The 57,500-nt window shown below is 38.7% G+C and overlaps 2 protein-coding genes and 1 non-coding gene across 3 annotated transcripts; all 3 read left to right on the plus strand.

Annotated features, from left to right (window-relative positions):
- Positions 1 to 17,625: 17,625 nt before the first annotated feature.
- On the plus strand, positions 17,626 to 28,063 carry LOC131942029 (uncharacterized; the record flags this gene model as incomplete). The annotated part of the gene is made up of 3 exons (XM_059301692.1): positions 17,626 to 18,504; positions 23,467 to 23,818; positions 26,223 to 28,063. Coding segments are annotated over 3 exons (2,068 nt in total), but the record flags the coding sequence as incomplete, so codon positions are not given.
- Positions 28,064 to 39,205: 11,142 nt separating this feature from the next.
- Trnat-agu (transfer RNA threonine (anticodon AGU)) lies at positions 39,206 to 39,279 on the plus strand. Its single transcript has one exon. It is a non-coding gene; the product is annotated as a tRNA-Thr (tRNA).
- Positions 39,280 to 52,879: 13,600 nt separating this feature from the next.
- Positions 52,880 to 56,939, plus strand: LOC131942030 (uncharacterized). Its single transcript, XM_059301693.1, has 3 exons — positions 52,880 to 53,646; positions 55,044 to 55,386; positions 56,148 to 56,939. The coding sequence occupies exons 1-3, from the start codon at positions 52,880 to 52,882 to the stop codon at positions 56,937 to 56,939; spliced, it is 1,902 nt and encodes a 633-aa protein (XP_059157676.1).
- The last annotated feature ends 561 nt before the right edge of the window (positions 56,940 to 57,500 follow it).

Here is a 57,500-nt window from a genome sequence, read left to right on the forward strand (position 1 = left end):
CCTGAAACAAAAGCCCACATGAACCCTAAACTAAAGCCCATTAATGTGTTAGATATGGTAGTCCCGGCGATACCAGTTGTCCAAATATGTGGGTACGGCTAGCAGATAAGAGCGGAATTAGCAAATATCAAAGACTGGCAAGTGCCGTGGTCTCGGCGTATCGCTGATAAAATCGTTGATAAAATCGTTGATAAAATCGCTGATTAAATCGTTGAGTATCGTACGGAAAGATAGTCTCATTTTCCTCTGTTTTTGGGCGCCTTGGAGTTTAATAAAGATATTTTTTCCGCGCAAAAACACACACACAAAACTATTTTAAATTAAAATGTTCAAAAGCTTAGTGTGTTGATGATTGGAAGCCCATTTCTATGTTTTTCCCCACATATTTTTACCCATGAGATGGAGGAGGGGGAGGCACTTGCAAATTTAAGAATGGGGGGGGGGGGACTAAAATTTCCGGGAGACACTGGTAAAAGTATACATTTTCTATATAACTTCTATTTCGTTCGTGGGGCGGTTGATGTGTATCAGGAGAGGGGGCACCAATGCCTGAAAGAAACTCTGCCTTCAAATGATTTACAAAATAACATCTGTCTCACGTTAACTTACAGCAAAACACTGCCTACGCCACTGATGTTACCCCCAAACTACGATTTCCATGACATAATTACCGCCCATAATCCAGGACCATATAAACATTTGGGCGGAACTGATAAATTATACAGCACAACTACCGCCAAAAACACGGAACTAAAGTCAATAAAAAAATCCCTACCCTACAGATAAAGAAAAAAAATAACAACTTCCCAATTTAGTAGACCAAGAACGTTCAATATCCGCCAACCAGATCTTCCAATCAAAGGGAAGGAACTCTATATCTAAGCCAATCATCGCTGTAAGAATGCTAACGCAAGAAATCGGGATATGTAATTACCTTATTTATAACAGAGTCCAGAGTCAGAGTATTCTGTCAACAGAAGGTCCCATACATGACGTAATGTTCTACATTTATATCAACAGAAGGTCCCATTCATGAACTAACGATCTACCTATATATCAACAGCAGGTCCCTCAATGACCTAATGATCGTTATTTTTATCAACAGAAGGTCCCATATATGTAAGCGCTGACAAGGGGGGGGGGGCTAATCTGACCCCTAGGGTTTTATTCAATGATTAGGTCAGTGCAAGTCCGGCTGAAACCCAAACTGATTAAAATCCGAACCTTAGTGTAAACTAAAACTAAACCAAAAAAAGCTGACAATTTATAAAATTTATTAAACAAAAATCGGAACTAAATTTACTAAAAAATAATTCAAATCTACAAAATAAAAAACTAAAGGCAACAAAATAAAACAGACTCAACATAACCAAACTACGGTCCGCGGAGATGTCCTCTCATCCGGCCCGCGGAGATCTTTTTGTCCAAGGAAAAAACGTTTGTTGGTGATGGCTGAAGAACTTTGCCCAGAAAAATCAAAAACATGTCTGGAAGAAACTGGCCCCCGAACTGAAATTTGATAGTTGATGCGGCCCTCGGACTGTAAAGTTTGGAGACCCCTGCTTTAAATGAAGGGTGACAAGATTAAATCTTAATAATTAACAATCCACAAGTAGTTCACACAAAACAAATTTGTAAAAAAAAAAAAACCTGTAAATACCAAGCCATTGAACATTAAACGACTAGCTCAAAGACACAGTTAATTATCAGCCTCAACATGAGACTCGTATAATTAAGTAGAATAAAGTTCTACTCTGGCCCCTATTATAAACCATTAAAATAGTCCTACTTTGGCCCTCAGTGAAAACCGTTGAAATAGTCCTACTCTGGCCCCTATTGAGAACCATTGAACTAGTTCTACTATAGCCCATTGTAAGGACTGCTGAAAAGGACCTATTCTGACTCCTAGTGAAGGACGCAGAAATTATCCTACTCTACCCCCCCCCCCCATATGAAGACCACTCTGGCACCTGGCACAATCTACGCCATCATACCACCACGTGACCTGGAACTACAACCCTTGAGACTTCCCAAACTCTAAACACTTAGTCCTTTCATAGAGAAATAATGCAAACTATTAAAAAGGAAGACATAATAAAATACCATAAAAATAGATCTACGTTACCCAAACCACAGAAATACCACACAGAAACACTTCAACCCATAGGCCCCGACATCCCCACAGAATGCCCCCCCCCCCTTCCCCCCCCCCCCCCATCCTGTGCCAGACACCACGTTCACGAACAAAAAAGAAATTCAAAATTTTACACAAGAAGATAATCCCTAAATCAACATAAACTAACAACACGACATGAAACATATTATAGAGGGGCCATACTATTAAACAACCTTTGTATGAATTATAACAAGAAAAAAATTGAACAACACAACACAAAGCAGCCCTAAACAAAGGTAATCAAAACAATGCCGCGCCTTAATGCTAAACAGGAAAAAAAGCTACATTCGCTATTGTTGTAATACAATAATAATAATTTCATGAAATAACTCCCCGTCCCCTTACATACATGACCTAATCCCAGTGGCGTAGCGAGGTCGGGTGTCACCCGGTGCGGCACTTAATGGTGTCACCCCCCCAGAGGCATAGAGACCCTTCCCAGGGACAAACTTTCAAATTTTCGATTTGCACCCCCCCCCCCTCTCAAGTTTTCGATTTGCACCCCCCCCCCCTCAAACTTTCGATTTGCACCCCCCCCCCGTCGAGTTTTTCTCTATATATTTTGCTATTTTTTGCCTTGGTGTCACCCCCCTAAATGGTGTCAACCGGTGCGGTCCGCACCCCCCGCCCCCCCCCTCGCTACGCCCTTGCCTAATCCTCTACCTTTATATCAACAAAAGTCCCAATACATGACCTAATCCTCTACCTTTATATCAACAAAAGTCCCAATACATGACCTAATCCTCTACCTTTATATCAACAAAAGTCCCAATACATGACCTAATCCTCTACCTTTATATCAACAAAAGTCCCAATACATGACCTAATCCTCTACCTTTATATCAACAAAAGTCCCAATACATGACCTAATCCTCTACCTTTATATCAACAAAAGTCCCAATACATGACCTAATCCTCTACCTTTATATCAACAAAAGTCCCAATACATGACCTAATCCTCTACCTTTATATCAACAAAAGTCCCAATACATGACCTAATCCTCTACCTTTATATCAACAAAAGTCCCAATACATGACCTAATCCTCTACCTTTATATCAACAAAAGTCCCAATACATGACCTAATCCTCTACCTTTATATCAACAAAAGTCCCAATACATGACCTAATCCTCTACCTTTATATCAACGAAAGTCCCAATACATGACCTTCCTTTATGCCACTTACATTTCCATGAAAAAGCTCATAAATCTGTAAGTGGGTCTGCGATATTTGATTCTATTTAAACAACTGTACAAGCCTCAGGTTTCCGCTTGCGTCGGTCAAGTGTTTCATTGAGCATGAACAGATTAAAGAGATTGGATCTACAGGTTTTTTTTTAAATCGTAGTTTTATAACGATGAGTTTTCACATTATTTGAATGCACATTTTTTTCTTGTGAATTCGCATTTTTTTTTCTGGGAACGATTTGTTTTTGAAACGCACATTTGTATGTAAAACAGGGGCATGATCCGTAGGAATGTGACCAACCTATGGCCTATCCCATATGAGAAAAGAGAAATATAAATCCACATATGGACTGGGGTGTGAACAAAGGAAATAGTCCCACTTTTTAGTTCAAAGTTAGAGAATCTCGTCCTCATTTAGTCTGTAGTTAGCAGCACTAAAATACTCCTACTTTTAGTAAAAAAAGTCTGTAGATAGACTTAAGCTCCCAATAGTCTTAATTTGGTCCCCAATGAAAACTACTGAAATTAATTCTTTGATTCTTAATGAGGACACCTGAAGTCCTCCTTATTTGTACCGTAATAGTATAAAGGGAATTGTCCTACTTTAGAAACTTGTGAGAACCATTGAAATAGTCCTACGTGGGCTTCTAATAGTCCTACTTTGACCCTCAGTGAAAACCGTTGAGATAGTCCTACTCTAGCCCCTATTGAGAACCATTGAACTTGTTCTACTATAGCCCCTAGAAAGGAGCGCTGAATAGGAACTATTCTGACTCCTAGTGAAGACCGCCGAAATTGTCCTACTCTGAGAAAGGGTCTTACTCTGACCAAGAGACCACTGAAAGAGCCCTACTTTGACCCTAGTTAGGACCTCTAAAAGGGCCCTATACTGACCCCATAGCGAGGACCATTGAAAGGGCCCTACTTTGAGAGACCGCTGAAAGAACCCTACTCTGGCCTCAGTGAAGAACGCTGAAAGGGTCCTACACTGACCCCAATTAGGACCGCTGAAAGGACCCTACTCCAACCCCAGTCAGCACCGCTGAAAGGGTCCTACACTGACCCAGTAAGGACAGCTGATAGCGTCCTACACTAACCATAGCGAGCACCGCTGAAAGGGTTCTACACTAACTCCAGTGAGGACCGCTGAGAGGACCCTTATCTTATCCCAGTGAGGACCACTGATAGGCCCTACATTGACCCCGGTGAAGACCACTGAAAGTGTCCTACACTAACCCCCGTGAGGACCACTGAAAGGGTCCTACACTAACCCCCGTGAGGACCACTGAAAGTGTCCTACACTAACCCCCGTGAGGACCGCTGATAGGCCCATATTTATCTCCCGTACTCACCGATTGTACTCCCAGCCACGGAGCACCAATCAAAGATCGTCGCGTGATACGTGATGAGGTCAGCGACGAACCAGGACAAGCAGAAGTCGCACCCGATATTTTCGCGTCATTTGGAAATCCGTTGCTCAGTAGCCAGGACCATATGGTTGTGATCTAATCCTAGCACCTGGCCTTAGGGAGATTTAAACGCCACTGTAAGTAAACAACTACACATACGGCACATAAAGTTTAGAATAGGTACAATGACAACCATGTAGTCCAATATGAAAAAATGTTTGTTTTTTAAAGTAAAAAAATTAACTCAAAGTATTTTGAAGTTTTTTTTTTTAAATAATGAGTTGTGTTATCGTGTTTGTTTAAAAATTATATGGGCTGTTTTAAAGTAGTTTTGTGTACTTCATTCTTTGTAAAATTGTTTTATTTTTTAAAAACTTTTTCTTTAATCGCTTGTATTTTTTTTAAAATAATTTTTTTGCTGAAAATATTTTTTTTATTTTCAAATTACGTGTTTTTCTAATTACCTGATTATTTTTGTCACACTTTTGTGTCTTGAATAAACAAACAAAAATATTTTTTTTTTAAAAAAGTATAAAAACTCTTTCTAATGAAAACTTTTTGAAAAAAAAATAGAATAAACATTTTGTTTTCGCTGCGTGCTGGGAAAGGCTGGGTGGACGATTCATTTTGTGTAGGCCCACTTATTTCAAGGGTGTGTCGAATAATTTGCTTTGTGTACTTATTTCAAGGGTGTAGTTGAAGATTATGTGTTTACTTTAGGGCGGGTTGACAATCCACTTTCTGTACGTATTGTAAGTGTACGGCCAACGATTCAGTTTGTGTAATTATTTAAGGGTGTGGACAATTCACTTTGTGTAATTATTTTAGGGTGTGGACAATTCACTTTGTATAATTATTTTAGGGTGTGGACAATTCACTTTGTGTAATTATTTTAGGGTATGGACAATTCACTTTGTGTAATTATTTTAGGGTATGGACAATTCACTTTGTGTAATTATTTTAGGGTGTGGACAATTCACTTTGTGTAATTATTTTAGGGTGTGGACAATTCACTTTGTGTAATTATTTTAGTGTGAGGACAATTCACTTTGAGTAATTATTTTACGGGTATGGACAATTCACTTTGTGTTATTATTTTTAGGGTGTGGACAATACACTTTGTGTTATTATTTAAGGGTGTGGACAATTCACTTTGTGTAATTATTTTAGGGTGTTGACTATTCACTTTATGTAATTATTTTTAGGGTGTGGACAATTCACTTTGTGCGCTTATTGTAAAAGTATCGTAGAATATTGCCTGTCTACTTATTATAAAGGTGTCATGGACAATCCACTTTCTGTACGTAACCTAAAGATGTAGGAAGGACGTTTCATTGTGTGTACATATTGTAAGGAACTTTATTTAATCCTCTGTGTCTGGTTAATACAAAGCTGCATTTTTCCATGGACAAGTTTTGCCCAAACATTTGGCCTAAAAGCCTTCATAAACTTAACGACTACCATAAGGCTAAAACTGTTTGGCCATAAACGATATCAAGTATGTAGATTTCCTTCTCGTGTACCGGTGACATGTTTTATAACATGGGCAAAATATGCAAAAATGGTGACATTTTGTTTAAAAAATGAATGGGAAAGGTGGGGGTGGGGGGGGGGGGGGGGAGAGGCGGACACTGCCCTCTTATCCCAGAAAACCAAGCTTTCCCCAAATGCAATGTTTTTTATTATTCACTAGCTGAAGCAATATGGTTTATTTTAATTGTGTGTGAATGACTGTTTTGGTAATGTTTGATTTTTTTTCCCAGAATTTTAAAGTCTAATTAAATGGGATATATATAGGAATTTATCTAAACAAACGTTAATTATAGGAGTTTTAATATTTCTTAGATAAGTTTTTATTGTAGTTTTTAGTTTAATTTTTAACATTTTAACAAGGTTTAATTAATTTGAAAAGCAAATGAAACGCTTTATTTCATGTGCATATTTGTTTGTTTATAAGAGTGTTTGTTAAAATGAGCTTGTTGTACTATTGCAGAGGTAGTTGAAATTAACAGTGTACACATCATACAAGAATAATTCAATTTATTTACTCTATTTATTCAATAACGGTAACAACAGTAGGCACGGAGGCCTTTTTCACATTGGCCGTTAAAAAATAACAGAAAAAAAAACAGCAGAAAAAAACATTATAACAGCATTGCAATTATCATAAAATAGGATGTAAAATAAACCGGGAGTGATCTCCCCTAAACTTTCTCGAATATTTTTATATAAAATAACAGGGGATGGGAACTCGGGCTATAGACATGATTTTTAATCCATATTTAATACTTAAAGTTTTAAAAATAGAATAAAATCTCTTAGACAAATTAATTGCACACCAAGTGAACGCGAAATAAAAAAGCGCATAATAGTGCGCAATATTATTAGTACTTTTAAAATTTACATTAGTTTTTTGAGAAATCGGAAGTAGCGTAAATTACTACTTCCGGTCAACGGAAATTACTCAAAATTTAACAGAAGGTAGAGAATTAGATCTTTTACTTACATGTGAAATTTCATTTATCTATCTGAAATAGTACTCAAGTTATAGGCTTTTGAAAAATTCAAAGTAGAAAAAGTACCACTTCCGGTTATCGGAAATCGCTCAAAAGTTGATACGGATCTACGATTTTGATAAAATACTTATATATGAAATTTCATCAACCTAGCAGTAACGGTACTCAAGTTATCGTGTTTACACACGGACACACAGACAGACACACACACACACACACAGACATACGGACAAGATTGCAAAATTATGTTTTTCCGTATCAGTGAGGTGTAAAACGTCGAGATTTGTAAAAATCTCGATTTTTTTTTTGCACGATTACAATACTTTCTCTATACTACGTATATACGAGAAAGTAAAAAGCATCATTTAATACTTAAACTAATTTGTCAAATTTTCAAAATTAGATTATTTAGGAGTTTATTTTTTTTAGTTTAAAACTACATTTAAAAAAAAAGAAATTTGTAAAAGAAGACCCAGGCAACCGAGATAATCTGAAAATAAAAATTTAATCTCAATTTTTTTTCTTCTACTATATCAAAATCTCGTAAATAATCTGCCGATTCCAACCTGTAAATTTTTTTATCTTCGTAGTATTAAAAAATTGAAAACCGGCCAAAATTAATAATGAATGATAAATTTGAGTTTTCTTCGAAATTTGTCCTTTAATTATCTAAATTCCTCAACAAAAGTTCATTTCTTGCATAGGTCTTTACAAGAGTTTAAAAAATCGCTAAGTGATATTACAACAGTGCTTTATTTAACGAAATTTCTAATCAGTAAACATCAAGCCCATTTGTGTCTCGTTGTATTCAAATTGATGGGACGGCGTGGCAGAGCGCTAGGATGCTAACCCAAAAGTCTCGAGTTCGAATCCGAGTGCAAGTCAGTATAGTGACCCTGAGTCCACCCAGCTCTGATGGGTACCTAACTCATGCTAGGAAAAGTAAAGGCAGCTGGGCAAAGAGCTGACCAAACTTTCCCTTCATATGCAGAGGTCAAGAAACATATGAACTCACTTCATCTACCCAATGGATCGTAAGGTCTATGAGTATTCTTTACCTTTTTCTTTACTATTTAAATTCAGTTTCTTTATCTGTAACAACAACAAAACATGCTTTAGTATATATTCTAACGATGCCCCCAATTTCGACTATGTTTTGAAATAACAAACGACCTATATACAATTTGAATATCTGAAACTCAACACAACCCGAAGCAATCAATTTTTTGTCAACAGTATTTTTTTCCTAATATATTTCCGTTATATTTACATTGAGGTTTTAATGGAGCTCACGCCTGACTTTACAGCCCTCGGAAGTGAGCTGTTTACTGTGGGTAAATGTGTAGGGGTGGGGGTGGGGAAGGAGGTGTCATGAATGGGCTTACTTTAGATGTGTGTGGTGGTGGGGGGGGGGGGTGTTAAAATTTTTCTCTCGAATTCTGTAATTATTATGTATTTTAGTTCAACCTCATCGAAATGTCGAGGTCAAGGAAGCAGGGTGACTCTACTTCATCTGCAGTATAGACCGTAAAAAAACCAAATAAACGTGTATCAGTCTGTAAATCTAAACTTCTACATTTTAACCCTTTATTGCCTATTGTGGCGTTAGTTTTAGGTGGCTTAGACACACCGGGATCTGTGGCCACTGGTGACTGAATGGTCGCGAAGTTTAAATACAAATAAACATTTTCACGTCGCTGGCAACGTATGCAAAGGTCGGAAAGATAATTTAGAAGCTAAGGGGTTAACATAGATAAGGCCTTGTTTAATTTTTATTTAAAATTTTTTTATTTTTTTTCTAAATCAAGACAGCAATTACGTTTTAAGTACATGCAAGTATCTAATTCTAATTCTACTTAAATTAAACTTTACTTTTAAAAGAGATTTTAATCTTAAGCCTTAATGACAATTTTTAAGTTGTATGCAACCAAGATGATTGCTCAAATTGTTTTTTGTCCCTATCAGTGATAATTAATCATGACCACCACGAAACGATAAGAATTAACTGATCCTGGGGAATGATTTTGAGATTATTTGACTAGTTTTTTGTGTAATTATGCCGAACGCGTGGTGATAATTGAATCTTTAATAGGTATTCTTGTTTACATTGCCAACTTGAAGAATGTTCAATGGATCTATGACGTCAAGGGATTAAGGTGTATCTAGGTTAAGGCTGTCACCCTTCTCCCCCTCCCTACCACTGGCATTTTAAGTAGTTGCTAGAGGATTAAACTAAATTTTAAAAAAAAATCTTACAGTCAAGCCGGTTTTTTAAATCCAAGATTAACGTTTGACATTTAAATTTTAATTCCCATAAATTGAACCAACAGACAGGGACTTAAAAAACAAACAAATAAAATCTTTTTTTCAACCCCCTCCCCCCTCCCCTTCCCCCTCCAAACAAACAAACACAGCATGAGAAATTAAACCAGCAGAGAAACGCACTCCTCAGTGATAAAATACTTGTCAGCGTAATTGGATGAGAGAGGCTAGCGACTTAGTATTGTAGCGTGTAGTTGGGACCACAGCATTATTCATTTTGATGGTTGGTGTACAGACAGAGGAAAGTGTATGGAGGGTGTTGGTGAGTTTGGTGATATAGCTGTATAGGAGGGTGTTTGTAAGTTTGGTGATATAGCTATATAGGAGGGTGTTTGTGAGTTTGGTGATATAGCTTTATAGAAGGGTGTTTGTGTGTTTGGTGATATCGCTATCACCACCTTGGCCTTTCTACCTGAGCTTTAATCTCGGCTTATCTTAGATCAGGTACTGACCCCATACTGACCCCATACTGACCACTATACCTTTCTCACACTGACCCTACTCTGACCGTACACTGACCGACACTTACCCACACTGACCTCGCACTCGATACTGACCTCACACTAACCCCCACATTGACCTGTCACTAACCCCACATTGACCCCCACACTGACATTCTACCCATTTTCAGACTGACCCCACATTACCACACACTGATCTCACACCCCATACTGACTCATCACCTATCGATACTCTGACCCCCCACACTGACCTCACACTGACCCCACACTGACCCTACACTGACCTCACACTAGTCCCCGCACTGACTCCGACACTACCTTCACACCCTATCCATTGCCCCCCCCCCCCATACCGATCCCACACTAACCTCCACACATACCCTACACTTATCCCTCACTACCAGCACACTGACCTTCGCGCTGACCCTCACACTGACCCCCACACTGACCATTGCACCTGATTCTAAAAACGATACCGAATAAACAAAAGTTAACTAACTTAAATGGCCTGTAATGTGTAAGCGGCTCTTTAAAAAAAATGTTCCTGGCTTTTAGTTTCCTCTAGTTACTGGCGGACCAAGTGTACCGGTGGTCCAGTCCACTATATCGGTGGTCCAGTCCACCACTGGCTGTACTTTACTGACGGGTTTTATTTAAAACCCTGACTTGTTATTTTACTGACGGGGTTTATTTAAAACCCTGACTTGTTATTTTACTGACGGGGTTTATTTAAAACCCTGACTTGTTATTTTACTGACGGGTTTTATTTAAAACCCTGACTTGTTATTTTACTGACGGGGTTTATTTAAAACCCTGACTTGTTATTTTACTGACGGGTTTTATTTAAAACCCTGACTTGTTATTTTACTGACGGGGTTTATTTAAAACCCTGACTTGTTATTTTACTGACGGGGTTTATTTAAAACCCTGACTTGTTATTTTACTGACGGGGTTTATTTAAAACCCTGACTTGTTATTTTACTGACGGGGTTTATTTAAAACCCTGACTTGTTATTTTACTAATGAGTTTATTTAAAATCCGAATGTTTTATTTTACTTACGTTATTTTAAAAATTTGTACTATTGAGTTTAGTTTCTTTAATTCTCATTTATTATTTTACTGTTGGAGTTTATTTAAAACCCTGATTTCTAACTAAACAAAACAAGTTCATGCAAGTGAATTAAAAAAAAACAACAAGAGCTTGCCCCAATTTCAAGGCACGCGACTTACATTCATACCACGCACAAATGACAATGGCGGCACAAGGGAGGTGTCACCTGGTGCGGTGAACTGAGGGTGTCAACCCACCCCCTTAAACAATGTTGCATTTTTTTGTTTGGTGTCGCTCCTCTCCCCAAATATTTTTTTTTAACCGGAAAAAAAACATTATTTGGCGCTAAATTTTAAGATTTTCGTTTTGGTGTCACCCTATACAGCGTGTCCCCTGGTGCGGACTTCACTAACCGCTCCTGCCTTGTGACGCTGCTGCATGCCACACCAACATGACCACATATACCACACCCATATGACCACATATACCACACCCATATGACCACCCCATACCACACCCATATGACCACCCCATACCACACCCATATGACCACATATACCACACCTATATGACCACATATACCACACCCATATGACCACCCATACCACACCCATATGACCACCCCATACCACACCCATATGACCACCCCATACCACACCCATATGACCACCCCATACCACGCCCATATGACCACCCATACCACAACCATATGACCATATATACCACACCCATATGACCACCCCATACCACACCCATATGACCACCCATACCACACCCATATTACCACCCCATACCACGCCCATATGACCACCCATACCACACCCATATGACCACATATACCACACCCATATGACCACCCCATACCACACCCATATGACCACCCCATACCACACCCATATGACCACCCATACCACACCCATATGATCACCCCATACCACACCCATATGATCACCCCGTACCACACCAATATGACCACCCATACCATAACCACCCCATGTCCACATATACCACGCCCTAATGACTACCCTTACCACGCCCATCAAATATGACCACCCATACTACTCCCATATGACCACCCATTTCATGACTGCCCATGCCACGCCCAAATGACAAACACCCACACCACACCCACCTCACGACTCTCCCATGATCTGTCCCATATCACCTTACCCTACCACAACCTAACACGCCATACCCACTGTAAATTCCCGAGTTAAAAATAGACCATCACGTCATAGACATAGAAAGTCTTGTAGACTTCCAGTTCTGACGGTCAAAAACAAGCACTTCCCTCCCACCCCCCGCCTTAGGCGTCCACCCTGTAGATAACATCTGGAACCACCGAATTCTAAAAGCACTTAACTTTTATTTTTGCGAACATTGAAGCCAGAGTTTATTTCAAACATCTCTTCAGTTACCCCACCCCTAGAAGCACTTCTATCGCCACATCCTCCGAACGAAATAGATGCAATAATATACACCTTTACCAGTTTCGGCCCCCATCCCGGAAATTTAAGCCCCCCCCCCCCCACCCCCACCAAAATTTTAAGTGCCTCTCCCCTCCCCGAAGAAAAAATGTCTGAAAGAAACACGGATTAAATGAATGGTCACTCTTCCTCTAGCTTGACTTTACCTAATGTACATATATTAATGCTGAAGTATTTCTTAAAAGGAATCAGAGAGAATTAAAACAATGTGTTACAGCCGATTCAAGTTTGTAAATGTAAACTCTGTTATCTCGGAATGTTTATTTTGTGACTAAACTTTTTAGTACTACAGTCTACTACCATTTTAACAAAAAAACAAAAAAAAAAAAACTATTATGAATAGTATAAAATAACAATTCTAAAAGTGAATTGCGTTGCTAAAAAAATCTCTTGTTGTATTAGTTATATCATACATAAATTTAGTGGATCACCATATATGTTTTTTTACAAAAACAGTACGCTGCAATAAATTAACTGTTCTTTTTTACAATACATTGCACATTTGTAAAGTAGCTGTTCATTTTTATAAAACAAACAGTACAAATTTGTAAATAATTTATTAAAAAAGTACACATTTATAAATTACCTGTTAATTTTTTATAAAACACTAAAAATAAAGCTGTGAATTAACTGTTCATTTTTACAAAACAGAAGACTTTCCGAAATTAACCGTTCTTTGTTTTAAAAAAAAACAATACAAATTTGCAAAAAATTACGTATCTAAAAATACATTGTATATTTGTAGAAAACAAAAAGCAAACAATCACAAATCTGGTGCGTCCAGACTTTTTTCTCGGGGGGGGGGGGGGAGAGGGTGTAACCCGGCATGTAGTTGTGTAAGATTTCTAAAATATACAACATGCATTAAAACACATTGAATTGTTTTAATAGCCTCTAGAAGCATAAAACAAATATAAATAAATCATACAAGCCAGTTTAAATGGGCAGTAAAAAATAGTAAGCAAATATTTTAGGTGGCCATAAAATTTTAAAATCAATCTCAAACCATACAACGGTATCTCGCTGTGTTCACAGTAAACACAATAAAAACACATTGACGAAAATAAAATTGAGTAATACGAACGTATATGTTGCATATTCAATTTTGAACTACATTACAATAATTACATTATTTTTAATGTTTTAACGCTCGATACCAATATTTACATCATGATCTTAACAGATTTCCAGTGTATTGAACATCTTGCGACAAAGTTATTTCTACCTTAAAGAATATATATAGGTGGTCAGAAGCAGTGGCGTAGCGAGGTCGGGTGTCATCCGGTGCGGCACTTAATGGTGTCACCCCCCAGAGGCGTAGCGACCCTTCCCGGGGACAAACTTTCAAATTTTCGATTTGCACCCCCCCACCTCAAGCTTTTCTCTATATATTTTGCTATTTTTTGCCTTGGTGTCACCACCTTAAATGGTGTCACCCGGTGCGGTCCGCACCCCCCCCCCCCTCGCTACGCCCCTGGTCAGAAGTAACTTTATTTGTTTTGGTATTACACTACAAGAAGGCAGAGAGCTAGAACCAACAATAGATATATAACAATAAATACTTGTACACCTGGGTGTATGAGGGTCAAAGGTTACAACAAAGAAACCGCTCGACAAGTTACTATATCTCTAAGCGAGAATCAATGCTGTATTTGCAGACCAGTGTTTCTTCCAGACTTTTTTCTCCGGGGGGGGGGGGGCACTTGAAATTTTCGGGGGGTAGACTTTCTTCGGGGGAGCGGACACTGTTAAAAGTATATATTTTCTATATAAATTCCATTTCGTTGGGGGGGGGGGCGGTAGACTTTCTTCGGGCGGAGCCCCCCCCCCCCCCCGAAGAGATGCCTGGAAGAAACTCTGTTGCAGACGTCATAATTGATCGTGCAACTGTGGTTCTCAATATCTCTGTGAACCATACATGTGTATGCAGGTAGCGGCTTAAATAAATTCATGACATTTTTTTTTTACCAAGACAATTTTGTGGTATTAGTGGTAGCGCTAGACTTATGAATGGTGAGCCATATGCTATTAAGCACAGTGGTAGCGTTAGACTTATGAATGGTGAGCGATTTGCTATTAAGCACGGTGCATTAGCATATTTGTAAGCAACACGTAAAGTTTTTTACGAGCTCTACTCTTACTTCATAACTGTTTTGTGTGTGTGAGTGTGTGTGTGTGTGTGTGTGAATGTCTGCCGTTATAAATAACTGAAGAGGGAGGGGGCGTGGGGAATTGTTTTCCCAGGGTTATTTGTTGTCCAGGAATCCAGCTTTGTTCTAACATCATATTACACAGGTTCCTATTATGTTTCCTCAATTGAATTACGTTTTTAATAATTTCCTTTTCTTAAATAAACCGGGAGTTTAGTACTTCCGGTCAACGGAAATTACTCAAAATTTGACAGAAGGTAGAGAATTAGACCTTTTACTTACATTTGAAATTTCATTTATCTATCTGAAATAGTACTCAAGTTGTAGGCTTTTGAAAAAGTAGAAAAAGTACCACTTCTGGTTATCGGAAATCGCTCAAAAGTTGATACGGATGTACGATTTTGATAAAATACTTATATATGAAATTTCATCAACCTAGCTGTAACGGTACTCAAGTTATCGTGTTTACACACAGACAGACACACAGACACACAGACACACATTCACACACAGACACACAGATATTCGGACAAGATTGCAAAATTATGTTTTTCCGTATCAGTGAGGTGTAAAACGTCGAGATTTGTAAAAATCTTGATTTTTTTTTTTGCACGATTACAATACTTTCTCTATACTTCGTATGTACGAGAAAGTAAAAAGAAATAAATTGCTTTCTTTTACAACTTCTCCTCCCACAATATTCGTTTAGTTTTATTCATTTTTATTTCTGAATTATTTTTTTTTTTTATAAATTAGTTATTATAGATCTAAAAAAAAACGTAGTACGATTATAACTACACATCGTTTCGTTGTAAAGTCACATTGACTCTAAGGAAGACGGAAGGAGATTCAATTTTGTTTGAAAACTGACATTTTAAAACGCTTCCTTAGTACCGTATAGCTAGGAGCGGGTGGAATGGGCGCCCATCGTCAGGGTGACACTTCACAAAAAAAGCGAAAATACGCGCGTCAAGATAATATTTTGTGGCTATCTTCACATGAGGGAAACTCAATTCAACGTTAATATTGATGCGTGTGGTTTTTTTTTTCGCCTTATCTCGTTTTAGTTTTAAAATATAGTATGATAAATATTAATCAATGCTTAGTTCTTAACCCCCTCCCCCCCACCTCGCCCAACCCCGCCCTAATAAAATAAAGTGCCATATTGGAAAGATAACGTTTTGAGATTTTTTTTTTAATTTAATAAGCGGTTAGTAGGTCAAGCATAGAAAGGGGAATACAGTGTTTGGTACCGCACACACTCACATACATACAAACACACACACACACACACACGCACGCACACACACACACCATAATTTAGTACTAACTAGGTTAGGGCCGTTATCTGAACTCGAAGACCAGTTGTAGTACTCTCAGTAGCGGGGTCGTGAGATTGGTATAATATATTGTAGCTCTTCATATGTCGGTGTCGTTATATTGGAATTATAAACAAATTTAGCACTTCTTAATCTTAGTAAAGGGTGCTATAACAACTAGCCTATAGTTATTTCTTATCTAGGTGTAGGTATATGGGTACTATTACAATTTTAATTATTTCTTATCTAGGTGTAGGTATTTGGGTACTATTACAAGTTTAATTATTTCTTAGCTAGGTGTAGGTATAAGGGTACTATTACAAGTTTAATTATTTCTTAGCTGGGTGTAGTTATATGGGTACTATAATATTACTATATAAAGTTAAATATATCTTAGCTACGGGTATTAATTTGGTACTATAACAAGGTTTAATACATCTAGCTAGGGCAAGATATGTGGGTGTGTCATTATAAAAGCAGGACACTTCTGGAACTATTTGCTTAAATTGTTATGTGGAGGGGCGTGGTTAGTGCAGTTAAGAGGATATGTACTGTGTTCAGAGATTAGGCTGCTGAATTAATAAAGGTACCGCACTGCTTACAAATTGGGTTAGAGGAGTCGGTGAAGTTGTGATTTTATGTTTTAATAAACGAGGTGACAGTTGTGTATGGCTTGGTGTTTATGGTCGCAATTGTGGCGGTGTTTTGTGGTAGTTATGGTCGTGTGTGTGGTCATGTTTGTGGTGGTGTGTGTGGGGGTGTTTGTAGTGACGTTTGTTATGATGTTTGTTGTGATGTTTGTGGTTGCGTTTATGGTCGTGTTTTTGTCGTGTTTGTGTTGGTGTGTGTGTGATGTATTTTGTGGTGGTACTTGTAATGGTGTTTGTAGTGGTGTTTGTTATAGTGCTATTGGTCGTGTTTGAGTTGGTGTTTGTGGCGGCGTTTGTTACGTTTGTAATGGTGTTTCCAAAGGTATATGTGAACGTATTCACGATATAAGTTATGATTATATTTATGATGTGATATTATATGTGATGGTGTTTATCATGGTATATTATATGTGGTGTTTATGATGGTACATTGTATGTAATGGTGTTTATGTTGATATATTATATGTGATGGTCTTATGATGGTATTTGTATGTGATGGTCTTATGATGGTATTTGTATGTGATGGTCTTATGATGGTATTTGTATGTGAATACGAAAGTTAAACGAGGACATCCTTAGGTTGTCATCACGGGTAAATAGTAAAAGTGGGATTTAAATTCAACTGGGATTTTTAGGTTAGGTTTAATCCCAAGTAAATTGAGATTTAACATGAGATGGTTTTACAGATGGATTTATCATCCAGTGGATTGTATACCCGATGAATATGATATTTGATTCCTATAAAACACAAGTACCACATCAATTAAATGACGTGTTCAGATATTGTCGTAGCCTTAACCAACTACTTAGTTTTGTATTTCATCCGTAATTTTTATAAAATATCTCTGGGATTTAGAAACAAACAAAATTTGAATTTTTTTTCTTCTGATTTCAGCAACAAACGACAGCGGTTCTACTACGGCGATGACGTCAGGTTCCTGCTAAAGACCCTCAAGCGCAGGTTTTCCGGCACCGTCGTCTGCTACAAGCAGCGCGCCATGCTGCCCAAGTTCTGCCTCCAGCACCTCCGCCCGGGGAGGATGAAAACAACCCTGACCTTCCTCAGCATCTGGGTCGTGCTCATCCTCGTCTTCTTCGCCGGCCGGGGGTCACGTGACCTGAAGATCCAGTCCCTGCTGCCGGCCAACCGGTTCAACCTGTTCTCGTTGCTATGGCAACAGGAACCCGCCACGCGCGTCAGACAAGAGTGCATCCACCCGACGCTACGGGTAGACGACCCCATCATGATGAAAACCGTCAAGCGCTACGCACCGCAGAAATGCACCGCGGAAGACTGGGTTTACGTCGAAAACGGAACCGTTAAGTTCACCGTCTCGAAGCTGAAGAGAAACATAACCTGCGATTACTTCCCTATCGTAAGGGAAGGCGACTACAACGTGACATACGGAGACCCGGTTTTAAACATCCCCGACGGTTTCAACATGACGACGGATTTCTTTCAAATCTCCTGCAATGAAACCAACACCAACAAAACCTACCTCGGTCTTCACGCCGGCGTCGCCTACGACAAAGCGAAAGCAGAACGCCCGGAAGCGGAACTCAAAGACGGGTTAGATGGGCTGAGTGTTGCCATCATCGGGTACGACTCAATGTCCCGGATGTCGTGGCTGCGCAGACTCAAGCAGACGAGACAGTACATCCTGCAGCAGGGGGCCATAGAGCTGGAAGCCCACAACATCGTGGGGGACGGGACGACGGCCGTCATGTTCCCCATGCTGACTGGCAAGTTTGAGTGGGAGCTACCCGAATCAAGGTCAGTGTTTCTTACAGACTTTTTTCTCTCCCGGGGGGGGGGGGGGGTCCCTTGATATTTTCGGTGGGGGGGGGGGGGGCGGACACTGGTAAAAGTATATATTTTCTATATAAATTCCCATTTCATTTGGGGGGGGGGGGGAGAGGAGGCGGTAGGCTTTCTTCGGGGGAGGGGGGTCCCCCCCCCCCCCCGAAGAGATGCCTGGAAGGAACCCTGATCCAGGTGAGTGGAGCATCTAGGCTCTCCTCAGGTGTTTTGATGTCACTTGGGGGGGGGGGGGGCGGACACTGGTAAAAGTATACATTTTCTATATAAATTCCCATTTCGTTGGGGGGGGGGGGGGGGTAGGCTTTCTTCGGGGGGGGGGGGGGCTCTCCTCAGGTGTTTTGATGTCACTCGTTCCTAAGGCAGACATATAAAGCGTTTTAGGTGGAAGGTTAAAAAGAAAAAGTAAAGATTCCTCTTTAGACCTAGAGATCTATTTGGTAGCTGAAGTAGATGTATATGTTTCTAAATCTAGGCATATGATGAGGAGATAATGTACTCAGCACAATGCCCAGCCGCCTTTAATTTCCCTAACGTGAGTTAGGTACCCATCGGATCTGGGGGGGGGGGATAAATCAGGGACTCACGTTAACAGGGGCAGCTGGACATAGGGCTGACTACACAATCCCCCTTTGAGGTAATTGAAATATATATTTGCTTCATCTGCCTCATGTGTCATTGGTACTAAGGGGAAAAGATAATAAAAACAAACTTACAAATGGGCTTGAAACCCGTTTTCTTTAGCTTTACTAGAATTTAAAAAAAAATCTGTATTTTTATAATCTAACAAAATAATTAATCTTATTGATATGGAATTTAAGAAATAGTTGTTGTTTTAATTCAATGTGTACAATCAATTGTCTCGATTTGAAAGTAGGGCTAAAGTAGTGTGTTCATTACATTGTGTGTACACATCTCCGTAGAGAAATCTTTGAATAACACAGAAATGACTTCTTCTTAATCCCGTTCCCTGCCCAAGACGCATGGGGCAGTTGAAGTCGAGTTCAACTGATTCATGGAACTAGGCATATGAAGGGATAGTGTGGTCAGCATTATGCCCAGCCGCCTTTGTTTCCCTAATATTAACAATCTGAGCTGGGTGGACTCAGGGACGTTCAACTGATTTGAAGCCGCTAGGCCACGCAGTCCCTAACACAGATTTGTACCTGAACATTAATTTAAAAAGAACCTCACACCATTTGATCTGTATTTGATTAGTTAGTTGGACATTTATAAAATATATTTGACTGTGTGCTCGCTTTACAGAAACACTCGCGGCTTATACGCTATACCCCTGAAGTCGAACTAAATTGATTATCTAAACATTTCATATAGATCTAGATTCTAAGTAAACACGCAAAAATACAGCTCGTTTTAGACCAGTTAAAAGACTAGAGACGCTAACATTATTTTCACAGGGATTTAATGCTGAAATTACACAAATATAAACTTAAACCTGTTTAACAGAGAATGTTTTTGAAATCGCGGGGAAGAAATGTAATACGATACAAGACAAACTAAAACGTGCTCCGTCAACGAGACGGGTTTTATTACTAGTTATTGTAAGATCACGTTAATGATTTGTAGGTAAACAAACAAGTGCGCTGTAAAGTGGTGTAAAGCTGGGGTAATACAGCAGACAAACAACAGCGCTGTAAAGTGGTGTAAAGCTGAGATAATACAGTAGACAAACAAACTGCGCTGTAAAGTGGTGTAAAGCTGGGTAATACAGCAGACACATAACAACGCTGTAAAGTGGTGTAAAGCTGGGGGTAATACAGCAAACAACAGCGCTCTAAAGTGGTGTAAAGCTGGGTAATACAGCAGACACACAACGGTGCTGTAAAGTGGTGTAAAGCTGGGTAATACAGCAGACACATAACAACGCTGTAAAGTGGTGTAAATTGGTGTAAAGCTGGGGTATTACACCAGACGCACAGTTTTAATGAGCTATGTAAATAGGCAAAAATAAAAATCCAATTAGGATCGGCTGAAGTTTGAAATGTTATACGCATCACGATGTAATTGTTAACTCTTGTTCTGATGGTTCTAGTGTAGATAGATTAGATTACACAAAGGCATAGCCAGGGCTTTGTTTACATAGCGGTATTGGTTGTAGTTGTACATGCTTAACACAGTTTTTCGTGAGGTTAAACATCCTGTAGACTTTAGGATTAGACATGGAGGCATCCGGTTGAATTTTTATAATTTTAACAACGTTAAGCAAATTTGTGTTTGTATGTGGTATGTGTATGAATGTGCCTGTGTGTGTGTGTGGGGGGGGGGGGGGGTACGTGTGTGTATACGTGAGTGTGAATGAGGAGGAAGGAGTACATGTGTGCCGTTGTGTGTAGGGGTATGTACGTGTGTGAGTGCGTGTGGATAAGGCAGTGGCCACAGGAACACTCTACTCCACCACTCTAGGCCATCTATATATATAATTCTCTTCTTGGATACCATAGAAAACACTAAACTGTAAGCGTGCCTAGCATCCCCCTCTCTTCCTCTCTAGGCATATCCCTACCACCCCCCGCCCCCACGCCCACATGGTCTGGTGAGCTTTGGCTCACGCTAATTGTTTACAATCGTAGAGCCGGGTTTAGTGACGGCTATTAGGGGCAGATAATCTAGTTTGAAACGATGTTAAACTTAGGGGAGGTAACTATGAGGAGGCTGCTTTCACGGGGGGGGGGGGGTTAGAGTAGGGGTCAGGGTCGGGTGAAAGGAGGGTGGGAGGTATCGTCCTGATAGTGTTTTAAAGCAAATATTTTCAGTGGCAGCATTGGTACTGTCGAATTCACAAATTATGAATTACTGAAAAGTAGAAAATAAAACAACTAACTAGCGGCGTATGATAGTCATTGATACGCTGCGGGTCGGCTCGTATAAGATAAAGCGTATGCTTGCTAAATCATTCTTGGACGAAAATTCTTTCTTTCATCATAAAATATTACATCAACATTTATTTCAATTGTTTTTTGTAAGAGTTAAGATGAACGCCTGTGGAAGAAAATGAAGATAAAATTTTGAGGAAGAATTATGAAATAAAGTGTTAAATTTGCTTATAACTAACAACAAAAGGATTGCAGCATTAGCCAATTTAAAAAAAAATATAATTTGAGCTGTTGTTTGAAGTTGTATTAGTTAATTTGAAGAGTTGGATTACAGTTTTTAAAATCATCAGATGTCATCCCATTCTGGTAGGGTGTTCTATCTTGGTGTTTACAACATCTCAAATACACCTCTTACATACACCTCACACACCTCACACACACACCTCACTCACCGCATACACCTTCACACACCTCACACACACACTTAAAACATCTGTCACACACCTCACACACACACTTAAAACATCTGTCACACACCTCACACACACACTTAAAACATCTGTCACACACCTCACACACACACTTAAAACATCTGTCACACACCTCACACACACACTTAAAACATCTGTCACACACCTCACACACACACTTAAAACATCTGTCACACACCTCACACACACACTTAAAACATCTGTCACACACCTCACACACACACACTTAAAACATCTGTCACACACCTCACACACACACCACACACAGACACACGTCACACACAGACCTCACACTTACCACGCCAAAAACATGTCACATACAAATCACATAACACAAACACTTCACACACATATCATACACATACCTCACAGAGACAATGCACAAACAACTTACACACAAATCACATGTACATCACATACACATCTCACACACAAACTATTTACCTCCGTCACATAAAAATCACATACATCAAACACAAACACGCTAACACACCTAACGTCCACCTAGCAACCAAGGGAAGGAAATATGTAAGAACTAAAACAGTTATATTTTCCACGATAACCTCCCCTCAAACGTTTTTTACATTCCACTATTTCATGTCGTTTAAAAATTTGAAAAAACCAAATAAAGGTAGATAATTGCGGATACAATGTTCTTTTTTTATTTCTATGGATTGTGCCCCTTTAAAGCTACTCCATTTATTAAATAAAGTGCTCGTTCGCTACAATTAAATTCATTAAAGATTAATGTTAAAAAAAGTATCTAAATGAAGTGTTACCGTAATTTTTTTTTCTTTCGTATGTTACTTTTATTAATTACTTTCTTGTATATACGAAGTATAGAGAAAGTCTTGTAATCGTGCAAAAAAAAAAAAAAATCGAGATTTTTACAAATCTCGACGTTTTACATCTCACCGATACGGAAAAACATAATTTAGCAATCTTGTCCGTATGTCTGTGTGTCTGTGTGTGTCAGTGTGTCTGTGTGTAAACACGATTACTTGAGTACCGTTACAGCTAGGTTGATGAAATTTCATATATAAGTATTTTATCAAAATCGTAGATCCGTATCAACTTTTGAGCGATTTCCGATAACCGGAAGTGGTACTTTTCCTACTTTGAAATTTTCAAAAGCCTATAACTTGAGTACTATTTCAGATAGATAAACAAAATTTCACATGTAAGTAAAAGATCTAATTCTCTACCTTCTGTAAAATTTTGAGTCATTTCCGTTGACCGAAAGTAGTAATTTACGCTACTTCCGATTTCTCAAAAAACTAATGTAAATTTTAAAAGTACTAATAATATTGCGCACTATTATGCACTTTTTTTTTTTGGCGTTCACTTGGTGTGCAATTCTTTTGTCTACGAGATTTTATTCTATTTTTAAAACTTTAAGTATTTAAAATGGATTAAAAATCATGTCTATAGCCCGAGTTCCCATCCCCTGTTGTTTTATATAAGAATATTCGAGAAAGTTTAGGGGAGATCACTCCTGGTTTATTTTTTATATGTCCCAATTAAAAAAAAAAGTTCTATTCGTTTTTTGAAATTACTCGCTAATTGATTTTAATTAATTAATTACCTCGCAGGTTAAACTTCGAGGGCGCCACCCAGCTGGATAACTTCCCCTTCATCTGGCACGACATGAAGAAGGCGGGGTACCTGACGTCATGGTGTAACGCCGCCCCCAAACACGCCCCTTTCAACTGGCGGATGCTGGGCTTTGGTCAGAAGCCCACGGATTTTTACACCCGCCCCTTTTACCTGACGGCGGATAAGCTGTACAAACCGCTGAAATACCCGTGTATAGGGTCAAGGTCGTTCGGCAAAGTCTGGCTGAACTACATCCGGGATATTTTCGTCATGTACAGGGAGAAGCGGAAGTTCCTGTTTCACTTCCTGGTCGAGATGACCCACGACGACAACAATTTGATAACCAAGGTCAGGGTCATGTGGTGTTTATGGTTTGAGTGAGTTAGGTTTTAGTGAGTGAGTTGTCCTTTTTAATTTCCCGTTTACGGAGTAGGAAGTGGGGAGGGGGGCACTTGAAATATTCGGGGGGGGGGGGGGGGGGGGCGGACTAAAAACTCCGAAGCGGGGGTGGGGTGTGTGGACATTGGTAAAAGTATATATTTTCTATGCAAATTCCATTTCGTTCGGGGGGGGGGGGGGGCGGTAGACACTCTTGGTGGGAGGGGGGGGGGGAAAGAGAAACACTGGGAGCAGGCCTATAGGGGAAATATTTAATCGTGACAAGAAAATCGACATTTTACACCTATGTTTGATGGAAAAAGCTAGTTTCGTAATCTCGCTGGCAGGTCTGCCTATGTGTCTGTGCGTGTGTAAACACGTAACTTGAGTAACGCTCAGTTAGTAGGGCGAAATTCTATATATACTCTTCATAGGTTTCTAAAAACTTTTTAGTCATTTCCGGTAACCGGAATTTCCGGATTCTCAAAATCCTTTAAAATATTAAAGTTTTATATAATATTCTCTTAAAGCAGTTTATCCTAAAAACGTTTCACCCCTATGTGTATTGTCGTTAAACAAGAGATTCCGTACCAAGTTTACCTACTATTTCCGTATCAGGTAGAGTCATCCCGACCCTTATTGTTTATTCGATTGTAGGAAAATGTCCTGTCCAGTTTTCTTGTGTATGAATTGTCTTTTTAAGTGAGTTTTGTGTTTTAAGAAAGGATTACAGTTTTGTGTTATATGACGTGTGACACACTGACATTTGTCATAGTGTCGTTTCACGAAGTGACATTTGTTATTGTGAAGTTCGGTGTGGTGTGTAGTGTGTCACACGTGGCGTGTGCAGTGTGTTACACCTGGCGTTTACCGGACCTATAGTTGACCTCGTCAGACACGGCAGTGTAACACCACGATGACGTAATTACATCAGCATCCGATGACTTGGTTATCATAGAGCGGAGCTAAATGTTTGTTATGACACAGCTAAGCTTAATGTTTTTTATCATAGAGTTGAGCTTAATGTTTGTTATCACAGAGCAGAGCTTAATATTGGCTATGACAGAGATGAGCTTAATGTTTGCTATCACAGAGTTGAGCTTAATGTTTTCTATCACAGAGCGGAGCTTAATGTTTGTATCACAGAGCTGAGCTTAATGTTTGCTATCACATAGATGAGTTCAAATAGGTCAAATAGGTCAAATATTGAAGGCTGACTCTAAAATCGAACAAAGTTAAGCCACTTGATCTACATGGGCGATAACTCGGAACAAATCCAAATCCAAAATGTATACAGTGACGTCAGTGTAACGTGGGGTGAAATCACGTATCTCCCGATCCATACAGACGTGTGGGGTGTGTGGGGGATCATTGAGTGTGTGGGTTGTGGTGTGTTGGGTGTGGGGGGTATCATTGAGTGTGTGGGGGGTGTTGAGTGTTAGGGTGGTGGTGTGTGGGGTGTTTGGGGGTATCATTGTGTGTGTGGGTGGTGGTGTGTGTGGAGGATCGTTGAGTGTTTTGGTGGTGGTGTGTGTGGGGGGTGTTGAGTGTGTGGGTGGTGGTGTGTGGGGTGTGTGGGGGTATCATTGTGTGTGTGGGTGGTGGTGTGTGTGGGGGATCGTTGAGTGTGTGGGTGGTGGGGTGTGGGGGTATCATTGTGTGTGTGGGTGGTGGTGTGGGTGGGGGATCGTTGAGTGTGTGGGTGGTGGTGTGTGTGGGGGTGTTGAGTGTGTGGGTGGTGGTGTGTGGGGTGTGCGGGGGGATCGTTGATTGTGTGGGTGGTGGGGTGTGGGGGTATCATTGTGTGTGTAGGTGGTGGTGTGGGTGGGGGATCGTTGAGTGTGTGGGTGGTGGTGTGTGGGGGTATGTGTGTGGTGGGATCATTGAGTGTGTGGGTGGTGGTTTGTGGTGTGAATATAAGGTTGTCAATGTTTAATCATTTGTAGGTGATTGATGTTTGAAAAGAGTTGTATGCAACAAATTATATGTATTCAAATAAACTATTAATTCATGTAATTTCATTAAAGATGACTTAAACTAGAGACGCTGCTTTGAATTTTTTTTTAGAATACATAAAAGATGACAAACTACGGGTTTTTTTTTCGCGTGACTTTTATAAAATTACAAATAGGACTACTGACGAAGACCTTGACGCGAAACGTCCATTAATTTTAGTTTTTAATTTTTGTAGTTCAAGTTATCCATAGTAATTTGATTATACAGATTTTAAAAAGATTATTTAGATTATTTCATATGGGTTATACAAGCATGTTGTTAATGTCAAATTAAAATATTATTTAAATGTATAGTTTCCTAGGGTTTTATAATTATTCCGAGTTTTTAAATTTGTTTTTTATTTTTATATTCTGATCAGATGGATTCAGATACGATGGAGCTTGTCAAGTTTCTTCAAGACGGAGGTTACCTGAACAAGACCCTGCTCATCCTGATGGGGGACCACGGTGCCAGGTACAGCCAGATAAGATCTACCTGGTCTGGGAAGCTTGAGGAACGTCTGCCCTACTTCTCCTTCCTGTTCCCCAGGTGGTTTGAGCAGAAGTATCCCGCGGCCATCGCTAATCTACGCACCAACACGAAAAGATTAACCACGCCTTTTGATCTGCACGAAACGTTTAAAGATTTTTTACGTTTTGATGGGACGGGGCAAGGGGACGTAAGCAAGAGAGGGATTAGTTTGTTTAAAGAGGTGCCTTTAGAGAGGTCGTGTGAACACGCAGGGATCGCGCCGCATTGGTGCGCATGTTTAGCGTGGAAGAACGTTTCTCTAGAAGAAAACGGTGCGAAATTGGCGCTTCAGTACACCATTGACACCATCAACAATTATACTTCCGGGTACCGGAATGACTGCGCGTTGTTAAAGGTTGAAAAAGTCACTGACCTGACTAAATTGGAAACGCGGACGGAGGTTCTTAAATTTCTTAAAACGGACGACATGGGCGGGATCTACAACATCAATTTCAACGGCACGAACAAAAACGAGATGACCTTGTACCAGTTGACCTTTTACACCACGCCGGGTCACGGTTACTTCGAGGTCACCGTCACGCATGACGTGCCGCGGAACAAGTTCACCGTCAACGAGAAGGAGATTAGCCGGATCAACATGTACGGCAACGATCCGGCTTGCATCTTGCAGAAGAACCGGCAGATCAGACAGTACTGCTACTGCAACAGCAACCTCAAGTCCTAGCACCCCTTAGGGTAAACTTGGTTTTGCCTGGTTGTTGTTTTGTGTAAGGGCCTGGCGAAATGGACTCTTCCAAAAATAGGGGAGTTAGGTTGTTGGAAACACAATTTTCTCTTTTAGAAACAGCGTTATGTGTCTAAAAATAGTCTAAAAGATAACACGTGTGCGGTGTGCTACAAAACGACTTGTAAAATACGTAGGTTTACACTACGTAGGTTTACACTACGTAGGTTTACACTACGTAGGTTTACACTAAGTAGGTTTACACTACGTAGGTTTACACTACGTAGGTTTAAATTACGTAGGTTTACGATACAATTAGTAAACTTAAAATACTACTACTAAGGTTAGCAATACGTATCTATACAAAACCTAGTTTTATGAAATGTGGACGGCAGATAAACTAAGTGCCTTGTTGTAAATATTTGTATACGATTAGTTTTTTTTAGGATTACACCATCTTTACACTTGCGACAACTATACTATACAAGTTTAGAAAAAACAACTCGAAACAAGTATGTATACATGTTCCGTAAGAAAATAAATTCAAATAACATTGAATTTATTGCTAGTTGTTTTTCTATACATTTATAGCATACTTGTCGCAAATGTAAACGTGGTGTTAGATCTAACATTTTTAGGATTTAGTTACCCATAAGAGTTTGTGTTAATATTAGTAAAGTATAAGTTGATAACAGTTGTCCACTAGAAGCCTGACACCCCTTTTGGAAGAAGATTCCATTAAAGCGGGACTATATAAATATAAGTATGAGATGAAAGCGCCAACTTTCTTCTGATGAAGATGGATTTTATAAACTAATGTGATATACACCGTTTTAGATGCTGTTCCTTAAAACAAAGAATTCTTGAAACTGTGCTTAAAATTGTACATAGTGGCTACATAAATGGGATTTACTTCTTTTTACATGGAATTTAAATTATTTTATAATAAATTATTGTGTAAATAGGATTTTTCTCCACACTAAAGTTTCAGGGAAAGGGGAGAGAAGCGGGGGCTTTTATATATATATATATATATATATATATATATATATATATATATATATATATATATATATATATATATATATATATATATATTATGCACACAATATTATGGATGCTAAGGCTAAGGTTTGATCTAATAGTCCTATTGTGCAAGTATTCAACCATTCTAGTTAAGACAAAAAAAAACTTGTGCATACCTAATGTAAATTTTTAAATTTAGTTTTTTTACATGGATTAGGTTGGCATGACTGATATATACATTTAAATTTTTTTTTTTACATCTTTATAAAATGGACACAATTTTGTCCTTACAACTGTTCAAACGAAAATGTATGCAGTATTTACAAAAAAAAATGTAATTCATGTTTTGTTTTGAAATGGTGCAAATGTTAAGTGACGGAGCCGAGGGGGGGGGGGGGGGGGGTTCTTCACCTGATATTTATACACGGGTAGAAATACAATAATTGTGTATTGACTTAGCCCCGCATTCTATTAGTTTTATTCCAGTCATTAAATTGTCATCAGCATTCAGAGAAATGATGAATGTAATTTTTTTAAATAACTAATTAAGCCAGCTCAAGTTTGTAATTATTTCCTGGGAATACTTTTGGTGGTAATTATTTTTCTTTAATAAAATGGCACTACAAGATTTATGCATATTTTTTTTCTAGTTTATTTTTAAAAATAAATAAATGGAAGAACTTTTAAGTTAAGAAATAATGAGATTTAAAATATGTATGTATGCATGTGGTGTGAAAATAAGATGTTTCATAACGTACGGAAATGTTGAACTGTTAGCAAAACTTTCATGTAAACTAAAAATCTATTTATATACATCTGGTCCATTCCTGCTGCTGACCTTGAACTTATAAGGCTAAGGTCATGCTAAGGTCATGTAACGTATTACATTATATTGTACTCACTCACGTTTTAGTGGGGGAGCTATTTGCAAGCAACTTTTCAGTTGTGTGTGAGCACGAGGCGCATTTGTGATAGTTTAAATCATAGAAAACAGCATTTAAATATATATATATATATATATATATATATATATATATATATATATATATATATATATATATATATATATATATATATATATATATATATATATATTTATATATATTTATATACATATATATATATATATATATATATATATATATATATATATATATATATATATTATATATATATATATATATATATATATATATATATATATATATATATATATATATATATATATATATATATAGCTTCCTAAGAACCAGCCAAATCCAGCTTTTAATAAGGAGGTAAATTAAATTAATTAAATTCTTTTGGGTCACTGTTAAGAGATATGGCGAACAATTTATTTACAAAGACACTTTGGTGTAGATAATCATGAGAAATCAATGATAAGACAACTTTACTACTTGTTCATGTAATTTGCTAATCTAGACAAATTAGCTACGTGTACAAATTATTGCTATGTTCCCCCTTCGTTTATGTGCCTTTTTTTTTCAATTATTTTATATGTTTAAAAATTGAAATATTTTTGTTTTATCATGTTACATTCTTTAAAAAATCGAATTCGTCTGAAAATATGTCTAGTCTAATATTTAACACAACTTGCTATTTTTAGTAGTGTTTGGTGGTGTTTGTGTTTATTTGTGGAGAATAGAAGTGTTTATTCGCGTGTATGTATGTATGTATGTATATACGAATATGCGTGTATTACGAGCTACGGCAATAAATATGTGTGCCTTGTATTCTTTGACCACGGGGTATTAATAAAAATCTTGCCTTCAATGTAACGTGAGTTTGTTTGCTTTTCTTGTAAACACCATATTAAAATCTATTTAACTGCAACGGTGCTAGTGACCCCTGCTTCGATCGGAGACAACGCCGAAAGGTACATATCTCAAGACGGCGGAGTAAAATAAAACACTAGTTGAATGTACCAGAAATGTTGGTTCAGTCAACAACACATGTAATCTATGTCAATCTACGTGAAATATTTATCTGGCAACTAACCTTCGAGCAAATCTCAAAACAGATATAAAAAAAGAACAAACTAAAGAAAGTTAGATTAAAAGGAAAAATTAAAGAAATGTTAGATTAAAAGAACATATTAAAAAAATGTTAGATTCAAAGAACAAATTAAAGAAATGTAAGATTAAAAGAACAAATTGAAGAAACGTTAGATTAAAAGAACAAATTGAAGACATGTTAGATTAAAAGAACAAATTAAAGAAATGTTAGATTAAAAGAACAAATTAAAGAAAGTTAGATTAAAAGAACAAATTAAAGAAAGTTAGATTAAAAGAACAAACTAAAGAAAGTTAGATTAAAAGAATAAACTAAAGAAATGTTAGATTAAAATAACAAAATTAAAGAAGTGATAGATTAAAAGAACAAACTAAAGAAATGTTAGATTAAAAAAACAAACTTAAGAAATGTCAGATTAAAAGATCATTTGATTCAATTGTTGAAAACCGTTCTATCTATCTGAATAGTTTAAATATATTTAGTAACAGAAAGACATAGGATCTTAGCCAATCATCATACTAGTTGTACTAAGAACAGATAAGCCACGCTCTCAACATACCCACCCCAACCCTATTTCCCACTTCTTCAAACACACAAAAACTCCCTACCAGTTTAAATACCACTTTTTTTTACGATATCAAACGACGTATGTTGTTAAGATTTGTCCTAGTTTAGGTTTCGCAGTTTCCTAATTGAGTGTTGAAATAATGGGCCTATTAAAATAAGACATTAAGAATACACTTCAAATAGAAATCCATATTTATTAAATAATGCCACAGAACCAACTCAACCACGCAGGACATTTTCTATGGAAAGTCGTTTAATAGGCTATAGAAACAATAAAATAAAACATTTGTAAATTTAAAAAACATTTGATGCCTCCATTTCCCTGTAACTATTCTTTTTTGTTCTGTGTTAAGTATTTCTGTGCTTTTTCTAAGAGTTATATTTATCTGAACTTTGAGATGAGTTCACCTTAAATATGTGTAACACTTGAAAAATTGCTATTTTTTATAATGGAATAACTTATTTATTAAAGTGTTGTACATTTTTAAGAAAAAATGAAACACATTTGAATGTAAAAAAAAACATAATTAAAATCTAAACGTAGTTGTTACCCCGAATGTGTCGAGTTATAAACGAACAACCAACTTAACCACATGATAAATTAAGCTATTTATAGGAGATTTAACAGTTCAAAATTTTTTTGTTGTTGTTATATCTTATATCGTTTGTTTTTCTTAACTAGAGATTTCATGAAGGTTATATTTAGATTTGTACTCACCGAACTAGCGTTAAATAAAATGGTTGGGATAAGAAATACTCTGTGAGCCCAAATGAAAATCGTCTCGAAATTATTCGAAAGGTCCATTAAATGTTTCAAAAATCATGTATGGTGTTATTAAAATAAATAAAGTTTAAAAAAAATCTCAGTGTTCGATTTGTGTTGGACTTTACGAAAGATTGGATGTACTTGATGTTTTTAGTATCTGAAGCAACTACACCAAAATTTAAAAAAAAAATTAGGTTGTTTACGTTTTATTACAGAAAATGTAAACAAAAATAACAGAACTACGTTAATTTTTTAACTTTTTAGTGCATTCCGTGAATACAATAAAAGACTTTTTTCTTTAATTATTTTTAAAAAATGTGAGATTTGTTGCTGTACATCGGCGCTACCGTGTACATTAACATATTTTGTGTGGTGGGTCGTTGGCTTAAAACGTCAGCAGTGTGTCTTCCAGTCTTTTTTCTCCAGGGGGGGGGGGGGGGCACTTGATATTTATTCCATCTCGTTGGGGGGGGCGGTAGACTTTCTCCCCCCCCCCCGAAGAGATACCTAGAAGAAACTCTGAACATCAGGGGATGAAGCATCGTATTAAAGAAAAGTGTTAAAGATTTTATCAGTAGGGATATGTAACATCGTATTAAAGAAATGTGTTAAAGATTTCATCAGTAGGGAGATGTAGCATCGTATTGAAAAAAATGTATTAAAGATTTTATCAGTAGTGAGATGTAACATCGTATTGAAGAAATGTATTAAAGATTTTATCAGTGAGGAGATGCTACACCTTATGGAAGAAATGTATTAAAGATTTTATCAGTGAGGTGATGTAACACCGTATTGAAGAAAGGTGTTAAAATATTTCATCAGAAGGGGATGGGGTGGGGATGAGATGACAAAAGGAGAGCAGCTGTTCACTTGGTATTAGAAGTTTCTTATCGTTAAACCATACCATTGGATTGATATCCAGTAGGTGGATACGGTAATGCACAAGATTAGTATAATCTGGGGTTGATGTACGGATTAAGATTAGTTTGGTTATCGGTCAGACCAGCGATATAAGGTTGCAATGATCTGTTGATTTTTTTCTGCACTTAAAATAATACACGTGTAGCTAGTAGGTTGGGGTCGGCGTGGTCGAGTCGGTAGTTGTGTGGGAGGGGATCCGTTCCAACACTAAAATTAAGAACCTACGTTTGTAGGTAAAGTATCGCTCGTTAATTACTAGTAAGACGTGTTAATCTTGAGCTCAAAGCACGTTCATTGGTGCTGTTTCAAGAATGTAAATGTGGATAAATAAGAGAAAAAAGTATACAAGCAGGTTTAAGAGACGTGTTCTGTATTAGTTTAGGGGATGTGGATTAGTTTAGGGGATGTGGATTAGTTTAGGGGATGTGGATTAGTGTAGGGGTGTGGATTAGTGTAGGGGTGTGGATTAGTGTAGGGGGTGTGGATTAGTGTAGGGGTGTGGATTAGTGTAAGGGTGTGGATTAGTGTAGGGGGTGTGGATTAGTGTAGGGAGTGTGGATTAGTGTAGGGGTGTGGATTAGTGTAGGGGTGTGGATTAGTGTAGGGGTGTGGATTAGTGTAGGGGTGTGGATTAGTGTAGGGGTGTGGATTAGTGTAGGGGTGTGGATTAGTGTAGGGGTGTGGATTAGTGTAGGGGTGTGGATTAGTGTAGGGGGTGTGGATTAGTGTAGGGGGTGTGGATTAGTGTAGGGGGTGTGGATTAGTGTAGGGGGTGTGGATTAGTGTAGGGGGTGTGGATTAGTGTAGGGGGTGTGGTGTAGAGTCACAGGGAGTAATGGATGGAGGCTGGATGAATGGATGTTAATATTGAACAACATGGAATGGAAAAGCCATCGTGCGCTCTTAGTTTTAACATAAAAGTACCCTTTCGAATCGTATGGTCCATGGGGCAGGTGAATAAGAGTTCATCTGTTTTAGTGACCTCGGCATGTGAATGGTTAGTGTGATCAGCCCCCAAGACCAGCCGTCGTAAGGACTGGAGGCTCGGGATCCGAACTCGAGACTTTCGGGTTAGCAGTTGAACGCTCTACTGTTCGGCATCACCGTTCCTTTTTACTTTCTCGTATATACGAAGTATAGAAAAAGTATTGGAAAAAGTATTGTAATCGTGCACAAAAATAACATGAAATTTTGACAGTTTTCACCGTTTTACTCCTCAGTCCTTCATCACATCCGGAGTATAGTGAAATTTTGACAGTTTTCACCGTTTTACTCCTCAGTCCTTCATCACATCCGGAGTATAGAGGACTGATTTTAATCAGGCAAAAATTTTATATACAAATATATAAACGTTTTGGCGTTTTATGCGTAATCCAGTCTGAAAAACTGGGCTATGCAATTCTGTCCGTATGTCTGTGTGTCTGAGTGACTGTCTGTGTGTAAATACGATAACTTGAGTACCGTTACAGCTAGATTGATGAAATTTCATATATAAGTATTTTATCAAAATCGTAGATCCTGATCAACTTTTGAGCGATTTCCGATAACCGGAAGTGGTACTCTTTCTACTTTGAATTTTTCAAAAGCCTATAAGTTGCGTACTATTTTAGATAGATGCATGAAATTTCACATGTAAGTAAAATATCTAATTCTCTACCTTCTGTCAAATTTTGAGTAATTTCCGTTGACCGGAAGTACTAATTTGCGCTATTTCCGATTTCTCAAAAAACGCATGTAAATTTATCAAGTACTAATAATATCCCGCACTTTTATACACATTTTATTAGGCGTTCACTTGGTGTGGGACTGAGTGGTCTAGCGGTAGAGAGCTGGACTGCTAACCCGTTAGTCTCGAGTTCGAATCCGAGTTCAAGTCAGTAGACCGTCCCTGAGTCCATCCAACTCCGATGGGTACCTAACTCCTGTTAGGGAAAGTAAAGGCGGCGGGCATAGTGCTGACCACACTATCCCTTCATATGCCGAGGTCACAGAAACAAGTGAACTCTACTTCACTTGCCCCATAGACCGTCAGGTTTGAAAGAGAAACTTTTCACTTGGTGTGCAATTCTTTTTTTACGAGATTCTATTCTATTATAAAAAGTTTAAGTAATGTCCTGAGTTACCATCCCTCGTAATTTTATATTAGAATATTCGAGAAAGTTTAGGGGAGATCACCCCCGGTTTATTTGTATCAAAAGAGTAGATCAAAGGACGAGTCTAACAACAGCTGCAACATCGGATGTTTTTTTCTGGGCTGGTTTTTTTTTCATCTGTCTGCCAAAATGTGATATGCCATTTAGCTCATTGACTTAGACGTGGTCTGCTTCTCCCCCCCCCCCCCCTGGGTTTGCTTCTATGTTCGATTCAGCAGGCAAACGCTAGATCTCCATACCACGTCGCATGCACCATACCCCCCCCCCCCCCACCGTCAAAAAAAAAAGAAAAAAAAAGATTTGTAATATTTATTTTACAGGCGAATCACTTTTTTTAACCATTATTATTATCTAATCTAAATTTTCCCGTAAACAAGTATTTTATTATACCTAAACCACCGCGCTATAGTCCACGTAGAAAATACTCAATACATGCGTTTTCCTGTCCAAACATGATTTATTGCTGTTGATTGTTGCGTTACATTTAGCAAAACATTTACTGGAAAAAAAATCAAAACAAACAAATCTAATCCAGGATTTAGATATAAAATGCTGAACAATTTCGTTGATTAAATAAGCCATGTTTCTCTAATACAAAGAATTGCACACTTTGATTTAGAGTAGAACGTGATTTATGTGTAGACTTTGTATGGTGAAGTTGTAATTTATGGGGACGTATGCATGTCGATACTATAGTATCAAACAGCTTATCAGGAATTTCAATTGGAACAGATATCCGAGTTAAGTATTTAATGCTGGGTTTTTAGTACGAAAAGTTAAAATATGAGGGCACAGAAGTTAAAATATAAAATAGGCCTACAAGTTTTGTTAATTCTTGCGGTTTTTTTTTAAATAATTAACTCAGAAAGGTAGGCAATATATTTAGTTGATTTAGATGTTCTTTATGAAATACATTTACTGAATGTTTTCAATATAAGCGTTATTTAAGTTAAACTTAGGTTCCTTTTTCAAATCTACTAGGCATGCTGCCCAGCTTCGCTTAGGCTTTCGAAAACATTGAGAATTTGAATGCTTAATTAATTCGCCCGAGGATCGGTCTACGACCTCAGGAGTTATGAAGAGGTTCCTACGTGGACATTTTTTTTTCGATTTATAGCTCATATAAGGCGCCGGTCAGTCGAGGTCAGTTTTGACCCGGTCATCGTAGACTTTTCGGCCAACCGGCCCCCGTGTTCTGTCGCCCCAAGGCAAGATCCTGCCAAATTTGAAGCGCATGCGGCGCCGGGAAGTGCCCTATCGGGCACCCGACAACTTTGCTTTATATATTATAGAGATTAGCAAAGTGCATAGATAAAAAAAAAGATTAATAAAGTAATTAAGGCCTGAAATACTTTAGTATAGAAATGTATTATTTGAATAGATTCTAGATCTAGGTAGGGTCTACATCTGCGTAAGTCTAGTTTTTCCGTAGATCTAGATCATCTAGATCTAGATCTAGAATCTCTAGATCTAGAATCCTAATAGAATTTTTTTTTTGAGTTAAGCCCGAACAAAATTGTATTGTATAAATTTTAAAGCGTACGTAGATCTAGATCTAGATCTAAATCAAATTTGAATGAAATAGTTCGTTTCTTTTGACTATTTTATGCATTCTTTTTCACAACCATAAACGCTTTTCCTGTTGCATAATTAAAACTGTTAATACGCCTTTATTTTTTATTTTTCTTCTTGAAATAAAACTGTGGTTATACATTTAAAACATCTAACATATTATTTTCAACAAAAGTCTGTATAAAGGTATCCATATCCATATATCGCTGACGATTCTGACGTGATATCCGGCGAAAATATTTTGAGGACAGAGAGAGAGAGAGAGAGAGAGAGAGAGAGAGAGAGAGAGAGAGAGAGAGAGAGAAGTGCGGGCATGGGCTATTATATATTAGGATTATATATTAGGATTTAACGTATTTAACTTTATTTAATAAAGGAAACGTTGGCGTTTTTTTTTACGTTGGCCGTTTTAAAAAACAACATAAAAATAACATTTTACAAAAAATCAAGTATGTCAGTAAATACAATAACGTAGCATTTAAAATGTGGGATAAAGATATAATATTACATAGTTATAGTACACAACAGGATAGAATGAGAATATAATACATGAATGAGTCCGTTTAGTGGATCATGAAATAGTTGGTTTTTTTTTAGTTTAGTTTTGAATATATTTTCAGATATAGACAGTTTTATTTTTTTAGGAAGATTGTTCCACAAATTAGAATCAGAGTAGGCATTTTGGGAAAAAATGAAATTGTATATGGGATTGGTAAACTAAGACGACGATTTAACTATGTGTTAAAAGAAAATAGATCTGATAAATAAGATCCTTTGTACATGAAGTATAGCTTATAAGTTTCTTGGACTCGGCTTATGTAGGGATGGTGTGGTCAATGTATGCTCAGTCGCCTCTATTTCCCCCAGCTGTCAGATTCTTACCACCACAGCTGGGTGGATTCAAGGACATCTTGCACGCTCAAACCCGAACCGAGATCCGAACTCCAGTCTTTTGGGTTAGCAGCATACACCCTATCACCTGACCACGCCGTTGTTTAACTGTTGACGCTTATGTCATTACATTATGTGTTCTTTATTTAAGGCAGTCTTGTGTTCAAATACAAACATGGTCCCATAGCTGGGAACTGCAACCAATCTAGAAGAGAAATCTCGACCGACAGTAATACAACTGCTGTTTTGCACTTTTTTCTGGGTTGGTTTATCGGAGGGTCCACAATTTAAAAAGCCGTTTGACGTGGTAGTAAACGTGTTATTTGGCTCTTGGCTTGTTGAAACGTAATGCTGAACCTTATTGGGGGAAATTCTCTCAAATCATACAAGAAAGAACATTTAAGAAGTTGAGACATTTTTGGATCTCGGTCTACAACATGACTCTTTCAAAATTTCCTTTATTTTATATTCGTATTGTTAGAAGTATTTGTACATTTATATAAGTATACTGTCACACTCAATCTCTCGCCATCTCACACACATTCACACACATCCAATGCCACACTCACTCACCCATCCATACCCACACCCACACCCACACCCACACCCACACCCACACCCACACCCACACCTACACCTACAACTACACCGACACCTACACCGACACCGACACCTACACCTACACCTACACCTACACCTACACCTACACCTACACCTACACCTACACCTACACCTACACCTACACCTACACCTACACCTACACCTACACCTACACCTACACCTACACCTACACCTACACCTACACCTACACCTACACCTACACCTACACCTACACCTACACCTACACCTACACCTACACCTACACCTACACCTACACCTACACCGACACCGACACCTACACCGACACCTACACCTACACCTACACCTACACCTACACCTACACCTACACCTACACCTACACCTACACCTACACCTACACCTACACCTACACCTACACCTACACCTACACCTACACCTACACCTACACCTACACCTACACCTACACCTACACCTACACCTACACCTACACCTACACCTACACCTACACCTACACCTACACCTACACCTACACCTACACCTACACCTACACCTACACCTACACCTACACCTACACCTACACCTACACCTACACCTACACCTACACCTACACCTACACCTACACCTACACCTACACCTACACCTACACCTACACCTACACCTACACCTACACCTACACCTACACCTACACCTACACCTACACCTACACCTACACCTACACCTACACCTACACCTACACCTACACCTACACCTACACCTACACCTACACCTACACCTACATCTACATCTACATCTACATCTACATCTACATCTACATCTACATCTACATCTACATCTACATCTACACACCAACACACCAACACAAATACACAAACACCCACACTTAAACACAAACACCCACACTTAAACACAAACACCCATACCTACAACCACAAACACCCACACACCAACATCAACACTAACATCTGCGCATATGTCGTTTGGTTCTCCTTTTTTGAACTCAACATCTTTAATCCCTGGAATCGACTTACTCTTTTAATCCCACGTAACGGGTTTACTTTAATCCCCCTAATCCAGCTAACGACAAAATACCGCACACACAAAAATTCAGCGATACGCGGCTTTTTATTGGATCGCATCCACCAAAGAACAACACGGAGAAGAAAGAAATGGTGATAGAAAAACGTTAATCCGTAAGAGGATTAGGGTGAGCTGCTGAGAATGATGCGGTTATTTTGTTCGCATGGGTCGGCTGAACCGGAAAGTCCCGAGTTCGAACCTCAAGCAGATAAGGCTTGACAGCTGGGGACAGTCACTCTTCTAGGAGAGACAACTCCAAAATCAAACAACTGCTGTCTTGTAGTTTGTTGTTGGTTGGACAAAGGCTATGGTAGGGAATCCTAAAAGAAAGTTGGCTGAAATAGGAGTAACGGCTTACAAAGTGACACGTAATACTTAATTTTGTTGGAGGAAATCCGGTACAAGATTAAAATGAAGAAATAAGAAGACAATCGCAAAGATATACACATTTTTTTATTCGTGGATGTTGTTTGCTAGGGGTGGCGTGGTCGAATATTAGAGCGTTTAGCTGATAACCCGAAGGTCTCGAGTTCGAATCTCGGTTACGGCTTAATGTTTTTAATCGAACGATTTGTAATAACGGCTCCATAGCTCAGTTAGTTAGAGCGTCTGCCTAGTAAGCAGAAGGTCGAGGGTGCGACTCCCCCTGGAGCCTCGTTTCTTTTTCCTATTCCGTTTCTGATTTATCTAAATTTGTACTTTTGTTTTTAGAAACTTTCTGTTTTAGAAAACGTTTTAAAATGTTAACACTAAATTAAGATTTAATCCAGTCGTAATAATAATTTAGTGGTGGAAAATTCTCAATTTTCTCTGAAGAGTCTTTGACTTACGATGGGGAAATTAAAGGCAGCTGGGCATAGTGCTGACCACTCCATCCCTTCATATGCCAAGGTCAGGAAACATATGAACTCTACTTCATCTGCCCAATGGATAGCTGGGTATAAAGTGAAATCTCTACTTTTTTTTATATAGTTCGAAATATCCGATTTTTTTTTCCGTCTCTCTGTCACGCACGTACACAACGACACACAGACCCACAGACAGACATACAGACATGACTGGCTTTTTCCGACCCAGGGAAGTGTAAAAAACGTCGAGATTTTTCAAAATCTCAATTTCAATTGTTTTTTGCACTATTTTAATAATTCTCCCATAAAGTAAAAACATCTAAATGTAGGTTAAAGTAAAAAAATAAAACAAAATAAAAAATCGAAACTCCAGCAAGAAGGATTAATGGAGATTTTTTTAGAATAAGGATTTAGTGGTTATGGTTATGATGATTATGATGTCGTACATTGGTCATTCTTTATTTGCATGCACACTATGATTAACTTTCCTCCGCAATGACCACTGTCGTTTAAATTAGCATTTGTCACGTGCTCACCAGAGTGTGACCGAACTATAATTACTGACGTTAGAAGCTTGTTGTATTGTCCACGGAGAGAGAAAATCTCTTCCCTCAAGGCATGTCTCCGCCAATAAAGCTAGCGGCCACCTTGCTAAGTTTGTGCGTTTTCACAGCCCTTCAATCCTTAGTTAAGCTAACCCTTTGATCTTCTTTCGTCCACCTGTTGAGGTAGGATTGTCTCATGTTCGGCATGCCCACCTTCGCTGTCTATCTAAACTTAGTTTTAATCCACGAATGTAGATATGTGTGTTTTCATAGCCTTTCCATCCATAAATGAGATAAGCCTTTGATCTAGATTTGTAAATGTGGTAGGATTGTCTCATGCTCAGCAAACCCACCTACACTGTCTATAGAAAATTAGTTTGAATCTACGAATGTTATATTTCTAATTGCAATTTGAATTAGTTTAATGTAATGTAACAAACCAATAAGACAAACCATTTTTCACTTTTTCACGATTAAGTCTAAAAGAAATAAACCGGGAGTGATCTCCCCTAAACTTTCTCGAATATTCTTATATAAAACAACAGGGGATGGGAACTCGGGCTATAGACATGATTTTTAATCCATTTTAAATACTTAAAGTTTTAAAAATAGAATAAAGTCTCGTAGACAAAAGAGTTGCACTCCAAGTGAACGCTAAATAAAAAAGTGCATAATAGTGCGCAATATTATTAGTACTTTAAAAATTTACATTAGTTTTTTGAGAAATCGGAAGTAGCGTAAATTACTACTTCCGGTCATCGGAAATTACTCAAAATTTGACAGAAGGTAGAAAATTAGATCTTTTACTCATATGTGAAATTTTATTTATCTATCTGAAATAGTACTCAAACTATAGGCTTTTAAAAAATTCAAAGTAGAAAAAGTACCACTTCCGGTTATCGTAAATCGCTCAAAAGTTGATACGGATCTACGATTTTGATAAAATACTTATATATGAAATTTCATCAACCTAGCTGTAACGGTACTCAAGTTATCGTGTTTACACACGGACAGACAGACACACAGACAGACACACAGACACACAGACATACGGACAAGATTGCAAAATTATGTTTTTCCGTATCAGTGAGGTGTAAAACGTCGAGATTTGTAAAAATCTCGATTTGTTTTTTTGCACGATTACAAGACTTTCTCTATACTTCGTATATACGAGAAAGTAAAAAGGAAATAAAAACCAAATGACAAGCAATTTAAAAAATGCTAAAATCGACTAAAATCATACTAAATACTATAAATATTTTGCTGCGAGATATTTTGTCTGAGATATTCTGTCTGAGATCATTTGTCCATGTTATCAATTGTCCTGAGATCATTTGTCCGTTAGATATTTTGCCTGAGATATTATGTTCTGAGATTATTTGTCCTTGAGATAATTTTTCCAGATATCTTCAGTCCTTAGACCACATGTCCTTGTGATATTTTGTCTGAGATATTTTGTCATGGAAACTATACGAGCTACATGCTCGTGCTACTCTACGCCGTGAAAATTTAGAATGCACTTCTAGAAAAACAGAACAGAAATGCACAAAACAATACATGTTTATTTTTGTAATTCTTGTACAGTAAATTTAATGTTACATCATAAATAATTTGAAAAAAGACGATACGAGAGGGGGAAAAACACATTGCTCAACAATTCGCATCACAATCTTCACGACACCATTAACAACACCCCAAACCATACAACACCCGGTCACATAATAACTCGATCCCCCACAACTCCACTCAAAATATTTATGATTTTTTTTCAACCAGTACAATACGATAGGGACACGGTGGCACAAGCCATTCAATGATTAAGCCGAACCAGGGACCGTACTCGACGCCCCTGTGGTAGTGTAACCGGTGGCTTCCAAGAGCCCCCCGCGACTCCACTGAAAATTTTCGGGGGTGGGGGCGGTAGACTTTCTCCATGGGGGGGGGGGCGGAAACTGTTCTTCTTTTTTCTTCTTCGTTCTCAATTATTAGTGTTGGGAGGGATCGAGCCTTATCTGCCAGAGGGTTTGAACTCGATACTTTTTTCGAATTTTATCAACCATGAGCTTTGCCGACTCGACCATGCTTCCATTACAATTAAGGATTACGTGTCAACTGGTTATGCGCCATTGAGGCCATTGACTCCAATTTCAGCCTGCTTTTCTTTTCGGATTTGCTTCTGTAACCCTCACTCAGTGGGGATGCTTTTACCCGCTGAGGTGTTGTGGTTAAGACGGGCTGACCCTGAGATTAAGTACACACTGACACCAACAGTTGTTGTCAAGTACTCCTTTATTCACAGCATCGAGCCATGACGGCGATGCAACACAGTAGTACGACGATTTCAAAGAGAAAATACTGAAGCAACAGGAAACCAAGAAAACAAACTAGCCAAGATAAAAAAAACTGTAGCCCTAAAACAAATGTAAATAAAAAGTTACATTCATGACAACACCACGTGTAGGCTACAATATACACGGGTACAATAAAATATGTTTCGGCCAGTACACAGTACTGCCAACAAGTACCAATAAGTAGTACTACAAATAAATACTTATATTAATACTCACCCTAACTAGTGTGCACATGCAGCACTAGCAGGTATACACAAATAAGTATTTTAACAAACATAATTTATGTAACTACACTACCTTCATTAGGTCTACATCTTGGTCACCGTGTTCACAGACAGCAGGCTTGCGTGTGACTGACACGGCTAGGCATGAACTACCCACAGTCCCATGTCACATGACATGGGACAGAGGTAAAATCGCTCACCAGAGCATGAAAAAAACAACTAAGTCAACAGGGCCACAGCCCCACAGGGGCCGCAACTCAATGAATTAAAACTTCATATTGTTCCCTCCCCTGGCTGGTAACCATATGTGTTACACTCCCATAGCCTTTGTCCAACCAAGAACAAACTACAAGGCAGCAGTTGATTTTGGAGTTGTCTCTCCTAGAAGAGTGGCTGTCCCCAGCTAACGAGCCTCATCTGCCCAAGGGTTCGAACTCGAACGCAAAGGGTACACACTTGGTAACGCATAGACAGTGTTTCTTCCAGACTTTTTTCTCCGGGGGTGCACTTGAATTTTTCGGGGGGGGGGGCGGTAGACTTTCTTCGGGGGGGGGGGGGCGGACACTGTTAAAAGTATATATTTTCTATATAAATTATATACATTTCATTTCGTTCGGGGGCGGTAAAATGTTTTCGAAGAGATGCCTGGAAGAAACTCTGCGCATAGATGTAATCTTCTTAAAGTATTGCATCAGCCCGCGTCAGTGCGTGGATCGTGATCGCTAGTATGTATAGATATGCCTATTTATTGCATCTATGGATATACAAATACAATTGTGTGTGTGTGTGTGTGAGGGGGAGGGGGCTTTTTTATGCAGTACTACACCTTTTATCCGATCGCCAAGAAATATTGGGAAGTTGTTGAGAATACTTCTGGGAAGGTTTTTGCCCAAAAAATACATAATAATTTGAATTGGTTTCGCCCCTGCAGGGGGCAATTCGATTTTTCTACATTGACGGTATATAAAAATAAACGTCGAATGCGGCTTGGCACCGTACGTCCAATCGTCATAAAACTTTATGGTTACTGAAAAAAAAAATCTGTTTTTAATTTTGTAAGAGCAGCGCCCCGATAGGGTGCGATTATTTTCAAAATACGGTTTAAAAAAATCGAATGCGGTTTGACACCGTTCATCCGAGTGCCATGAAATCTTAGGGAGTTAATGAAACTACTCCCAAGAAGGATTCTGCGAAACATAAAATTAAAATTTATTAACGGCGGCGCCCGGGAGGGAGATATTTTTGTGAATACACGGTGTGGCGCCTAGAGTTCCAAAGAGACTATCTTAACTGTTTATCGGTTAATAGGGCGTGCTTCATAGCGGTAAGGGGTGCTGCTATATTCAGCGGTAAAACTGCAACAGGCACAGCCGCCGGCGTCCCGGCGATTGCGTAACCCGAGCTCCCCAGGCTCCCATGTGAGAACTACGGCGCCTACGTTCGTTTTTAAAAAAGGATATACACTTAAGACACGATGAGCAACAATAATCGTTGACTATTGTAGCCTACCTAATCGAATCACTCGCGTTCGCTGGCGCTCTGCAGCGTGCGATTGGGCGCCACGGGCTATCCTTTGAGCATTGTGGCGCTTACGTTAGTTTTATGGAGCACACTGCAATATTGACATGGAGAAACACGACATTCGATGATTAAACCGAGCCAGGGGCCGTACGCGGCGCTCCTGCGGTAGTGTATTCGGGGCTCTCGAGGGCGCCGCCTACATCCCTGACACCAGGGCGGTCGCCAAAGTGTGTTCTACCTCACTACTGCGGAGAGTAATTAACGCACACTCAAGGCTTTCATACCCCACACTCTGGGTTAGTGTAGGTAAACCCGTGTCCCGACAAATGTGATCAATATATATATATATATATATATATATATATATATATATATATATATATATATATATATATATATATAGCTATATATATATCACAGGAATTGTTTACATTTAAATAACTCAGTTTTAGAAAACAAGGTCACGCTTCTAAGAATATAGAATTGGTAAGGCATTGATGAAACCCTCTTGAAATATTTCGTCAGACTGTCTTTTAACACGGCGTCAACGCGCGGGGACGGGCACGCTAGTGTGACGTAGCTACCATTGGCAGATGAAGTAGAGTTCATATTATTCTTGACCTTGACCGCATTTTCTTACCCTTATGTGAGCTAGAGTAGAAAAAAGGATGAGGGACTCAGGGACGTTCCACTGACTTGAACCCTGAGACTCTCGGGTTAGCAGTCTAGCGCTCTGCCACTAGGCCACGCGTTTTCCGATATGTGAACATGCATACATCAAAAATACACAATTGAGCAGAACACTGTAGAAAACATCCACATTTGGATTCGCTTGGCTACGACGATCTACCAATGTGGGGAAGAAGCTTTTTATTTAGTGGCTAGCCTAAAAAAAATACAGAGAGTATCAAAATTAACTTGATATTTTAATCATGATTTTTAGACCCCCCTCCCCTACCTTGAAATTGTAGTGCCCCCCCCCCCCCCCTCCCCTCCCCCCAAAGAAGAAAAAAAGTCTGAGAGATTAAGAAACACTGGTTGGTTCTGTTGCTATACCTAGTGTAAACATGTAATTTTTAATACTTACCTTTGTTACTATTGATGAATGAATTTCTGTCAATAAAAATTGTTTTTTAAATAAGAGAAAAAAATGTAAATTGCATTGGGTATTATTGAAATTATCTTTTTTTTTTTACTTTGATCTTTTATTAAAGCTGTAATTTACAGAGAAAATTATCAATATAAAAAGTCTTAATAGGTCGTTAAAACAGGCTTAAATATAGCTATGAATTATAAAAGATGGAGACGTGTTTATAATGCAGGCGTTAATTTAATGAGTTTTTTTCTAGGTGAGTCGTTGGCTAGGACAGTGGTGTGTGGTAGGATGCTAGTGTTAGACGTGTGGTGGTAGACTTTTTCCTAGGTTTCTGATGTTGGATTGTGTGGTGGTGGTAGTTTTTTTTGTTTTAGGATGCTGGTGTTAGATGTGTGGTGTTAGACTATTTTGTTGGATGCTGATGACGTGTGGTGTTAGAATTTTTCCTAGGTTTCTGATGTTGGATTGTGTGGTGGTGGTTGTTTTTTTGTTTTAGGATGCTGGTGTTAGACGTGTGGTGTTAGACTATTTTGTTGGGTGCTGATGACGTGTGGTGTTAGAATTTTTCCTAGGTTTCTGGTGTTGGATTGTGTGGTGGTGGTAGTTTTTTTTGTTTTAGGATGCTGGTGTTAGATGTGTGGTGGTAGACTATTTTGTTGGATGCTGATGATGTGTGGTGGTAGACTATTTTGTTGGATGCTGATGATGTGTGGTGTTAGACTATTTTGTAGGGTGCTGATGACGTGTGGTGTTAGAATTTTTCCTAGGTTTCTGGTGTTGGATTGTGTGGTGGTGGTAGTTTTTTGTTTGTTTTAGGATGCTGGTGTTAGACGTGTGGTGGTAGACTATTTTGTTGGATGCTGATGACGTGTGGTGTTAGACTATTTTGTTGGATGCTGATGATGTGTGGTGTTAGACTATTTTGTTGGATGCTGATGACGTGTGGTGTTAGACTTTTTCCTAGGCTTCTGATGTTGGATTGTGTGGTGGTGGTAGTTTTTTTTTGTTTTAGGAGGCTGGTGTTAGACGTGTGTGTTGTATTGTGGCGTTGGTCTTTTTTTCGTAGGATTCTGATGTTGGAATTTTGTGTTTTTGAGGTGTAGGCGTTTTTATAGGATGCTGATGTTAATTTTTATTATGGTTTTAAACTTTTTTGTTGGATGACGTTATTGACGTGCATGTTTTATTATGGTTTTAAACTTTTTTGTTGGATGACGTTATTGACGTGCATGTTTTATTATGGTTTTAAACTTTTTTGTTGGATGACGTTATTGACGTGCATGTTTTATTGTGGTGGTGGTGGACATTTTATAGGATGCTGATGTACGTTTTGTTATGGTGTTAGACTTTTTTGTTGGATGCTGATGTTGAATTTTACTGTTTCGCTCAGGTAAGAGACTTGTTCAATGGCGAATTCCAATCGAATTTTGTGGTCTTATGATTTTTATACTGTACTGATATTCAACTTGTATGTTAAAATCTTCAGTTTTGTTTTACTAGATTTTTTTTTTGTCGTTACAATTTTTCCCCCACTTTATTCCTTCTCGTGCTTTGCTTCGTCAATAACCATATCAACATGGGTGTAAACTTGCGAACGAAATCTCAACCGAACCGAAAAATCGTTTTCTTTCTTCTTATTCTTCTTCGTTCTTAATTTTAGTGTTGGAAGGGATCCCTTCCATCTCAATTAAGAATACGTGTCAACTGGTTATGCGCCATTGAGGCCATTGATTCCGATTTCAGCCTGTTTTTCTTTTTGGATTTGCTTCCATAGCCTTTGTCCAACCAAGAACAAACTACAAGGCAGCTGTTGTTTGATTTTGGAGTTGTCTCTCTTAGAAGAGTGGCTGTCCCCAGCTAACGAGCCTCATCTGCCCGAGGGTTCGAACTCGAGACTTTTCGGTATAGCAACCATGAGCTTTACCGACTCGACCACGCCGACCCCTTTAACTTCGCAGAATTACATTCGCACACGTTTGTATATATATATATATATATATATATATATATATATATATATATATATATATATATATATATATATATATATATATATATATATATATATATATACGTATATACTCCCTCTCTCACTGTCATACACACAGCTTTACCATTCACCATTCACCCCCACATACGACATTCACGTTTACACTCCAGGGAACGGATGTGTCTAAATCTCTTTAATCTCGTACATCGACAAATGACCGCACATAAAATAAAACAAGCGATATAAGCGTCTGTTCAATGGGTTACACACACTAAAGATCAACACGGAGGAAAAAAAAAAGATGGCGAAAGGGAAACGCCAATCTATGTTGGGAATGTGCTGGGGTGCTGAGTTTGACAAGAGGATTCGTCAAGTAATACAAACTTTATTTTTTTTGTCATTATCTTTGTTCGAACATCGAATCACCTCACGTCTGAATTACTGTTCGTACATTGAGTCATTTCATACAAACACACCTGTTCTAATAATGAAACCTCTTTTCCTTACATATAACTATTTTAATCACTGATTTAACGATTAATCATGTCCCTCCCCCTCCCACATAAATGTATCGCAGAGATCGAGAATACCGTACTTATGGGTATAGTTGTTCGAACATCGAATCACATCGTACCTACTTATAACGTATTGTATTATCTTTAAAATTACCATCTCCTTAAGAGAACTGTTAACAGAGAGCAGTAAACTTAAATAAAACAGTTTTGTTGTTTTTTCTTTCCTTTTTCCTTTTCCGCTTTTTAATAGTATCGTTACATTGATGCTAATAATATTTCCCTTTAATCACCTATTCTATTACCTATTATGCCCATAAAAGTATTGGTTTTTTTTTAAATTCAGAACATTCGTTTGATATTGATCATGCAAAGTAGACTAAGCCAACAAGTATAAAAATATAAATGAATATTGGATTGGTTCAAATTTCGGTCGATAAAAATAAAAAAAAAAATTTTTAGCTATTGAAATACGTTTTGTTTTTAAAAATGTGTATCACTTTGTACGATAAACGGAAGTGGTACTTTACATTGTATCCGGTTTCTCAAGAACCGATAGCTTGAATACCGCTTCAGTAAGTTGGGCGAAATTTCAAATGTAAGTAGCTGATTCTATATATCGGTGTTATGCTAATACCGTTTAACGTAAGTAGTACTTTTAAAATATTTCCTTCAAAAGTTTATACTAACCTAACCTAACCTAACCTAACCTAACCTAACCTAACCTAACCTAACCTAACCTAACCTAACCTAACCTAACCTAACCTAACCTAACCTAACCTAACCTAACCTAACCTAACCTAACCTAACCTAACCTAACCTAACCTAACCTAACCTAACCTAACCTAACCTAACCTAACCTAACCTAACCTAACCTAACCTAACCTAACCTAACCTAACCTAACCTAACCTAACTTACCTAACCTAACCTTAACCTAACCTAACCTAACCTAACCTAACCTAACCTAACCCAACCCAACCTAACCTAACCCAACCCAACCCAACCCAACCCAACCCAACCTAACATAACCTAACCTAACCTAACCTAACCTAACCTAACCTAACCTAACCTAACCTAACCTAACCTAACCTAACCTAACCTAACCTAACCTAACCTAACCTAACCTAACCTAACCTATCCTAACCTAACCTAACCTAACCTAACCTAACCTAACCTAACCTAACTTACCTAACCTAACCTTAACCTAACCTAACCTAACCTAACCTAACCTAACCTAACCTAACCCAACCCAACCTAACCTAACCCAACCCAACCCAACCCAACCCAACCTAACATAACCTAACCTAACCTAACTTAACCTAACCTAACCTAACCTAACCTAACCTAACCTAACCTAACCTAACCTAACCTAACCTAACCTAACCTAACCTAACCTAACCTAACCTAACCTGACCTAACCTAACCTAACCTAACCTAACCTAACCTAACCTAACCTAACCTAACCTAACCTAACCTAACCTAACCTAACCTAACCTAACCTAACTTACCTAACCTAACCTTAACCTAACCTAACCTAACCTAACCCAACCCAACCCAACCTAACCCAACCCAACCCAACCCAACCCAACCCAACCTAACCTAACCTAACCCAACCTAACCCAACCCAACCCAACCCAACCCAACCCAACCCAACCTAACCTAACCTAACCTAACCTAACCTAACCTAACCTAACCTATCCTATCCTAACCTAACCTAACCTAACCTAACCTAACCTAACCTAACCTAACCTAACCTAACCTAACATAACCTAACCTAACCTAACCTAACCTAACCTAACCTAACCTAACCTAACCTAACTTACCTAACCTAACCTTAACCTAACCTAACCTAACCTAACCTAACCTAACCCAACCCAACCTAACCTAACCCAACCCAACCCAACCCAACCCAACCCAACCCAACCCAACCTAACATAACCTAACCTAACCTAACCTAACCTAACCTAACTTACCTAACCTAACCTTAACCTAACCTAACCTAACCTAACCTAACCTAACCCAACCCAACCTAACCTAACCCAACCCAACCCAACCCAACCCAACCCAACCCAACCCAACCTAACATAACCTAACCTAACCTAACCTAACCTAACCTAACCTAACCTAACCTAACCTAACCTAACCTAACCTAACCTAACCTAACCTAACCTAACCTAACCTAACCTAACCTAACCTAACCTAACCTAACTTAACCTAACTTAACCTAACTTAACCTAACCTAACCTAACCTAACCTAACCTATCTGTATAATCCTACTGTATATAATTTAGTAATTAAACGTAAATTTTAAAATGTGTAGACCCCCTTGGCGCCCACCGAAGCTACGCCTTTGGTTGAGCCTAAAATAATTTTACAAATGTTATATGAGTAACCAGAGGCGTAGCGAGGGGGGGGGGGCGGGGGGACGGACATATGTCCCCGGGCGCTGACCTTATGGGGCGCCACAATGGGTTGGAAAAACAAATTGAAAGCTTGAGTGGGGGTGCAAATTGAAAGTTTGAGGGGGGGGGGTGCACATCAAAAGTTTGAGGGGGGGGGTGCCCTGGCGCCGGGAAGGGTCACTACGCCTCTGTGAGTAACCCAACATTTTATCAAGTAAATCTATAACAAGTAGTACAGATCTTTTTAAATAATTTTTTGCTGAAAAAGCATTTTATTTAAATCCAGCAATCCATAGATTACCTCAGGCTGTACAATACCAACTCCCCTCTAACAAATCCGGCTTTAAACATCTAGCCTTAGAGATTGATACACTAGAACGCCGCAGTGCACAACGCAAAAGGAAAGGTTTCAAATTAAAATTGACTCGGAGATTTGGTGTTCGAGCGAATATCTACAAAACCGGTGACGCGTATCTGTTGCGTCTTATGGATTTATTTAGCAGAGAAGTTTTTTTATGCATGAGAAAATAATAGGAAAAAAAAATCAGAGAAATTCTTAAAATAGGCAGAAACCTCTACCACAAATAACATTTAGATTAGTTTGCGATTTTTTAATTGAATTTTTTTTATACTTTTTAAAAAGTGTATTTTATTTAACGTTCCCCCTTATCTTTCAAATAAAGCTCGAGGTTTAACTACAAAAAGAAAAGACATCAATACAAAACGTCGATGTCGACTTTAATATATAGATAACCTTCGTGGTTAGTTTAGTTTCTGTATACTGGATATGGCGGCGAGATGATTGACTTCTCGTGCGGATAGTCCTTCTTGATTTCTGAGATGGTTGTATAGGTTGTACGCGGCAATATAATAGGATGGATTTTAGTGTTTGGTTCTTCTGAAAGATGGCTTTGCCGGGCTGATATGTTGTGAGGTGTAGGACTTTTCTATAGGACTATATGTTAGGTGCTATGTTATGAGGTGTAGGACTTTTCTATAGGATTATATGTTGGGTGCTATGTTATGAGGTGTAGGACTTCTCTGTAGGACTATATGTTGGGTGCTATGTTATGAGGTGTAGGACTTTTCTTAAGGACTATATGTTGGGTGCTATGTTATGAGGTGTAGGACTTTTCTATAGGACTATATGTTAGGTGCTATGTTATGAGGTGTAGGACTTTTCTTTGGACTTTTGTAAAGTTGTGTTTGATGTTTTGAGATTAGTGTAGGATTGTGAAGGAATTGGTTTGCTGTATTTTTATTCGTTCTTAGTTCTAGTGTTTCCCTGCAATAGAATTAAGTGTTACGTGTCAACTGGTTATGCGACATATTGGCCGTTGACTCAGATTTCAGCCTTATTTTTTTTTGGATTTGCTTGCATAGCATTTGTCCAACCAAGAACAAACTCTAAGGCAGCAATTGTTTGATTTTGGAGTTGTCTCTCCTTGATCAGTGGCTGTCCCCAGCTAACGAGCCTCATCTGCCCCGAGAGTTTGAACTCAGGACTTTTCGGCTCGAAACATTCTGAAACTATCTCACACGACCACACCGACCTCCCGTTGCACTACTTTGTAAGACTGCTTACTAGGACTACTTTTGTAGGACTTTGATATATGACTTTATAGAACTCTGCTTTAGGTTTATGAAGAAATTTTTGGCTTGACTGATGCATTAGCACATAAAATAGTATCTAATACTAAACTTGTGTGTACTGTGTTTACATAATTTCAGCGTACAACTTGTGTGTGCTGTGCTTACATAAATTCAGCGTACATTATTAATGACGGCGGAGACACTAACATCTAGGATTAGCTAGAAATTATATTTCCCAATACGTACAATGAGCACATCAACTTGGCTATAAATGTTTGTAGTTGTGTGTTTCTAATCTCTGCACACCTGATGTTTTCATTCTTTTACTAAATAAACATGACAATGACAAATTATTTTTTCCATAGAAACTTCTCGTCTTTTCTTATAACGTTGAACAATCGAGGCGCTTTCAATTTATTAGACATAGCTATCAACAAGTCTTTACTTATTTATCCGGGGAACATATAGCAACGTTTTTCAATGTTAGTACAGTAGACATCACCATATGGTTGTGATGTAAAAAAAAAGATTGATATTAAAGCAATTCTTAGTGTCCGTAAGTAAAAGAAAATATGTCTGTTGGTAAAGTTTTTCTTTTTTTTTCTTTATTAAGCGTGTTAGTTTTAGACACATAACCATAAATAAACGGACTAGAGCATCGCGTTTTATTCAGGAAATTACAACTTTCATAATAATAGACATCTAGAACTTAACAAGTTACACTCGTAATAATATATTTTTATGATTATATCGGTGACCCAGGATTTTGATATTTATAGACTTTTGATATTCTAGCTCAAATGACATCAAAACGAGAATTTATCAGACCCTTACTACTATCTCTCTCGACTCTTGTATTTAATTACAAATACTAAAAACTAAACATTTTAGATTTCCAAGGATTGTAAACTAATTTAAATAATTTATATTTTCAGGAGCTGAATTTTAAGATTTGCTAATTACAAAACTCTGAAAATACCGTCAACGATATTATTACATTTATTCTTATTTGTAAATATTTTTTAAAAATTGATACACTCAGTGACTCTGGACTTTAAATACATTTTAACAAAAACAATCACAGATTGGACATAGACGATAAAATATATTTTAACAACTGCTAATTTTAAGTGTGTAAATTCTGCTCTATATTCCACGAGTGTTGGTATACAATGAGTACAATCGGAAAGTATTTTGTATTAAACCGCCAAAAGTATTTTATCCTCGCCATCTTCTGCTGCACGATTGGTGTCGTTTACATCATCAACGATGGCACCTTCAGAATATCATCGCCCGTGGAGACTACATTCTTCTGGATAGACCGGGTTCTAAACCAGCCTGCTCCGATCAAGGTCGAGCCCAAACAGGCGTGTATCCATCCGCCGATAAAGATCGACGACCCTGTGATGATGTCGTACTACAAAAAACTTCCGCCGCCCGTGTGTGAAGGCGAGAACTGGGTCTACATCGACAACGGTACCTTGAGGTTTTCTAAATCAGTCTTGAAGAAGTACGGGAATTTCACATGTGATTTTTATAACCTGGTGAGGGTTCATGAAAGACAAGTTACCTGGGGAAGCGCCTGGAGAAACATCCCCGAGGGATACCAGTTCCCGAATGATTTTTTCAAAGTCTCGTGTAAAGACAAAAACAACCACACCTACGAGGGCGTCCACGCCGGCGTCGCCTACACCCACGACCGCGCCAACAGACCGGAAGTGGATTTAAGCGAAGGCCTGGGCGGGCTGAGTGTTGTCATGTTCGGGTTCGACTCCATGTCAAGACTGTCGTGGCTGCGGCGTCTGCCCAAGACGCGGGAGTACCTGGTCAGCCTGGGCGCCATAGAGCTGCAGTCTCACAATGTGGTGGGGGACGGGACGACGGCCGTGTTTCTGCCCCAGTTCACGGGCAAGTTTGAGTGGGAACTCCCGGAAAGCGAGTGAGTTTGAAATTCATTATCGATACATATAGTTTTCATTCCAATGTTTATTTAAACCTGTAACAGTCAAATGTAAGGTGAATGCATGTTTCGAGTATGTTTCAGAAAAAGGCGATATAAATCTAAAATATAGTGTGGGTGTGCGCATGCGCTAAAAAAGGAAGTAAGGGGGTAGAGAGCGGGAAGAAAATGGCGATGTTTTGGCAGTGAAGTCGTATCAATGAACCAATAAAATCATTAAAATTTCCTGACCGTGGGTTGTTTAGTGTTATAAATTAGACTATAATATGTAATAACAAAGGAGGAAAGAGGAGAGCGCTTGGTATTTGTTGTTTTTTTTTTTGAGTTCGTGCAATGATTAGCAGCAGAAAAGGCCGTTACAAAACCTTACATAAGAACGAGCTTTTTCTAAAACACATTATGTTGAAACGATCTCAAAGAATTAGTGACGGTGTGGCTTAGCGGTAGAACGCTAGACTGCTAACCCGAAAGTCTTGAGTTCACATCAGTAGAGCGTCCCTCAGTTTTCATATAATCATATCCAAACATCTTCCATCTAATGGGACGGCGTGACCCAGCGGTAGCGCGCTAGACTGCTAACCTGAAAGTCTCGAGTTCAAATCCGCAGAGCGTCCCTGAGTTACTTGAATCACATCCCAACATCTCCCATGTTTCAAAAAGTTACTTCACGTGTTCAAGTGAGAGATTATAAGCCTATTTGGTGCTTGCAAATATGCCAATGTACTGATGTCTTCACCCCACCCCTTTTATCCTGGAGTCCATCATCTGTCTCAAAGTACTCACCAAATCCGTAGCTCGGAGTAGAACCTTACGTGATACTCCAAGTATTTAACAGTACCGTTGGTGAATTATTATTTTTAAAATGAACTCACGCTTGTTAACTGTCAAGTCACGTGATCTGCACTTGTTCTAGCGAGCAGTGGGAGCCGCTAAAATGGGAGTGTAGTCACGTCTGGTCCAGCGGGGAAAGGCGCAGGACGGGTGTGAGCCGGGAGGAGGCTGGCAGTCAAATGTTGCGTGCGAGATTTTTGAGTGTATAAATTACACTCGTAATTTTTTTTTTCATATTAATGAGCGCGAGCGCACGCAGACACACACACACACGCACACGCACACACACAACACACATTCATGCGCGCACGCACACACAAAACACACGCACATACAGAAAACACACACACACACGGAAAAAGTATGACACTATAATAGCCCTGTTTGAATTCTCACTCTAGTTCATCACAAATAAATTGACATATCTCGAAATAAAATGTACTTTTTCTTTGTTTCTTTCACTTTTCTAAAATTAAGGTTCTTAGTGCAAGGATTATCCACACTTTCTTAAATTCAAAATATTTTTTTTCTCTCTGATTTCACAGTCTTGATGAGGATGACGCCATACCCATGGATAACTTCCCCTTTCTCTGGCACGAGTTTAAGAAAGCCGGGTACCTGACGTCATGGGCGGAAGCTCTGTCCGGCACCTTCACCTGGCGGATGCTGGGGTTCAACCAGCCGCCGACCGACTTCTTCACCCGCCCCTTCTTCTACGCGCTCAAGGCCGCCCGTGAGTACCTGGATCCTTGTATCGGCTCACAGAGAACCATCGAGGTTTGGCTCAACTACTTCCGGGATATCTTCCTCATGTACAGGAACAAGCGGAAGTTCCTGGTCCACTTCCTCTCCGAGATGAGTCACGACGACAACAACAAAATCACAAAGGTTAGTGCAGCTTCAGGGGTCGGTGTGGTCGAGTCGGTAAAACTCATGGTTGCTAAACCGAAACGTCTCGAGTTCGAACCCTCGGGCAGATGAGGCTCGTTAGCTGGGGACAGCCACTCTTCTAGGAGAGACAACTCCAAAATTAAACACTTGCTGCTTTGTAGTTTGTTCTTGGTTGGACAAAGGCTATGAAAGCAAATCCAAAAAGAAAAGCAGGCCTAAATTGCGTATGGCTAGATGTTACGTCATACTCAATTGTGTTGTAGGGAATCCTTTCCGAGACATAAATTAAGAACGAAGAAGAAGTGCGGCTTCTTTTTCTTCGATCTCTAAATTATAAATGGGTTGTTGATGTAGTTGCATCGGACTCTTTTGTCTAAATCTATTCAGTCATCCTTGATTTATATCCCAAAGTCTATTTCTATTATTAAAGTAAATAAAAACCATTGCATATGCAAATGAACGGCGGTAACATTATTTCGTGATTCGCCCTAGCGCCTTACAAAGTCGCCAAAAAAAGATACAATTTCATCAGACGCTAAATATACACTTGGCCTAAATGACTGCTTAGTGCCTACTGTTTACAAAACAGAGGAAGAACGGGATTGTGGGTAATAGACAACATCGTTTCCCTTAATGATACGTTGCGCTAATGTAAACCTTAGAAAATGCTTGTTTTTACATACGTTTAAAAATAAATTTCAATAAATATTAACACTACCTGTATAAAACTAAATGTTTATCATTTATTCTTTCATCAGGTCGATGATGAGGTAAAAGACAGCATAAAATTCCTATACGACGGTGGTTACCTTGACAACGCAATGTTTATTATGTTAGGGGACCATGGCGCCAGGTACGGGAAAATCCGCTCTACCTGGCAAGGTAAAATAGAAGAGAGGCTGCCCTACTTCTCCTTCCTGTTCCCCAAATGGTTTGAAGAGAAATACCCCGAAGCCATTCAAAACCTGCGGACAAACGCACATAGACTGACCACGCCTTTTGATATCCACGAGACGTTGAAAGATTTTTTACGTTTGGATGGGACGGGGGTGGGGAATCTCTCCAACAGAGGGATCAGTTTGTTTAAAGAGATTCCATTGGAGCGGACGTGCGAGCATGCGCACATAGCATCTCATTGGTGCGCATGTCTAGCGTGGAAAAACATGTCATCTGATGACCCGTATGTGCAAAACGTCACCGAATTCGCCGTGGCCTACATCAACAACCTCACTTCCGGTTTCAGAGACGACTGCGCAGAGCTTAAGGTAGAGAACGTCACGGCGTCTTCCATGCTGGAAAGTCGGAAAGCTCTTTTAACTCACGCAGAATACAGCACCAGCGACATGACCTTGTTCCAGTTGACCTTTTACACCACGCCGGGTCACGGTCATTTCGAGGTCACGGTCACGCACAACAAAGTCACCAACGTCATGACGACCAGCGAGAAAGAGATTAGCCGTATCAACAGGTACGGCAACGACGCGGCGTGTATGTATAGCAAGAACAATCAGATCAAACCGTATTGTTATTGTAAAAATAAATTGAAATAGCGCTTTAGATGCCGATGTGTTTTAAGTTTGTTGATTTATCCTTTATTTATTAAAACAATTTTGCGTATTTGCAACATTTTAATACAATTTTTGCATTTTATGTAAATCAAAGCCCCCACCATTTCCTTCTACCATCCTTTCATTCTAACACACACTGAAAAATAAACACTTAGGCTACACATGCACATGAATATACATGAAAACAGAAAAACGCACACACGGTACACACACACACACACACAAACACACACACACAGCCATACGCATACAGACACACACACATAAACACACACAGACACAAAGAAACACCCACGCATAGAAACACGCAAAAAATTCGCACACGGGAACACGCGCACAGACACACGCACACGGAAATACGCACACACAGAAACGCACTTATTATTTTTAAATTATCTTTTCTACATTGTGTTTTATCGTTCAACTAAGCTAGATATTTCTATAGAACGAAAAAAAATATCAATATAAAAATTCTAAATAACTTGTTAGAAAGGCCTTAATATTGCTATAATAGCATGTTAGAAAGACCTTAATATTGATATA

Source organism: Physella acuta, unplaced genomic scaffold (assembly GCF_028476545.2).
Source record: "Physella acuta isolate Inbredline_101_S28 unplaced genomic scaffold, ASM2847654v3 ptg000383l, whole genome shotgun sequence".
Classification (NCBI taxonomy): Eukaryota; Metazoa; Mollusca; class Gastropoda; family Physidae; genus Physella; species Physella acuta.

Excerpts from the sequence above, each read along its gene's own strand:
- LOC131942030 (XM_059301693.1), top strand. The coding sequence starts at position 52,880 with ATGAGTACAATCGGAAAGTATTTTGTATTAAACCGCCAAAAGTATTTT. Across the intron at positions 53,647-55,043 it reads TGGGAACTCCCGGAAAGCGA|TCTTGATGAGGATGACGCCA; the intron begins GTGAGTTTGAAA and ends CTGATTTCACAG. Across the intron at positions 55,387-56,147 it reads ACAACAACAAAATCACAAAG|GTCGATGATGAGGTAAAAGA; the intron begins GTTAGTGCAGCT and ends TTCTTTCATCAG.